This window comes from Chrysemys picta, chromosome 2 (genome assembly GCF_011386835.1).
Source record: "Chrysemys picta bellii isolate R12L10 chromosome 2, ASM1138683v2, whole genome shotgun sequence".
Taxonomy (NCBI): Eukaryota; Metazoa; Chordata; order Testudines; family Emydidae; genus Chrysemys; species Chrysemys picta.
The window spans coordinates 160,426,759-160,498,847 of record NC_088792.1 but is presented as its reverse complement, the minus strand read 5'-3'; the positions used below and the strand labels follow the sequence as shown (position 1 = coordinate 160,498,847).

Here is a 72,089-nt window from a genome sequence, read left to right as displayed (position 1 = left end):
TCCCTTCTGAGCTTCCCATCTGTAACACAAGGATACTTCCCTTAAATGCTGTAAGGTGCACCAATACTGCAGCAAAGGAGGCTGTGTTGTTTGTGTGACAGTAATGATTAAGCCCCAAGACAGAACAGGGACCCATTGTACTAGTGACCACATGGTGTACACAGAGTGAGAGACAGTCCCTGTCCCAGTGACCTTACACACTAAATAGACCAGACCAGGGCCGCCCAGAGGATTCAGGGAGTCTGGGGCAAAGCAATTTCGGGGGCCCTTACATTAAAAAAAAGTTGCAATACTATAGAATACTATATTTTTGTGGGGGCCCAGGGCAAATTGCCCCACTTGCCTCCCCCTCTGGGCGGCCCTGGACCAGACTGACAAAAGTGAGAGGGGAAAATGAGGAAACAGGACTTGCCCAAGGTCACACAGCAAAGCTGGAGCAGAACCCAGGTAGCTGTTCTATTCTATAGTGGTTCTTATAGCACCCACATCACCATGGCATCTGAGCACCTTCCAGTAGCACAATAAGCAATGTGACTTACATTCTGAGTGCCAGCCCAGCACTCTGCCCACTAAAGTACTCTGCCTGGCCCCTGTCAGTGGATAGACAGTAATATTTACTCTGCCCTTGTAAATGATTTTTTGAGGACTATGTCTCAAAACAAAACAAAAAACCAAAAAAAAAAACCCTATATTTAGTGTGATTGGATAGATTTTGGTACATTCAAAAGACATTGTGGGGCTTGACAGGTTTCTTTATGCACATTGTTTGACACTAGAGCTGGTTGAAAAATTTGCAATGGTATAGTTTTCTGTCTGAAAATGCTGTTTTGTGAAAATCAAAATGTTTCACAGGAATGTGTCCATTTCAATGAAATTTTCAGAGGAAAATTTTTTAAATGATTCGTTTTGGCTTTTTGTTTAGTTTCATCTTTTGCCTTTTCTATGACATCTTTAACAACATTCTGTATGTTATATTTAACATATTTAATGTTTCATGTTATTTTATAATGTTTCTTCATTATCAAAATGATTTTTATATACATTTTAGAATCAACAGTTTTGGAATTTCTCTTCTGAAAAAAAAAATACATTTTGACTTTTCTTCCTGATTTGGGATGAAAACAAATTTTAAGATATTGGAATTGCCCATGGGATAGAAATTCCTTTTTTTTACTAATTCTATTTAAAACACAAATAGAGGTGATCTTGATATTGTACCATCTTGGCCAAACAAATATTCAGTGCTGAACATGTCTGTTGGTCAAATTTGCACTACACTGCAGCTAACTTACAAGTAGCAATCTCAAGAAAATAGTGATCCCTTCTGATGGAGGAAGTTCAAAGTGAGGGTTTTTTTGTCCCCCCGCCCCCATTTTCAATGGAAGAGAAGGTTGATATTTGAAATATCTCCAGCAAAGGACACATTCTGCTTGTTCGTTTAATGCATACCCAGCAAACCAGACATCCGCACTCCAGATCAAAAAGCAAGAGCATGTGATTCATTTGGAAAAGGTGGTTCTTGATCACTAAATAATTATGCATTTTTAGCTTCCAAATGCAGAATTTCCAACTCTTAGAAGGCGTGAAGTAAAACTTGCTCTTTCCCCTTTCTTTTTCTGTCTTTTCTACTTAGATTGAAAATTCTTCAGGGAAGGGATTCCTTCTTACAACATGTTTGTACAGCACCTAGCACAATTGGGCCTCGATCTCAAATGGGGCCTCACATCAGAACAACAATAAAATCAATCATAACTGGCCATAGAAATGAGATGGCAAAATGCCAGGTTAGTTTTTTCTGAAGCAAAAGTAAGGTGATGAGTAAAGATTTGTCCATCTAGATTGTTACACAGCAATCATCATCATGCTATCTCAGCATTGGATTGTCTCTGAAAGAATCTGGAGATACTCCACCCTTATAGTCCAAAGGAGAAATGAGCCAAATGAGAGATGAGGAAACCAGAATTTGGTTACATTTCTGCATGCAGGTGAAACAGGGTTTGGCTCTTTATATGTGCAAAACCAAATACTAGCCTCAGGGTGTCTATACTACCCGCCGGATCAGCAGGCAGCGATCGACCCCTGAGTGCTCTCCCATTGACTCCTGTACTCCACCACCCCGAGGCGCACAGGCAGAGTCAACGGGGGAGTGGCAGCAGTCGACTCACTGCAGTGAAGACACCGCAGTGAGTAGGTCTAAGTACATCAACTTCAGCTATGTTATTCACGTAGGTGAAGTTGCGTAACTTAGATTGATCCTCCCGCCCCGTGTAGACCAGGCCTCAGTTACTCCAGCCCACGCCCACTGAGTTCAATGGTGTTGCATCATTGAGAAGTAGAGCAGAATAGAATTTCCTTTATCCAAGAACCAATGATGGTAAAGTATGCATTAGAGACGGACAGACAAGGTGGGTGAAGTTGTATCTTTTGTTGGACCAACTTATGTTGGTGAGTGATAAGTTGGTCCAATAAAAGATATTACCTCACCCACCTTGTCTCTCTAATGTCCTGGAACCAACACAGCGGTAACACTGCATGCAAGGTAGATACATAGATCTACTACAGCATTCTATAGCAATGTGTCCGAGCTCAGCAATATCTATGCTGTATGGTGCAGTATTTTGCACTATTACACTAGAATTCTGAGGGCTTTTCCTTTATAAGCGTTCATTGTGCATGCCCGTACATCCAGTAGGGTGTATAGGTGGGAACTGAGAGAGTACAGTCTGTCCTTTTCCCAAAGGGGTTTAGCTATTAAATCCCCTAAAGTAAATACAAAAAAGGTGGGTGTTTTTTAAACATATTCCTGTCTATGGACCTGGGAATTAGATCTGATACAAGCCTAACAGAGTGTCAGAATTATACCATATCACCTACTGAAAAGGACAGCACAGCAGGCAGGTTGGTCAGCAGGAGGCCACTTTCCCAGGGTTCCAGCTAGCAGAGCGCTCACTGAAATTGGCACTTTATCTGTCAAAGGCAGGGGCCCAAATTAGGGCCTATTGTATTTAATAAAGCTACACATCTCTCAAGCACTGGAGTAGCCAGGGTCTCTCTAAGGACAGAGCATGCTGTGGCTGGTGGGTAGCTGTATTGATACATCACAGAACCTCCCCCTGCTCTTCTCACTCCCAGTATCTCACTGTGCCATTTTTGCTAAATAGGGAGGTGGCAGCCAGGTGCCTGTAATTGCAGAATATATTAGCAGTGAATGTTCAAGATGCACAAATACAGCAAGAACCGTTAAAAGGCAGGCCTGTTTGGGGTTTGTTTAATATATCTTTAATCTGCAAGAGGATTTGAAGCCAGATTCTCATGTGGTATAAATCATACTTGGAAGTGAACATCAAGTTCAGGTACTAAGGCCAAACAGACACAGGGAAATGATGTGTTTGCACCTCCAAGGAACACTCTGGGAGAAATTATGCCTTGAGGAGATACAGTGCTTCCCTAATCACCCAAGCAGACAATGGAAGTGCGGCCCAGGATCATCACCTTTGTAGTTTCAACGCCATTGGGGTTTGAACCCCTGACTGCTATAACTTGCATTAGTCCCTACTCCATTGCCCCTTGATGTCAGCATGAGTCTTTCCATTATCTTGGGTTTTCAGTCCATTTTTAAGCAGGCAGCAGTAATAGATTGTTGTCCTCTATATAGACCAGCCAGTAGATGGATAATACAACACACTTTCCCAGAGTGTTACATATGCACAAGAAAAGTGTGAAGGTCTCTTGCATGCATGTGTGTGTGTACTGTACCCATGATAGGGCCAGGTACAATGCGGCCTCCAGTGTTTTAAAACTTCCAAAGTTGGGCCCCAGTTCAGGAAACCACTTAAGCATGTGCTTAGTTCCATTGCCTAAAGCGGAGTACATACTTAAGTGCTGTCCTGAACTGAGGCTAGCTGATCAGCACAAGAGGTGATTTCACAGGCCAGGGGAGGAAAGTTAAATCAAAGCACCTAATGGTTACTTTAAAGGATTTTATTTTTGATTTTATTTTATTTTTTTTAAGATTAATGCAACTATTTTCTAACAGCTAAACTCATTTTTCTTTCAATCTATCTTATTCTACCATTATGCAGCTTTCCAATACACTTAACCACAAGCTGAGAACTCCCCCCCACCCCCTTTCCCCTCCCCTTCCTTATCCTTTGAATCTCATGCTTTTAAAATCTAATTTGAGATGCCTGGGATTCATGTTTAGCTGCTGTCTCTGAAGATCAAGTGTGGGCAATGTGAGAGACCCAGCCCATTAGATAACATTGTACTCAGCTGCCTGGAGTCTGTGCTCAAAAAATGTATAGACTTTTAAGGCTAATTGGTTCCAAAATATACTCCCCATTCTCTCTCATTATAATCCCTCTAGGGATAACTTTAGTGAAATAACTAGTGATATTTAGGAAGCTGACACTATGCAGTGAGGCTGTGGAAAATAGTTGCTGGGTATTTTGTCATCGTGCCTGTATTTCGTTTCCATAAAACATGCACCTCTCAAAGTCGCTCTCCATTCTTATCTCGTTTTGCCTTACTATGTGGATTTACCATAGTGGATAAGACTAGCAGCCCATATAGTTCAGTATTCTGTCTCCAGTATTGACCAGTGCCAGCTGCATTAGAGGAAGGCACAAGAAACTCCATAATGGGATTATTGTCTTCATTTTGACTGATCACAGTAATAGAGAGAGTCACACAGGACAGGGATAAACTAAACAGACATTTGAGAGAGAAATATCTTATTGGACCAACTTCTGTTGGGGGAATAGTCAAGCTTTCAAACTTCAGAGCTCTTCCTCAGTCCTGGAGAAAGTAACTAGAGTGTCCGAGCTAAATAGAACGCGGGACACATTGTTAAGCATAAGGATTTCACACATACTGTTGGAGACTATTTAAAATGAAGTGGGCAATTAAAGGTTAGCAGGCAGTAGGGTGGGTTTCAAATTGTTTCACTGAGCCATAAAACCAGCATCTCTGTTAAGTCCATTGTCTTTATGTTAAGCAGAGTTATGAATTTAAGTTCTCAGGCTCATCTTTTGAAGGTGTTGTGCAGGTTTCCTTTCAGAATGAGAGGTCACATATGGAGTGATCACTTTGTGAAAAAAGTGTTTGTCCACAGGTGATAAGTGTTGTGTCATTTATCATATTTCTGTGTGTCCATTCAAGAGCATAGTGATAGTCTGCTTTCACTCACATACTTGTTTTGATGCATTTGATGCAGTGGATAAGGTGCACCACATGTTGTGATAAGCATTATGCAGAACACATCAATCTTGAAAGGGGTGTTGTGGAGGGTATGGATCATCGTAGCAGTGGAGATGTGTTACTGCAGGTTTTGCATCTGTTCTTCAGGCAGCATCTGGAGGAAACTGGCCCTTTGTAGTGTGGTGAGTGGTGTGAATATGGTTTCTAGAATATTCCTTCAGTAAGAGTGCTGTGGCCAGATATCATCGGTCTGCCTGGGTTCCCCTGTTTGTGTAAAGCATGTAGAAGGTCCTGGGGTAGATTCATGAGGTGTAGAGTTTTTCTTGGATTTGTTTGTGGAAGGATTTGTTGGTATCTTTAAATTCCTATGTGAATTTTGTGGTGTGGTGTAGGATATTCTCTGAGTTCTTTATAGTAGGTGGTGTTGGTCAGTTGTCTGTTGGCCTCAGTAACTTAGTCATCACAGTTGAGGACTATGATAGCTCCCCCTTTGTCTGATGGTTAGATTTCATGGGCTGTATAGGTATCCTCTCAGCGGTGGAGAGATTGTGGAGGATGTAATGTTTGTCAAGGATTTCACAATTGTTTTTCCCTAGAGCAAATCAATGTAATGATCCAGTGTGTGGTTCCATCCACTAGGGGGTGCCCAGTCAGATGATTCTTTTTTGTTATGATTATCGGAAGGGATGTGGTATTTGTGGGGGGTGATGCATTTCTTGTGAAAGAATTCCTCGAGGCAGAGTCAGCAAGAACACTACTTCTAGTTCTCCACATGTTTGTACGGTATCCAGTTTTGTGGTAGGGCAGAAGTTCAGTTCCTTAGAGTACAGATACTTCAGTTACAGTTAGTGGTAGTCTTGATGGGTGGATGATGTTGGCATGTCATGGATGTGGTCCATGTAGTGGATCCTGGTGTCATGATTTCTCCTGGAGATGGTATTCTGTTGGTTGGGGAGTTTTAGTGGGTTCCACTTTTTGTTTTTGTGTTGGATGGCTCTCAAGGGTTTTTTTGATAGTTGTTTTGGGTTTCCTGATTTTTATTTATTTAATTATTTTTTACTTCCACTGTGTGGGAGCATGTGGTGATTTCTTGTTTGAGGTGGGGTCACTTCTGGAGCATGTAAGGTTCAGGAGAGGGCTCGTCAGCCTTTCAGAGGTCCTTCTGCAGAGCTATTCAGCATATTTGGAATTGTATGTCAGAGGGTTATAAAAGACAATTCTCTGGGGGTGATGTTTTATTTCTTGCATATGCTCAGGAAGTGGATCTCTGTGTTCAGTCTAGCTTCTTCATGTTGTGAAATCTCCATGTTTAAATGGAAAAAATCACTATCTTCAATAAAGGATTTTTCCATTACACACAGTGGTCTTAGCAGCCCAGCTCAGCATATACACAGAGAGCCAGAACCCATATACCAGACTCACTCCTTGGCCGCTCTTAAGGGGATGGTGCACCAGTTATCTAATGGTGCACGAATGTAATACAATGGACAATTATTTTCATCTCCCCTTAGGAATTTTTTCTTAAGCTTCTTTAGTTAGTGGCTGGCTTATGCTCTGAAGTACAAGCCTTTATAACTACTCCTTCCCTCCACTGGTTTAGCATCAGCCATTGTTTTCAGCTAAATTTTTGTAAATACATTTGTTACAGCTGCATTTACCAGCTCCATAGCAATGTTGGATTGAACTGAACTGGTTGTATTTGAGGTGGCCCTGCTTAGGAAAATTGGATTTAGCAATGGCATAGCAGATAGGAACAGTTGTCTATCCAGTCCAGTATCCTCTCTCTGAATACCAATACCTGATGCTTCAGAAGAAGGTACAAGGAAATCCATAATGGACAGCAAAGTCACCAACTCATTAATTTATTGCAAGTCTCCTGATATTGGTGTTTTTCTTATAGCCCAAAGTCCTGGAGGCATGTGATTTAATATATATAAAAAAAAATTCTAGCCATCGTGGCTGTGGAGAAGCTTGAACACACGTAACAAGTGCACCCTAAAGGCTCAGGAACTAGAGCAAATAAAAAGAACTCAAACATTTACACATAACTCATGATTTTTAAGCCAATTTCCTGGTAGTTTGGGGCCTGAATAATGATTTTTGAGCATGGAGTTGACAGTACTGAGAGAGTTATTTTATGTATCTCCATCATGTCAATTTGACAGCTTCTGATTCCCTAGCCGTAAAATGGATCTGAAAACATCTCCTTCCCAAGTTTACTTCTAGTTTGTAAAGTGCTTTGAGATCCTCAGATCAAAGATTAGGAAGTGACACTTATTTTTGCTGTGAATTTTGCACTGGCAAAATATGACAGGGTGGAAGAGAGATGCATGTAAAAATGGAAATGCCATGGTCTCAGGCTGGCGTTTGCACATGTTAATTGGAATAAAGTTTAGTATTTGTTCTGCTTATGTCGCAAATTGCATTGTCCAGGCACACGTCAAGTCCTAACAGGACCAACCAGAGTTTAGATTTAAATTTCTTGTGCTCTTTGCCCCAAAAGTTTACAATTTAAAGCTAAATGCCTACATCAATCTTTGTAGTCTGGTGACATTTATTGGTCTAAAAGTTAAACAGAACCAGAGACATTATGGTCCTACCTAGACTCCTTTGTCTTTTTTAGACAGATTGTAGGGAGGATTCAAAGCACCATACGCTATTGTGACAATAAACCACTAGCCCCAGAATAAACTAATCTAAGGTAGAAGTAATAGAACGTAGATACCATGATGACCGGCACACTAGACAAGTTTTGAAAAGTGCTCAGGGCCAAGTTTTCGAGAGCTTAACACCCATAACTAATCTAGACACATCAAAAGGGACTGGGCTCTATTGAAAATCTGATCCATTAAGCAAAGGAAAGAAAAAACATATGGACCAGTAACATTCTCCTGGTGTAATATATAGGAATTGAGTAGTATCCCTTTAAATAGTTTGAGCACCTTCTGGTGGTGCTCACTGTGTTGTGTGGTTGAGAAACCAACTAGAGCTGCAATGTTTATATGTAGCTAGGCCTTGTATGTTGTGTATGTTTAGTAAATATGGTTATTTGGACCCTATTGTGACTGTATAGTTGCTTCATATGTTTATTGTGTAAAGAGCAAAAGACATATACTACCTTGCAACCATAAATACTGTGCTTTGGGAAGTCTGTTTGAAAGACTTACTCTAAGCTCAGTATTCAGGCCTTTCATTAGCTAGAGCACCTCTAATTAGCCACAGTACCTCCAATAACCCTAATGAGAACTGTCCAGGTTCAAATCTTCAGTACCACTAAAGCTGCTTTAATGTAGTTTGCCTGGCTACAGTATTTCAAGAAAGCCAATCATCATTATTGTCTTTACTTGTTCAGGTGGCACCTACCAATGCTCTAGGCACTCTCTGAATGGTCCCTATCTGTCTTTAGATTACGCGCTCCTCAGGAAAAACAGAGAATTTAGAGGGAAGGAGGGGTCAAAGTGGTGGTTTGAAACAGAGGTTTTGCATCCTTACACATTGTTACCGTAGCAAAGTACCTTTGTCGAGCAACCATAGTGTACACTCCCCTATTCACGTATTTACAATTGAAATAAAAATTCTCCTAATCCTTTAGCTGACAATTTCTGAGAGAGTGAGAGAACTGAGTTAAACTGAGCTGTGCTATTCTGTGCCTTAATAGGAGGTTTTCAAAAGTGTTCAGTGGGCTCCTGAGTGCCAACAACAACAGTTGTGAAGCAAGCTTGGCTAGGAAGTTCCACTCCCATCCATTCTTCCAGGTAGAGGCAATCCTATGGAGCAATTCTATCCTTAAAAACGGTAGCAAAAAAACTTTGATGTGGAGGGATTGGATGGACGGAGGAATGATGACTGTGTTGCAGCTAATTGACAATGATAAATTTAAACCATTTGTAGATTTTCAGCAACCATTTGGCTTGTCTGCTCCAAAGCATGGAACTCTCTCCAGTTACAGCATTTACTTATGAATGTATTTGGACTAGATGCATTGGTTGCTAATGAACCTGTGTCAAGGCTGCTTACCCACTTTGAACTTTAGGGTACAAATGTGGGGGCCTGCATGAAAATTTCTAAACTAAACTACCAGCTTAGATCTGGTCTGCTGCCACCACTCCCCAAATGCTAATTCCCTTCCCTGGGTAGCCTTGAGAGACTCTTCACCAATTCCCTGGTGAATACAGATCCAAACCCCTTGGATCTTAAAAACAAGGAGAAATTAACCATCCCCCTCCTTTCTCCCACCAACTCCTGGTGAATCAAGATCCAACCTCCTTGGATCTAAAAACAAGGAAAAAATCAATCAGGTTCTTAAAAAGAAGGCTTTTAATTAAAGAAAAAGGTAAAAATCATCTCTGTAAAATCAGGAGGGAAAATAACTTTACAGGGTAATCAAACTTAAAGAGCCCAGAGGACCCCCCTCTAGCCTTAGGTTCAAAGTTACAGCAAACAGAGATAAACACTCTAGCAAAAAGGTACATTTACAAGTTGAGAAAACAAAGATAAAAACTAACATGTCTTGCCTGGCTGTTTACTTACAAGTTTGAAATATGAGAGACTTGTTCAGAAAGATTTGGAGAGCCTGGATTGATGTCTGGTCCCTCTCAGTCCCAAGAGCGAACAACCCCCAAAACAAAGAGCACAAACAAAAGCCTTCCCCCACACCAAGATTTGAAAGTATCTTGTCCCCTTATTGGTCCTTTGGGTCAGGTGTCAGCCAGGTTACCTGAGCTTCTTAACCCTTTACAGGTAAAAGGATTTTGGAGTCTCTGGCCAGGAGGGATTTTATAGTACTGTACACAGGAGGGCTGTTACCTTTCCCTTTATAGTTATGACAACCTGTATTATTTTGGAGGAAACTTCCTGGATTTATTCAGCCGGCAGTATCCTTCTACTATTTTCTGACCCAAAAAACTCTGCCAAAGATTGAGAATTTGAGAGTTGCTTGGCATAGAGGTTTGCCTGACCAAATTGAATACAATTGTATCAACAGACCTGAGACTAAGGCTTAAATCACCAACAAGACACTTTTTCAAATACACTTCTACCCCAATATAATGCTGTCCTCGGGAGCCAAAAAAAAAAAAAAAAAAAACTTACCACGTTATAGGTGAAACCGCGTTATATCAAACTTGCTTTGATCTGCCGGAGTGCACAGCCCTCCCGGAGCACTGCTTTACCGCATTATATCCCAGTTTGTGTTATATCGGATCACATTATATCGGAGTAGAGATATATACTGGTCCCCACATAGGCTCATGGTAATGGGCCTCAAATGCTGAACGCTGTTGGAAATGCAACTCCCTTGGTGCTAAATGAACTCATGTTTTGGGCGTGCTCCTGTATCAAGAATTTCTGTTCTGAGGTACGTCAAAGGATCAATTAGATAGTGGATGCTAAGTTGGAGCCCTCTCCCTTAAATTTCATTCTTGGATGTATTCTGGACACCTGGAGATTACCTAGCAACAAGGCAGTGTGGTTCCAACATGCAGCTTTGGTAGTTGCTAAATATTAATCCCGCAAAAATTGATCCCCACCAAATATTGATGCCTGGCTCAGTGATCTGGCTGATCTCAAAGCTAATGAATAACTGGCATTGCACAGAAAGGGAATGCCTGGCACACTTCAAAGCAATTTGGGCTGACTTTTTAGTGGTCTATGATTAACACAGATCCCAAGATAGGATAGAAGGGGGTGGAGAAGCACCATAATCTAACTCTTTATTTGCTTTGTGCATTATGATGAATCTGGTATTTTGGTATATTTGTTGTATTTTGAAAAATAAAAGATTATAAATTAAAATGTTCAGTGTCAACCTAACTACTCCCACTGAAATCAGTTGTGAAGCGCTTTTGGGTGTCAATGGAGCAATGTTAGACCAATGCTGAGTGTTTTAGAAAAAACAGTGATGTTAACTAATTAAAATATGACCATACAGATAATTGTTGCAACCACTGTTATATATTTGCAATGAATCTTGTACAAAATGTGGCATGTACGATGTCTCTGAAACTGGTCTGATTTGCTGGTTATGATTATGCTATCTGAATGCATGCATCATTTTTGTATTTGAAGTTATGAGTATTGGCTCTACACCTGATTTTCAAATATTTGCTCCTGGATAATGATCACAAGGTAGTTAGCCAGCACATCTTGGAGGGACTATTCAAATTGAGTGGCCCATCAAAAGGCCACAACTCACAATGGACCATGGGAGACTCCCATCTAAACCGAAGGGATTTTCCTGTGGACGTTCCATCTGAAGGATAGGTAATGGCTTTCTCAGATGACTAGCGAAATTGGGCATGGAAGGGGGCCTGCCAATGTAATTCCAAACTCCAATCTTTTACCTGTAATCTTCCATTAGCTGTGCTGAAGGCTTTGTTTAAAACAATGGGTTTCCTGACACATGGCAGAAGGTATCAGAAGCCCTGGAAACACCTCCATTTTGCCTCTTTCTTGCTCAAACCTCTGGACTATGGACTTATACTAATGGAGCATTCTAACCAAGAAACTGAGGTCCTTCCAATCATTTGGAAGCAACCAGAGGCTTGACTTAAGCCAGCAGTTTATTCCATCACGGCTACAAGCCTAAACCAAGAACTTTGCAATTACTGTATATATTTAATTCCTTTAGCCAATTTTAACTCTCACCTTTCTCTCTATGAATAACCTTTAGATTTTAAATACTAAAGGATTAGCATCAGCATAATTTTTGGGTAAAATTTAAGTTATATATTGACCAGGCTGTGTGGCTGGTCCTTTGGGATCAGAAGAACCTTTTATTTGAAGGGATTGGTTTTAAAGAACCACTCATCTCTAACTCTAGTGTTTTCGATAGTAATACGAGGACTGGAATGCCTAAGGAACCTGCTTTTATGACTTCTTGTTAGCCAGTGTGGCGAGACAGAAGTTACTTTTTTTTGCTGGTTTGGTATATCCTATGGAGCACTAGCCACCAGTCTTGGGATGTCTCTGTCCTATTTCTCAGCAGTTTGTCCTGAATTTGGCATGCTCAATTGTGGCCCAAGAAGGCACGGTTACAACCCCACCCTGAAACATGGAGGCAGACTGAATATGGAAGGGATCATGTTCCCTTCCTTTAAGACTTTCCCCCCCCAATTATCCCCTTAAAAAAAAAAAAATCATCATCATCATCATCATCAAGCCCGCGCCATAGCTAGTATAATCAGCACAGCCCTATTGAAGTCAGTGCTGCTATGCTCATTTGTACCAGCTGGGGATCTGGCCACAAATGTTTCAAACTATATTAAAACCATTTAAAATTACCAAGCAAACAAAAAGCCACTTTTGAAAAGTCACAGCCATTTAATGCTTGGTGCCAAGTTTCCAAAGCCTTCATTACAATGTCATTATTGTTCTTTCCCCAAGGTTCACCTTTACCTTGCAGTCAGAGGAATGGCTGCCAGCACCGTTGGGAAGTTAGAGAAATTTCATATCACAAATTAACTTTTTATGCCAACAGGAAGCTTGATGCTAATCCCCTCCAACCAGGTTCTGAGTCGTTTTCTCTTTCCCAGGCCCACCCTTCGACAGTGGGTTCTGCTACATGGACAGTGAGATGTAGGTGAATTGTTTGTGAAGTAGGTCATGGCTCCAGACTGGGATTCAGTAACTCGAAGGATTGGAGACAGTTTAAAAAAAAAATATACAAGCTCACAAGCCCTCCTCCATAGGGCCTGTCAGGTTATAGCAAGATTTCACTTCCTTTGAACAGTGGTGAAAGCTGGCATCTGTATGGGCTGGATAGGGTGGACTGGCTGAAATATTGGCTTCTTTCGCATATCAGTGTGTGTTTTCACTGAAGGGAGAAGCTGATTTCTTTTGATGATCTGCAGTGCCAGTTGAGTGTTACCATTCTGTAGTTCAAGATACATAGCCAGTAGAATGGCCTCCAGGGTGATGGGCTTCATAACACTTCACCTTTATGCCACTGGTTCAAATGAAGACCAGGTCACTATTGGCCAAATACTTGTTATTGGGCATCAGGTGCCTGTTCAGTGGCCCACATGGGATGAGTTAGAAGTCTCTATGCAGCACCAAGAAAACAGGTGTCCACATCCCAAGATCAGTGGTGCTGTCAACATTATTGGCAGTCTCAGAAGAAAGGCCAAGGACTGAAATGGCTACGGAGATGAAGGAGGAGTCCTGGAAGAATGTTGTGGGGTCCCAAAAATCAAATAGCCAGAGGGACTGTGGGTCAGCTGTATACGCTACGCATGATACACCTTAAAATGCAGAGACTGGTAAATAAAGGTAACTGTTCTGTTCCCTGGGTATGATCTTCACTCTGGCGGAGCCTCACATAAAACATCTGGAGAGCAAACCATGCTCTGTTCTGACTGTTGGATTGTTGCACTCCAACCCCTGCATGCCTCTACACTATTAAGGCTTTGAATCAGAAACAAGATGGAATATGGTCATCCCAAGCTACCAGCTGTGGCTACCCACCCCTTTTCAGCTTCAATCCTGCCACAGTGGGACTTCTCTCAGTCACTTGTTTCTTATCTAGCTGGTTGTGGGAAGCCGATCACTTAGCTTGCGCAGGTGCATGTTCCTCGCCAGATAGGGACAAAGAGTGACAAGAAAAGCCCAGCACTGATGCACCCTGGAATCACCACATTTGTAAAGCTGCATGAAGAACTATTAATATTCTTCACAACCCACTAATGATTCAGATACTTTCCAGCTAAAGATCTTGGGAGCCTTTTGTTCTGCTACCTCTTGGCTAATATTTCCTGCACTGAACCCCTCCAGTGCCAAGCTACCCACATTCCTGGATGGGGAGGCTGTCTCTGCCTACTAGATATCACCATTTAAAAATGTAATCAATGATGACATTATTAGGAGCATGAAGCGTAAGTGGCATAAATTGTTAATGAGGAAAATTTAGGCTTCGGGTGTTGTAGCTAGCAAGTGAGAAAATGCCTTTGAGCGTCTCTTCGCTGGCATGTGGCAAACTGTCGGTGTTATTGGAAGAAGCACTGCCAAGGGTTTCAGACCCCCCCAAACATGTCCTAATTTACTTTTTAAAAATAGTTACGGGAAAAATCCTGCAGCTCCTAAATAATAATGAAAAAGCAATTCTGTCACTGAAAATTAGAGGAAAAAACAGGTTATTTCTGCAAGTCCAACAGAAAGAGGGATTTGGGCTCCCCCTGATGGCTAGATAGGAGCAATTAACTTAGAAGCAATGGGCCTGATTCTGATCTAGCTTACACTGCTGGCTGAACTGACTTACTAGATTTGCACCAGCATAACAGATGTAGTGCTGTTATATGACATGATGAAATTATATTCTTGCAGTCAAAGAACTGGAGTGAGATCAAGTGACTTGGTTGTAACTAGTGGCTCTGCCACAGATTCTGTGTGGCCTTGGGCAAGTCACTCAACCTCTGCACCTCAGTTTCCCTTCTGTAAAATGGGGATAATTGTTGTGAGAATACATTTATTAAGGATTGTGAGATGCTCAGATACTACAGCAATGGGTGACAGAAGCCCCTAGATGTAAGAATTATATGATAATAAAGCCGGATGTACAGAGACTATGGGTAAATGCCAGATTGTAGATGCATAGGTTATATCTACACTGCATTTGGGAGGTGTCAGAACAGCACATTTAGGCATGCTCAAAGCTTGCTTGGTTTATACTTCCTGCAATCACACCATCCAATTGCAGTGTAGACAGACCCTTAGAAGCAATAAAGGGAGTTTTTGGTGTGTTACCCCAAACTTCAGATTCTGTCGCTTGCCTGGTTGGAGATCTTTTCACACAGAAAGCTGGAATCCAGACATTTACTTCCTTTACATCCTAGGCTGCACTGCCTCCCACCATTTACTTTCCAACAATTAAGGTCCAAGTAAGTTTTCTTCTTTAAATGCTATAAAGTTTGAGTCAGTTTCCCTTTAATATTGAGGCAGCAGCCATGGTACTTCCATTTAAGGTACCTAAAGGTGAAGCAAGACTTAATATTTAATGTTTTTTTGTCAAATAAAGTCTGTGTTTTTATGGATTTGAATCCACTTGACATTTCTCTTTCACTCTGAGCAGCACGCAGCTTGCATAATAAGAATGCCAGTAAGCAGCACCACCCAGCTCTGCTGCGACTAAAGCTCTATCAGACAGACATTCTCCACTATATGCACTGCCTTGCCAGGGTTCATATACTAGCCTTAAAACTGTGTTCAGGGTGGAGTGGTCTATAAACTCTTTGCTGCTCTAATTTGATGAATGTAGCAACCTCGCTTTAGCCTGAGCCATGCTGGGAACTAATCGGTGTTTTACAGAATTGTTAAATATGTATTGAAGCAAACAAAGATGATCAGTTGTCTTTGCTGATCACTTGCACTGGCCATATCATACCAAGCACTAGGAAGTGCACATGTAGCTCCCCTTAACTTCAGCTGGATTTTGTGCACCTTGCTGAGAACCTAGCCCTTAAAATGGTCTAAATATTCCCGAATCCTACTGGCCTCACTCCTCCAATTCCACAAAATGCTCTCACCCAAGGGAGACATTCACCCTATGCAGAATTTCAGAATAAACTAAGTACCATATAGACCTTATGCTGGCTCTCTGCATGGGGTGAATGTCACCCTATATTATTAAACCTAAGGGCTCCGACCAAGATGGGAGCCTTATTGTGCAAGGTGCTGTACAGTCACATGGTAACAGACAGTCCCTGCCCCAAAGCGCTTACAATCTAAATGGAGAAATAAAGTATTAATATTGGTATTTTTACAGATGGGGCGCTAACCATGAGTTTAAGTGACTTGCCCTAGGTCACACAGGAATTCTCTGGTAGATCTGGAAATTGAACCAAAATTGGTTTAAGGCAAGGGCCTTGGCTATCTTCTATCTATCCCCCATTGTATGTCTGATAGTCACCACCACTTTGGCTAAGCAACAAAAGTGCTTCCCCGCCCAACCCCACCTCCAGGCAGGAATGCTGCTCTTCTTTTTTGTTTTTTTAAAATGGAGGAAAACTGAAGGACTGGAAGCAAACTAGCAAGCCTCAGAAAGAGGCTGTTTTTATGTGCACATCTCAGGGTTCATGTCTCTACCAGGCAGCCAGTTGATTCACAGGGACAAAGGTACTAATTCTGCTCAGTGTACTAGCCCTCCCCTGGCAAACAGTGCAAATGGATCAAGAGACAAATCAGCAGTTAGTTTCCCATGAAAATCAGCATAAACAATGCAGTTAGGTACCACCGGGTCATTATTTGTATTTTTCAGTCAGTGATACACTGTCGTAACCAATCCTGCTGTTATCCACATAGGGGAACCCTGGAGAGGACATGCCAGGCTCTGTATTGTTTTACTTTTCATCCTTAGTGTCAACCAGTTATGTTGGTGCAACATTTTCAATTCCCCAGCTTCACGGGAAAATAAAACATGTCCCCCACTTCCTCCTGCCTATCCATAGCGTATAATCCTTGTGAAGGGCGACAACACAAGGACAGAACTTGAATGCTAAAACAGACATCATTGGGGGAGGGGGACTATATCAGGGCAGAACAAGCCTCTGAATCTTCCAGATTTTGCTTTCTGTGTACACCCACATGCCTGTCTGGTAACCCACCCCTTCTCCAAGCTACTCAACCTCTTGGGTACGCAAAACTAGGCTGAAAAGCCTCATGAGAATGAGTAAATTTCAAATACCAGACCACTTGTAATAAGCGACAGTTGCTTATAAACACTAATTGTAATTGCCTCACGGTTACCTTGTGTTCCCCACCCCAGCCTGTTGAACCCCCCTTGTCTGAAATTTAGATTGTACGGAGTGCATGGGGAAGGGGGTTTGCAATTATCCTGTCTCCACCTTGCACCAGCTCAGCTGGCATAAAGAGACTGCAGGGCAATGATTAATGGAGCTGAAAGGGTCTTTTCAATAAGGTGTAGAGCGCAGGCTTCCCATGGAGAAAGAAAGATAAACCCAGCCTCCCAACCATGCAGCACATCTAAGCTGGAGACAGAGGATACAGTAGGGCAGCAGTTTTCTGATCTGCATTTTCAAAACTGCTTAGTGGTATGCAGGGCCTCGGTTGGCAGGTGTCCAACTTGAGACACTTAAAAGAGTCCTGATTTTCAGAGGGTAAGTGTTCAGCACTTTCTGAAAATCAGGCCCCTCTGAGGTACATGAAGTGAGGCCCTTCTAATCACTAGTCAGTTAAAAAAAACCCACCAGGTCATCTGTGGGATCACCAGTGGTCTATGGAAACCTTCATGGTCATCTGTAGGATGCAGTGCCTCAAAAGGCAAGCAGTGGAAGGGACTGAAGAGCTGGGAAGGGAAACAGACTCCTTGGAAGGATTATCTTGCCAAGGACCCTGTAGAACAAAGAAGCTGGGGCCCCACTAGGGATGAAAGGAAGGATAGTCCAGTATTTAGTGAACCAGTCTGGGGCTTGCAAGACCTGTATTCAGTTTCCTGCACTGATAAAAGCTTTGTGTCTCTCTTTTTTATGGCACGATTTTAAAAAGGTATTAGATACTTAACTCCATTGCTTTCCAGGGTATTTAGGTGCCTAAATACCTTTAAAAATCCGGGCCTTACTCTCTATGCCTCAGTTCTCCACCTGTGAAATGGGGATAATAGCACTGCCCTCCCTCAAAGGGGTGTTGTGAGGATAAATACCATAGTATTGGAATGTCCTAGAATTTTTGAGATAACAGGATCCACATAAGGAACGAAGATTGCATTTCTATCTACCTGGTCTTCCTTAAACCTCTCAGCAAGGCTTCTATTTCCCAGGCTCTTGCCTGACTCCCCAGGCGACTGGTGCCAGCGAAGGAAGATGAAAACACAATTTTTGTTTTTGTTTGTCTCAAAGCAGCAGATGATTATGAATCACAGTCACATTTTGCGAAGCTCAGAGCGTTGCTAACACACACCGGTCCCCCTTCGGATCCCAGGAGTGGGGGAGGGAAGAGTTCTCAGTGTGAGATGCAAAGTGAATTGTCATGCCAGCTGAGTCCAGTCAGATTAAATCCAGAAAGATTTAAATAACTTGCATATGTGTCAGATGCTCATGTTTGCCTGGTTAACGCTTTGGAACAGGCGTGTTATTTTTAAACTGTAAAGACATCATGCGTGACATATATCATGTCTGCTAGATAGTCCAAACTAGCTAACACCAGCTTCCAGAGCTCATTCGACCTGGCAGTTGAAAAATGAACTGCACACACATAATGAGTTCTGACACGGAAAAGCCTCCCGCCCTACCTAGCCATGAATTTTCAGCCTGTTCTTTCACTTCATCGGAACCTCCCCAAGTTCTTTGGCTCCCCATCCTTGTACAAAGCGCCTGTGGCACCTGAGCTTGAGCTCATTTAGGCAACTTGTTCTAATTACTATGTTTAATCAACAATTTAGGTTTGCTCTACCGCAAGACAGACAGTTCTACCTGCTTTCCCAGCTAATTCCCAGTTAGCTCATTCATGATGGTGTTAGTAACAGGATGGCTGCCTGCTACATACCCACCCTCCCACCCATCCCCCATCATCTGGAGTGGCTCTGCCACACCCTGCCTCGGTTTCCCTTCTTCAGGTCTCCTTAATAAAGCACAACATTCAAGCGTCTCTTTGTTCAAAACACCCCTCCTTAGGGCCTAGGTTTATCAGCATTAAAGTTCAGATTAAAGCTCAAAGCCCCAAAATAAAGTCTACAAAATTCAACTCAGTTCCCTGTTTTTAGCAGGCCACACTCAGCCTTTCCTCCCTAGAAGGGTTTTTTCCTTCTCCCCTAGACTAGAGTCTGCTCTCAGCAGTTCGCTCCAGGCTTCTGTCCTGCCTGACAGCCCCAGACTTAGATGGAGGTTCTTTTAGATACAAACCCTTTCCCCTGGTCTAGGGTGTTCTACAGGAGCCTCCGGCTCTTCTGCTGTCTCTGCCACTGCTTCCTCTCCAGCTCTTTATGGAGAGCAGTTGCCCTGTAAACAGCCTCATGGTGGGGCCTGTTAAGAGGTTCAAGTAGGCTGGACCAATTCCCTCTTAAAGGGTCTAGTCCACAGTGTTACTGTATTACAGTAGCGTCCCATATGCTGGGCTCTGTACAGACATAAGAGAATTCCTTGCCCCTTAGAACTTACACTCTAATAGAAAAGACAGAAAGGGTGGGAAAAAGGGAAATATCCTGTTTTACAAATGGGGAACTGAGGCACAAGGGTATTAGATAACTTGCCCAAGGTTGCAGAGGAGACCCATGGAAGAACCAGGAACTGAACCAACCCAGCTCTCCTGGGTCCCAGTCTAGTACCTTAATGATAAGACCATTTCTCCTCATTACAAGACCAAGGCTGCCCTTCACCTTGTTAAACTTGAAAGGTCGGTGCTAATCTGAAAAGTGGTATTGTGATGTTCCATATTCTGATAAGATTATCCATTAGACGGAATTAGAACTGCTCATCTGTGTCTCATAGGCCCTCGGGGACCAGACAAAAGGATCTTCTCCTTTAGCTCATGTGGTACTGTAAGCGTCTGGGTTTCTGGAACAGGATGATCTGAGTTCTGTTCTCAATGCCATTGTGAGGCTCCAAGGGGCAGAGTTATAAAGATACTTAGGTGCCTAGTGGGATTTTCAAGAGTACCCTGGGAGTTAGGCACCTGAATACCATTAAAAGTCTAGCCCCAACTGTCTCCTGTACAGATAATAGTGATAAATATCCCCATGACCCCATGTTCAGCACAAGGTTTATTTTCACAGGGTGAATTCCACACCTGTGCTAAGGGCAAGCACGAGGCCTGTTTAAGTCTTCGGATGTAAGCGGTATGTAAAAGTTTGTGTGTGAATTTCATAGTGCTTCCTGATCACATTGGCTTAGCTTGCAAGCTAAGCCACAGATGCATTTGCTGTCTGCTGGAGACTTAGGCTGAGATTTTCAAAAGCCAAATCAAGGATTTATTGACATCTCCTAGTCAGCTTTGAGGAATCTCGGCTTTAAACGCCATCTGGGATCTGAGAATCCTGTGTTCTTTTTGCCTCTGATATTTTCAGAGGCAATCATGATTCATCATTCAGAATACAGCTCTGTTACTGGAGTGCAAGGCAGGGGAGAACCTAGCTCACTCTCCTCTACCTGTCCGAACAGCAGTGAAAGTGGAGGGACACCCTGACATATGCATGCCTGGGATGTTTGGCTCATGTGATATGCTGAGCTGTTTCCAGTGTACTTGTTCCCAGGGAATCAGCAGGTTGGGAGTTAATGAGAAGTGTGCTGCTAGGAGACTGCAGGTTGATTATAGTTGAGGGGGTAGGAGAAGGAAGAATTTGCAGGCCCTTGGGCCCTCTGTTCCACACCACTGGCAATTAGAGCAATTTTACCAGCTTCCTTTTTGTGCACGAAGATCGAAGTAGACCTGGCTGGGGAGTCATGCTCTCCCAGGGGTGCTCTAATGACTAAGGAAGGGTTGAGAGAAATAAAGACCCAACATGAGCCTTTGCCTGCAACTGAAGCGGAACTACAGACCTCTTGGGGAGGTTTAGGGAAGTTTACAAAATCTGCCAAAGTGTTTATTTTTCATTTCAGCAGAGTTTTTTCCCAGCAGGGATACCCTTCTTCTGACTGAGAAGGACTGAAAAACCAAGCACGAGGTGGTGAACCCAAGAGATTTGGGGCTGTTTCCTCTCTTCTTCCCTTTCATTTCACACCCAACATCCCCCTACAAAATATACATCCACCTCACTTCTGCCCAGGGGGTAACGTATGTGAGAGAGGGTCTGAGAATAGCTCTAGAATTCAGAAGTTCATGGTTCCCAATTTCAGCTCCCTCCACAACCTTGTCCAAGTCACTGCCTCAGTTTCCCCATCTGTGGACTGGAGATAATACTACTTATCTAACCTCCAGGTGGTGTGTTTATGCTTAATTAGCAAATAATGTTTGCAAAGCACTTAGATGAAGACCACTGTACGTGTATTAAGTATTATTGTAGTACAAAATAAAACCACTGTTTCAAAAGCCTCTGGAAATGGTTTATGCATTTAGACAAGTTAATTCTCCTTGTAATGCTCTCTGGTCTTTTTTTAATGTCCTCTATTAAATATTCTGGGAACTTTATATGCCTTGTATAATACCTCTGAAAAAATGGCATATCATCAAGGACTAGGATGTGTTTCTGTCTTGGTTTTCAGGCAGTACCACTGCAGTCTATGGCGCGAGTCAGATTGTCTAGCACCATTGATACCAGAGGTTTTGAACAAGCAATTAATGTAGTAAAACTGAACTAAGGAAAAATTAGTCTCCTATTTCTAGTCTCTAAGGTGCCACAAGTACTCCTGTTCTTCTTTCTCCTATTTCTAATCGCTGTTGAGAGCTAAATTAAGCTTGACTTTTTTTCCATTTCAATAGCTGGGTGATATTTGGCCATTTTTCATGAATGAAATTTCACAAAAACGTTTATATTTTCCTGAAATATTTCTCTTTCCAATTAAGTTTTGTTGTTGTTCTCTCTTTTTACAGACAGCTTTTGGTTTTTTCCCCTCCAACTGCTGATTTTGGGTGACCAGCTTGGTCTCATGGTGAGACTTGGGATTTTTCAAGTTTTAAATTTTTCAAAAAAGTAACATTTGTATTTCTAAAATTGGGAAATTTCTTTAATAAATTTTTCAAAAACCAAAAGAAATTAAAAAGGTAGAAAATTAATGGTAGGTCCAATCATATTTTAAAATTAAAATAGCAGATTGTTCCATACTTACAAAATTTAACGCTCTCCCAGAAGAAGTGAGTAATTTAAAAACTTGCCTGGACAAAGCACTTGAGAATATATGGTAGGGAATAATCCTGCACCAGTGGGTAGAACAGATTACATCACTTTTAGTTCTGTCTCTAACTTCTGGGATAGCAGGAGGCCTGATTGACCTAGAAATTTCAGTAAAGAGCTAGGGAAATCAGACTGATTTGGGAGTTCCAGCCCTAATTCAGCCAAAGGATAATTTTAGCTGCATACCTCTGGATAAGTCACTAGATCATCTTAGATCACATACAGCCCAACTAGGCAAAAAAAGTAGGAATCAGAGTGGCTGAGCTGGTACTGAGCTTTACCAGGGAAATATCTCTCTCTCTCACACACACACACAGTACTTTTATATTTTAATGTGTGGGTTCTTTGGCTTTTCATGGTGTTTTGGGGTATAGTCCACTGCCAGATGTGGCTTCTTTGACTATTATAACAGAATTACCAGATGAGAGAGCAGCACAGTGTTATAGGAGCAGAATAATTGGCAAGAGCTGAACTGCGTTGGGGTTAAATATTAATGTTTAGACAAAAGTGACATCCTCTTGGAGTGCCACATTCCTTTTCTAAGCATTTTGAGCAGAAGTGGGCTGGTAATTACTGAAGTCAAACTTTCTATGCAATGTATTAGGCTCCTGCACTTTCCACGACTCTTTTATTCATAAATCAGTGTGACGCATTAAACGTGTCATCAGCAAAGTTGGCAATAATCAGGCACCACATTTTCAAGGGAATGGAGGTTCTATATTGTCAGAATCAACATTTTGGTTCAAATTAATCACTTGTGACTCATTTCTGCCTTCTTAGGGGGAAACATACATACACAGTCACATCTCACACCCAATTATATACATCTCTACAAATCACATTCCTGTTCACACTCCTCCCAGTCTCTCTCTCACACACACACAGAATCTCACTCCCCAAACACACAGTCAGTCATCCCAGCACAGTCACACAGACTTGCAACTTCACCCCCCCTCCCCCAAAAAACACACAGGCAGTCACACCACACACAGCAATCTCCTTTTAGAAAGTGCAAGTACTTCCAAAAGCAACTAGTGCTGCTTTCGCTCTATAAATGCTATTTGTAAAGCAGTGAGAATATACACAAAAGCACTCTATATTGCATTAGTGTGCATGTGTACCTGCTGCCCTCTCCTGGATGGACTGTCAGAACTACTCAGGTGGATATGATCCCGTGACCCTTTAAGTGGACAGACGCTGAAGGTTTGTTTTTAGTTCAAGTGGCACTACGGAGTTTGTTATTTTGGGACCAAATTCCTGAGTTCTAGCCTTGCTGCTGAGTAGAAAGTCCGCTGGGGCCACGGCCTGCAAAAAACCTGACATACCATGCAGCCATGAGTAAGTATAATCGCACTAAACTGTAAGCCTATAATTTGTATGTGATTTATTTCCCAGGGGAAGCACAACATGGAAAGCATCTGGTTCACTGAGATTCCAACCATTTAGCCTAATTTTCAGACTGATTTGGATGAGGCATAAGGACATCAAGTGATCTGCTCTGGGTTACATGGAGATGATCTTCCATTGGGACTGGAATTCCTCAATCATTCTGGATTGCCAGCCTTTTGCTGAGACCAAAGGATCCCTCATGCTTCCACATCAGTTACACCTATTTGCTGGATTTGAACTCCAGGCATTCATGCTAAAAGCAGGTACGTGCCACACAGCACTGTTGTTCGACACCCCGCAAAGGAGAACCCTCTCCCAACAGAAATCATTGCATTAGCCTAGATGTATACACTCTGAAGCACCTGAGTGTATTTTATATATCCAGCATCTGTGCCTTCAGTCTACAATTACAGTAGCTTCCCTCATTTGTTTGTCTCTCTGCTCCCCCTGCCTGAAGATGGACTGGCGTGCAGCAGATTAGAAATCTCGGCAAAATTCCTTCATAACTTTACATGAAAGGGTCTGGCAGGGATGCCTTTTTAATGCACCTCCTCTACTTGGGTCATCAGATACGGCCCAGCACTTCCATGGACTGCTCCCCAGTTTGACCTATGAGACATCTACAGGAAGCAGTGTCTAAACTCATCTATCTTCTCTGCCTTCATCCAAATGTTTCCACATTATTAAAAATACATTGAAACTCTTCTCCAATCATAATCTTATCTTTTGTATTTCATCACCTACAGCATTATAGTGCAGTGCCTCAGGCTAATCCTTGTTATTTACTTTCGAGTTTTCTACGCATAACTCCAGTCCAGATTTTCTTTTCCTTAAATATTACTCTATTTTCTTTTCTTATTTTGAAATTCACTTTCAGCAGTTGTGAAATGTTGCACTGAATGTACAGGGATTGTCCCTAAAGTTATCCACAAAGCTGTTACAGTCACAGTTAGAATGGACAAACTAGTCAAGTCCCCCTGCTGTCCCCAGTTTCAGAAGCAAATTCAAACTGAACCAGTCTTGAGATTCTGAAATGTTTGGCTAATCATTGCGAGCTCTCTCGCTCTGGGGGACGTGGGAGGTAGGGGGTTGGTTCTGGCTAGGAAGAAATCTTGATGTGCTGCAATATTGGCAAGATAAGCTATTCTTGCACCATTTTTGTCCAGGACCAGGTGCCTGACTTTATGCCCTTTGGAAATGTCTCCATTGATTTCAATAGGTCTTGGATTGGGTCCCAGAAGTGCCAAGAGTCTCATGAGAAAGTCTGTCCTTACAGATTTGTAGACCAATTTTGCAGACTCAAGAGGTGTGGGTAGTTCAGATATGCTTTGCAGAAGCAACTGAAATTTTGCATACTTATCTGAACAAACCTAACTACATAGTTACATCATTAAGCAAGACCAGAAGCAGAGCATGGGCCTTCACGTCTGTAACAGTTTGATGACAAAACTGAACCATTCAAATAGAGATGGACCTGGAGGAAAACTCCAGATCCGAAGAGTTGTCAGATTAGTGAAGGTTCTGAATGAAATTCAAGCTATTATCATAATGGGACAAACCAAAAAACCTGGCTCTGTGCACTCTCAAACTCTGCAAAAGTTCAGATGTGGGTATTAAATTAGTATCTCAGGCCGAACTCTACTTTTAAGCCTCACCAAGCCCTAGGTATTTCTAGCATGCCGGAGATTTAACACAAGTGGGCATATTTTTCAAAGGTGCTCAGCACAATACAGGTTCCTTTGCTCCCAGATGGCAGTTACTGGATGCAGCACACTTTTGAAAATCTGGCCACCAGAGGTCACATTTTCAAAAGAGCTCAGCTCTCCTGTAGGCATCGAAATGAAGCAGGCAGATTTTAAAAGAGCACTCAGCATCCTGAAGAACGATGAGAGCTGCTGGGTGCTGAGGCGTTTTGAAAATGTGGCCCAACGTTCCTCCTTGGTGCCTCACAAGCCAAGTTTGCTGTTCCCAGTGTTTCACATGGGATATCAGCCTGTAATTGTATTGAGTCAGACCCTAGCTTGGCTTTCTTCTTCTAGAGGCTCTAATCTTTGGAGTGGGACTTCACTGCACTCTTCTAGCAGAACGTGTGCATATGATGATATACGAGTGTGAGGTGCATAATCAGAGCAACAGTTCACTCTGTTGACATATTAGTCCAATACTCCAGATGATGCACGAGTATCAGAACGGGCCCATCTGATAACATGTATGAGTAATTCATCACCAGAATGAGTTGCTCCGATGATGTATTACTCAAAATAGAACGCACCATCTAAGGGAGAATGGGTCCAGGAGAAGCAGTTTATTTCCAGGATGAAATATTCACAGGACCTAGAGGGCTTCCTTGGCACCAGAAATGTTGGCACTATGTAAAGATATATGATGTGCATTGCCAAAGTACAAATGCGGTTAACTGAACCCCTCCCCGCACACACACCTCATATGCTGAGAACATGGAGCTGAAAATGCTGCATTCTTATTCATATTGAGAGCCCCTCTGGATTTCTTTGGGAACTGGGATCTGCAGTTTAAGTTTCTTTACAGATTAAAATTAATTCAAAGAAATTATTCTTAATTTCTTATTTGGTATTGGTTTGCTTCTTTCTTTTGGTTTCTTGAGACTAATTTAGTTCAAACTAAATCCAGTTGGTTAGTGGGGGGAGGGAGGAGGAAGTCTCTCGATGCTTGTTTTCTCTAATATCTATTGTATTTATGTGCTTTGTATCTTTACAGATATGCCAGCACAATGAAGAGAGAAATGATTTTCAAGAGGCAATTTAAAAACTGTCATAATGATGATGGCGGCAATATGGATAAGTAATAAGTGCCTTATGTTTCCATAGTGCCTTTTATCCTGAAGCATCCCCAAACTCTTTGCAATCTCTATAGTCAAGTGTCAATTCATTCGGGCTCAAATGCAGCCACCTGGAATGGAATATGGGTTCTACTGAACATGCCCAGCAGCACACTAGAGAACACTGGGGCAGGAAATAAAAGATATTTCCCAGCAGACGAAGTTTCAGGGTGTGGAATGTAATCACCCAGAACGGAAAGGCTATCACCCCTACATTTGCAAAACGTGGTTAGAAACATAGCTTTGTCGCTTATTGCCTTTCTGCTACTGGAATTAACAGGTGAACATCTGTGGTCTTTGTTATTCCAGAAGTCCAACTGGATAATATTAACATTTCTTTAAAGTCAGTGAATTTTGAGGGGTCATTTTCAAAGGCACATAGGGGAGTTGACAGGTAGGCGCCTACCTGTCCTTATCTTAATCACAAACTGGCATCTCCAGCCTCACAGCATAGCTCCAGTCATCACAACAGTATTGTTTCAGAAGAAAGAGGGCTACCTACTAAATCTCTAAAGGCAAAAATCTTTAAGTGCATAAGGAGGCTACGTTCCATTTTCAAGAGTCTTGGGCTCTTAGCAGCCCAGTTCTTATGGAAAGTCAATGGGGCTTAGACTCCTAAATCACCCAGGTACTTGTGAAGATTTTACTTGAATTGGTGGGATTGTTTGAGATCTCCCATCCAAGTACTAACCAAGAGACAACGCTACTCAGCTTGTGAGATCATAGCCTGAGGCGGTATATGGCTGCAGAATAGCTCAACTGAGAAATATCAATAGCATTAGCAATCATCTTCTTTATGAACCAGTGCACAAGAAAGGAACATATTGAGTTACACATTCTACTAAAGAAGTGGCTACAGCAGTGAGACTCGTTTTCAAAGGGTTTCCCATAAAACATTTTATGCTTTTCCCTTTTTCCCTTTCCACGCTTGGGGAGACAATAATTTCATTAAATGCTTTTATTCTTCTGACTCATAGTTCATAAGACATATGAGCATGAATTTAAATTAGTGTTTCTCACAGTGAGAACAGGGGGTGGGAAGAAAGCATTCCTGAGACGCCTGAACTAACTGCACAATGGATAGTGTGTGAGCAAAACTGCACCCTCAGTTATACTGGGGTAAATCTCTAACAATGCCACTGAAGTCAGTTACATTGATGTAATCGGATTTACACTAGTTTTACAATTCAATTCGCTATATTCAACTAGTGCTGAACATTTGGACACTGGACTTCTATGAGGAAAAATTTCCTTTAAGGCTGGACTTAGAGACAGTTTCTCTTCCTTGCCTTTCCCTTCACTTCTAGCCTATAAGATTATAGCTAGTGTCAGGCCAGAATCAAAACCCTGGTTTCAAATGCTGTTAACTTTGAGGAGGGCAAAACCAGGCTCAGATCTGATTGTAGCCATCTGGGACACATTCTACTTACACATAGGCCCAACAACAGTGAGCTTTAAGAAATAGTGGAACAGTATCAATTAGAATAAGTTTCAACAAGCCTTCAAGTGTTTGGATGCTTAGTCACATTTACTCAAACCTGCAAAAAAAACAAAAATTCCAAGTCTCTGGACTCCATGGGAATCACCGATGAAATTCTAAAAGAGCAACTCAGCCCTTCCTCCCCTGAGAAATCCATACATAGTAAAAACGCAGAGAGATTGATGTTGCAAACAAGCCCTAAGAATGGAGGTCCTAGCCTTTCTATTTTGTGTGGGCATTCAGATCCCATGGTATTTCTGGTCTAATGTGTGCCCCAGGATCCTCCTTCAAAAATATCCCCTTTCCCTCCAATTCTGTGCAACTAGCGCTGAGCTGATTATCTGACTTTGGCACTTCCACCACAGAGAAAGCTGTATGGGAGACCCACAGAGGGGTGGGCATGGTTGTCCTGTGCACAGGACAGATTGAGAATCAGGAACTTGTCTCTCCAAAAAACACTTTTCCCTTTGCTCTCCACTAGCAATCATCTCTCCCCATCTTGCCCTACTTCTGGCTGCTTAAAGGGATCAGAACATGTTCACTATATAACATGGCTCACAACTTAGGAAAACTGTTTTGGTTTAAAAAAACACCACCCTCGTTTAGAGGGTAAGTGAAGGCATCTATATTTTTAAAAATATATATCTATATAACAAATGAAAGGGGAAATTGTTACTATATATTAACATAAGTCAGAAGTTAGGAACTATGGAAAACAGATAAGGGAAGCCAAGGGACATAAGGAGAAATCTGTGGCTAGTAAAGTCACTATCAACCCAGCTTCCTAGCATGGTCTTATACTGTGCTACAACAGGAGCTAGTTGCTGGGTAGAATATAAAGCCATGGGCCAGAGCACTTCTGCATGATGTATCTGATTCCCTGTTCGTTATAATCCTGATCTCAGTGACTTAGTTATAATTTAGAATGGAGGTTTTCAAACTGCAGTCTGCAGAGCACTTGCTGGTGGTGTGCAGAGCAGGCTGATGACATGGTGCTGACTCCTCCTTTTTTCCTCTGGCTGCTAAATAACAGAAGAAGCTAAAGTAGATATTCAATACTTCCCTGTATAACTCTTCCATGCAATCAATTAATAGAGCTGCCAAAGAGCTGTTTCCCAGTGGAGGATGGGAGGCGACTGGCCCACGATAGAGAATGGGAGGTCAGATAATGGTGAATGGGAGAAGAGCTGCTCATGTGACACTCAGTATTAAGATGTACTCCACTTTAATAACAGGCTTCAGAGTAGCAGCCATGTTAGTCTGTATCCGCAAAAAGAACAGGAGTACTTGTGGCACCTTAGAGACTAACAAATTTATTAGAGCATAAGCTTTCGTGGGCTACTGCCCACTTCTTCGGATGCATAACTTTCCACTTTAATAATAAAAATAATAAAATAATAATAATAATAAAAAAGGTCCTATGTCAAGTGACCAGATGCCAGCTTATGCCAAGGCCCGTAGGCCTCACTGAACACTGACAAATGCATAGCTGGAAACCAGTCTGACTTACCTGTGTTAGTATTGGTAAAATAGTTTATAAGAATGTTTTAGTATTTAGACTTTATAGAATACCTGTAGGATGCTGCATGTATTAATTTTATAAGTATCGGTATCCCATGTTATAAGGAAATATTTAAGCGTTTGTTCTGTGAATATGTTTGACTATAGGGTTTTACACTTTTAGCGGAGAAGCATTACCAAGTGTGAAATGCTAGTTTATCACAAGACGTGTCCTCTTCTCCACCACAAAACAAGGCCTACAGACACCAGACAAGCCATTGTGGAACATGAATGGAGAAAAGACTTTGGTTTTTCCCACACCCAAGAAGAGGGTACATGCACAAGCCCTCATCTCATCACAGTTTGAAATCTGAGGGAAGGAGCGGGGGGGTGGGGGGGGAGGGGAGAAATGCCTCAGCAGAAGAAAATTAGCATTGTCCTGCTTGGAATTCAGAGGGCAGAACGTCTAAGCATAGGCAAAGGATCCTGAAGCTGTTCGGCTGGGGTTAGCCCTAAAAAACACAGCTTGCATATTCGAGCAGCTACTATTCTCTTTTGGAACCTAAGAGTGTCTCATTTATGTGTCTACCTGCATTAATCTTAAAATAACTCATTTCTTTTCTTAGGTCATGTCTACGCTATCACTTATGTCAGCGAAACGGATGTCGTTCAGGGTTGGGGAGGGGGAAGACACCGCCCCCCCCCCCCCCGCCCCCGCCCCCGAGCAATATAAGTTTTGCCAGCGTAAGTGGTAGTGTGCACAGTGCTATGTCAGCAGAAGAGCTTCTCCCGCCGCTCATGAAGGTGGTTTTATGTCGACAGAAGAGCTCTCTCCCGTCGGCGTAGAGCAACTACGTGAGTGATCTTACAGCAGTGCAGCCACATTGGTTTACTCACTAGTGTAGACATGCCCTTAGTTAATCTTTGGTTACAAGCATTGTTTGAAAGAGCTAGGATGCAGTTGACCTGGGGTAAGTGACAGACTGGTCCTTTGGGACTGGAGTAACCTGAATAGTATTGGGGGGGCGGGGTTGGCAGAAGGGACCATCTATCAAAAAAGGCAAGCTTGCCTGGGTGGCAAGATGAACCGCTGTGCCCCTGGGGACTGTCTGATTCCATGTTAAGGTTGTTACAGTGCTTGAGGAGTTAATATTTGGTTGGTGAAATGTAAGTACAGAACAGCCAATCAATTTGGGGTTTGTGCCCTGTTTCTTGACAGTGTGCACTGCGGATGATACTCAGTGTATTGTGAGCTGCTCCAGAGAACTTGACAGTCCCGTATAGTTTGTTGGCTGGGTTTAAAGAACTCCCATTCAAGAGTGGTATGGCTAGTTCTGGTTCCAGCCCAGGTCAGCATAGAAGCTGTTTCCTTCTGACAGCTGTTTGATGGCCAATGTGAACTCAAAAGCAACGAGGAATCCTTGTGGCACCTTAGAGTAACATTTATTTGGACATAAGCTTTCATGGTCTAGAACCCACTTCATCAGATGCATCTAGCCCATGAAAGCTTATGCCCAAATAAATGTTAGTGTCGAAAGTGCCACGAACTCCTTGTTGTTTTTGCTGATACAATCTAACACGGCTACCCCTCTGAAATGTGAACTAAGTTTGTCAGGTCTGTGTACTTCTGATGGGATGGGTGGTGCCAAAACCACCACTCCCACTGGGACTAACCCTTATCAGCCACACCAGCAGAGAAGTTGAGTGACTCAATGGGGGTGGATTCTAAACGCCTCTCCTAGCTGCAGAGTTGAGCCCCCTGCAAGGCAGGGTTGAGGCTATGTGTTGGGGAAAGTTTGTCTCTGATACCGGTGCTCTCCCAGCTCTGGGAATAAATGAAACTCCAGTCTCAAGGGCTGTCAAGCTGGTGCCTTTCACTAGCACTAAATTTACAGAAGAAGGAAAAAGACAACCACTTAAGGTGAATCTGCCTGTCACAATCTTCTGTGCTTCCGCCCCCCCCCCCCCAATGCAGCATTTTCTGGAGCTGCACAGGGGCACATCATTCATTCTGAACTCAATTGACACCTCTTGTATTTACTAGAGCTATTGGCGTTCACCCCTTTGTTTTACTGGAGAAATCTCACCAGAACCTAATCAAATAGCTGCTCTAGAGGCAAGATGGGGAGGGGGAGAGAGAAGGGAAGTCCAGTGAACAGAGTCGCTGTCAAATGAAATATCCAAGCTGATTCCCTTGATGATTACCTGACTTGTTAGCTCATCTTAAAGTATCAAAATATAAAAAGGCATTTGCCCTGACAGTTTTACAAGCCACTTAAGCTTGTAAGGACATCCCTGTCAGAATCACGTGTTTGGCCTTTATCACAAGTAATTATTCTGGACAAGTGCGGAATATTTATTAGGGCACCTGCTGAGACTGACTGGGGTGGAATCCTCAGAGTGGCTGATGACTTCAACTTGTAGCGCCCCCTGGGAGGGCTGGCGTGGTCACCCCTAGCTACGGAAAGCTTAAGCCATGTCATCACGCTGGCCTTGCTTGTGGGGAGGGGGGCGAGCAGGGGAAAGCTGCTGTCCTCTCACCTCTGGTGGCTTGACAACAATAGCTGTAGGTCTACACTGCAATAAAACCCTTGCTGTAGAGTCTCAGAATCTGGGTCAGTTGAGGCAGGCTGCCGGGCTGAAAATAGCAGTGTAGACATGGGCTGGGGTCTGAGCCCTTCCTCCTCACATGGGCTCAAGCCCACGCCACAATCCCTATACTGCAATCTTATAGCCCAGCAACCAAAGGCCCAGTTGGCTGACCCTGGCCAGCCATGTAGCAGGTCTAATTGCTGTGTAGACATACCCCAGGAGTCTTTCAAATCAGAGTTTACATCACATCCATTCAGCAATCTACATAAATATAAAGGAAGATGGTCTCGTGGCTAGGGCACTGACTGGGCTGCAGGAGATGTGGTTTCGTTTCTTGGCTCTGTGCGACCTTGGGCAAAGCCCTTACCCTCTGTTCCCCCATCTGGGAAAACCAAGATAATAATTCTGACTTGTCTATATAGCATAGGTCTAAGTGCCTGGCTGGACTAGGGTTGTAAACAGTGACAGAGATTGTCACTGTACAGCACCAGACACAATGGTCCTTGGTTGGGGACTGTAATTTCCACTGTAACATTGATAGCATAGCTTGACTAACTGGTGGAAAGAATTTTTTTTTTTTTAAATATCAGAACAGCTGCAGTAAGGATAGCTTTAGTGAAGCAGATTTTATGAGCAACGCTGTTTCAGGCAACTGATCGATATGACATCAACATAGGGATAAAAATGAAGCAGTGGCACTCAGCAGCAGTGGCCGAGTGTTGCCCAGGCTGTTCTCATTCAAAGCAATAAAAGGGGACACAAACGAACAACCGATCACAATGAGGAATGGATGTCCCCTATCTTGGGTTGACCAAACTTACTGAGCCACATACAGCAATATTCAGAAATTTGAGCTGGGGCATACCTGCTGGGGGTCAGGGCTTCAGCCCCTTGGGAGGTGCCTGCTGCCGCTCGGGGTTTCAGTCCCGCTCCTGTTGAAACCCGAGCCTTGGCAAGCAGGGCCCACAGGGCTGAAGCCCCAGTACCCCACTTCCTGCTGGGCAGAAGCTCCTACCCCACCACCCCTCATTTGGTAGGTGGAGAATGAGCCACACTAACTATAAAAAGACACGGTTTGGCCACCCTGCCCTATCTGGAGATAAAATTATTGGTTAGTTAGTATTTCCCAATCCCAAATGGACTCGGATGAAGTTTACCACAAGCTACGCACCGTAGCCTCAAGTGCGACACTCCCTTAGAATAGAAGGGCTAAAACCTGCATCTTCACAGGATTTAGGGATATTGATCTTCATCTAAATGATGTCATCTCCACTGAAGAGTGACCGCAGGGAGTCTGATGGGAGTCTGCACTTGTTAAAAGATGTTCATAGCACAATCAAAAGAGAAAGGGACCCGAGAATACGCTAACCTCCTCCCTGCTTCTTGTTCTTCTCTCCAGTTCTGGATGGCTGGCCTCATGGTTAAGAAACCGGGCAGGTATGCAGGAGATCGGGATTCAATTCCCAGGAGGTGCGGTGGCGGAGTGTTATCCTGAACACTGTGAGCTCGAGTCTGTCAATCTCACACTGAAAGGTCATCTCCAGTTCACCCAGCTGCAAAAAAAATCAGCTCCATGGAGTTAAGGTAGTCAAAGGCGGTCAGACTTGATGCTGGCCACATCGCTACCATTGGCTATGACACTGATGTGACTTAACCATGTCTCCTGCAAGAGCCTTTGGTGGGGGAGAACTTTGACTCTGACCACAGACTCCCCATCCCTCTGTGGTCTTGGGCAAATTGCATAAAAACCTGCCTCACTTCCTAGTCTGTAAAATGAGCATAATCCTTCCTTTGTTTTATCTATTTAGAGTAAGCTCTGTGGGGCATGGACTGCCCCTTACTATTTGTGCGTATCACACCTGGCACAAGGTGGCCCTGATCTCAGGTGGGGTTTCTACACACTAATCTAATGCTGCTGCTACTAAAACTATTTTTAAAACTGAATTTAGTGCTGGGAGGGATTAGCAGGTCTGGTGACCTGAAGTCCTCTTTTTCTTCCCTATAGAAAAGATACAGCATGGGCAGCGAGATGTTGGAGTTCCCCTGCATGCTAACTCTGACCTGAAAGGGCAAGAGGTGGAGTTTGGTCTCCATGACCCATTCAATCCCTGGGTATACTACTGCTGCAGCCAATGAGAGAGGCTGTTAGTCATCCAAATCAAAACTGGCACTATCTACTTGAAATAGGATTAAAATCAGTTTGCTGATTTGGCTGATGCTGAGAGTTCACCAATCTGTTTTGCACTGGATACCAGATCTGGACCAGTAGCAAGGAGGTGAAAGTCTCTCCATAACATTCCCTGAGACCAGCAGTCACCACAGCCCCTTTAAAACATTTAATAAACTACTTGATTTGAAGGTAACTTTTTCCCCATAAATCCTGAAAGTCAGACCCTGCTCTTTGCAACAATTACCATGTCACATCAGGAAAAAAACTATGTAAATTATATATCATGTCTCAGTATGAAGCCTCTTTTGCATCTGAGCTCAAATCTATTTGAGGCTAATAAATGGGGAGGAGGGTGGATTTACTTATAAAATCTGAGGGATGTAGCTACCCCTGGGGTGTGTGTGTGTGTGTGGGGGGATATTTGTTTAATGCTGTAAATCTGATTCCATCTGCACTGTGCTTGACAAAGACTCTGTACCACACTGAAGTCAGGATTTTCCTTATTATTCTCTCTCTGTCAGATGAGGCAGAAAAAGAAATCTGATGATTTGACATAGACCTTGCTGATAAATTGTAACCTAATGTCTTGCTTTCTTCCTTCTCCATTGGGCCCATTCATCACTCCCTGGCCTCCTTTGTCCCATCTCTGAGAACGTAAGAGCGGCCACACTGGGTCAGACCAAAAGTCCATCTAGCCCAGTATCCTATCTTCTGACAGTGACCAATCCCAGGTGCCCCAAAGGGAATGAACAGAACAGATAATCACCAAGTGATCCATCCCATCACCCATTCCCAGCTTCTCGCAAACAGAGGCTAGGGACACCATCCCGGCTAGTAGCCATTGATGGACCTGTCCTCCATGAACTTATCTAGTTATTTTTTTAACCCTGTTATAGTCTTGGCCTTCATAACATCCTCTGGCAGGGAGTTCCACAGGTTGACTCTGCATTATGTGAAAAAATACTTCCTTTTGTTTGTTTTAAACCTGTTGCCTATTGATTTCATTTGGTGACCCCTAGTTCTTGTGTTAGGAGGAGGAAATACTTATTTACTTTCTCCACACCAGTCATGATTGTATAGAACTCAATCATATCCCCCCCCTTAGTTATCTCTTTTCCAAGCTGAAAAGTCCCAGTCTTATTAATCTCTGCTCATATGGCAGCTGTTCCATATCCCTAATCGTTTTGGTTGCCCTTTTCTAAGCCTTTTCCAATATATCTTTTTTGAGATGGGGCAACCACATCTTCATGCAGTACCATGGATTTTATATAGAGGCAATATATTTTCTGTCTTCTCTATCCCTTTCTTAATGATTCTCAATGTTCTGTTCACTTTAACTGCCGCTGCATAGTGAGTGGATGTTTTCAGAGAACTATTCACAATGACTCCAAGATCTTTCTTGAGTGGTAACAGCCAATTTAGACCCTATCATTTTATATGTAAAGTTAAGACTGTTTTCCAGTGTGTATTACTGAGCCTTCTTCTGTGCAGCATCTGCTATCCTAAATACCCTCCTTCTCCCTCTTGCTATCCCATCCTTGCAGGTAAAGGATGGTCTTTTTAAAACCCAGAACTAGGACTCGCAATAATTGGGCGCAAATTTTCTAACGGAGTAAAAGGAACTTGGAGCTTCTGGAGAACCACCCCATCCTCTAGTCACTTGGGGCCAGATCTGCAGCTGGTGTAAATAGGAATACTTCCTTTGACTTCAATGGAGCTCTGAAACTCAGAGGCCAGCTGAGCGTATGTTCCTCTGTGCCTAGTAGAACAACTTCAGTCCAGAGCTGTGGCTTTTATTAGCAGGGCTGACTCCAGGCACCAGCTTGGCAAGCAGGTGCTTGGGGCGGCTGCTCGGGAGAGGGGCGGCAAGTCCAGCTATTCGGCGGCAATTCGGCAGATGGTCCTTCACTCCCCTACTGCCAAATTGTCACCGGAGATTGCGATCACGGCTTTTTTTTTTTTTTTTTTTTGGCTGCTTGGGGCGGCCAAAACCCTGGAGCCGGCCCTGTTTATTAGAAAATGTACAGTCACCTCTGGCCATGAAATAGATTCTTCTTGCTAATTAAACACACCTTTAAAAGTTATGATTCACTGAAGCAGACAAACTATTGTAAATACAGCTGACACTTTTGAAGGATCAGCGTGCCCCCTCCCCCAATCCTTTTCTCCCCCTCAAATTTTTTCAGAAACCAGCTTTGAACTGTGTGAATACTACAACCCAGAGAAGCATCCCATGTAGGTCCCTGGGTTTCTGTGATTGGCAGTTAACAATGGTCCATAAATACCCAGTAGGTATTTGAATTTGTTCAGATGTGTTTTTCGCAGATACCGATTAAATATGCAATATTGAACATCTTGGGGACAGAACGGGGCTTGGGATATATAACTTTTCAGCTCTAGATGAAGGATTCTGGACTACAGCATTAGTGATTAAAAGTTTTATTACCATCTGATGAGCTTTCTGGAGGCCTGCAGCGAAGGAAGTGCTGTGGGGAGAGAGATCTCCCTCTAGTACCTAGTAGGGAGAAAGTCCACAACATACAAACCACCACTGCAACCACCTGGCACTTTTGGTGACAGTCTTAACAGACACATCAAAGGTTGAATAGTGCCGTGCAGAATATCCAACTCTGTGAGGGTTAAGAAGTTGTAGGGCTGTCATTTATGCTGGAGAAGGTGGAAACATTCTGCTTTGTTCTTACTTGTTGGATTTTTGGCTTAAGAAGCGGTCTCCTCCTGCCGGAAGTACAGAGAACTCTTTCTGACAGCTGAAATGACTGCCTCCATCTTGCAGTCCTGATACCTGCAGCATTATGTCCTCCCTGCTCAGTGTATCCAGTTCAACCTCCCATGGTGTAAGGCTGAAGAAGGGCATTGAGTAGGATTGAACAGTTTATCACATCTGGTGTCTGAAGAGATGTCAGGGAGGAATATGTCAGCAGCACCTTCTAGCCAGCCCCATACTTCTGAGGCATATTGTTTTCCCCATCTTTATAAGGCCCTCCTTACAGTAGTATTTAAGTGCCGCCTTCTGTTTATCCCCCCCCCCCCCAAATATGTATGGGTAGGGAAGTACTATTGTATTCATTGTACAGATGGGGAACTGAGACTATGACTTGCTCAAGGTCACACAGGGAGTCTGCAGCAGAGCAGGGAATTGAACGGTAAGTCTACAGCTGGCACCCTAACAAGCAGGCCATCCTTCTTTACAGGCATCTAGGTTCCCTGTTGCTCTGCACCTTACACAGCAATTCACACTGAGGCCAAGTGGGTGGAGAATGCTACCAAATCAGAATGGTTGTAGGGGGAGGGAGAATTGGCTCCAGACTTTCCCCCCACCCCCGTCTCATGTACTAACAGCATCATGGATCTGAACGCAAAACAAAGACAAGACTGATCTAGTTGTCAGGGCACCTTGCAAGGTAGAAGACAACCATATTCAATTCCCAGCTCCCTGCGCAACCTAAGGTAGGTCAGAGTTTCTCTGGATACATCTACATGATGCAAAAAGAAGCCCTGTGGCAGAGAGTCAGAGAGGCTAAAGGTTGGGTTCTGAAACCCTCCCCCTCTCCATAGACTTCAGCCTGAGCTAGAACACATTAGTGCTTTAGCATGAGCTCAAGTCTGTAAACCAGATTCTGGGAATTGCTGCTGTGGGTTTTATGGTTTTTGCCATGTATACATCCCTCTGTGCCTTCATTCTCTATCTGTAAAATGGGGATAATAGCACTGCCCTCGCAGGGTGGTGTGACGTATTTAGATGGGGCCAATGGGAACCATCCAAGTACCTGAGCTAGATAACACACAGGAACTACTCACACCCTGGCTAGAGGAAGATGGGACTTATGAAAACAGGGCTTGATCCAAAGTCTGTGGGAGTCTCTCCATTGACTGGGCCTGATCTAAAGCCTCTTGCACTGAGGGCTTTATATACCAAATGTCAAATGGCTCTGACTGTATTGTACATTGCAGTGGAGAAGCACAGCAGGAGTGACTTTTGGGTGTGTGCTACACTCCACTTTTGAAAGCAATTTTTAAATTTTAAAGATGTTTCTAGTTTTATATCCCTCCCCGACCCCCCCCCCCCCCCACACACACAAAATTTTTGGATTTGGTTTTGATTGGAGGAGAAAAAAAATATATCAGTTTTCCACCTCTCTCCCTCTTCATTTTCAGGGTAAAATGGGGAAGGAAAAGTGGAAAAACACCAAAATTAAAAATGTTCAATGACAACTTGAAAACCAAAACACTTGTTCATGTTGAAAATCTGTAGAATGGAAACTTTTTTTTTCCTGCAAAAAAATCCTTAGATTTTTGACCTGTTCTAGTCTAGGGGTTAGAATAACAAGATTTTTTGAGAGCAGTATCTAATTGTGTTCAAATATTAATTAAATCACACTGAGTGAAATGCAAAAGGCTCTCCCAAGATAAATCCTTTTTATTAATCATCAAACCTCCAAAAATTGTGGTATTAGTAATACTCCATTAGTGAAAGGTTTAAAGCACAAAATAAACTATCCTATTAAGTTGAAATGAAACAAGGTTAAGTGTATTTAGGGCATTTTACTTAAAGTGATTTCCAGTCATGAAACAGTGATGTACATAAAAAAAATAATAATCCAGACTGTCAGCCAGTACACTTCTCTCTCCTCTAATTGGGGAGCTAATTGCAGAGAGTCTCCTCATGGTCTGAAGTCCAAGGGAAAAAGCTGAGATAATTACAAGAATTAATTTCAAATGAAGGAGACAATAGTGGCTGAGGAATAGTTTATGGTGACAGCCAGAACCATTGAAATCTCTGAAGGGCATTAATGGTGCAGCTTCTGGATTAAAATTAGCTAGCATTAAGCAGTGGAACTGACATTCTAAGAATCAAAAGGATCTGATTCTCCTCTCATTGAGACCATCTCTACATACAACATGCCCCAGGTTAGGTATTTGCACTGGTTTATGTGAACAGGTGGGACTGATCTAAACATATTACTGTCCGTCGTCCCCCCACCCTCCCAAACCAGAATATCTATCAGGAGTGTGATGGTTTATCAGAATAGTTATACCAGAGTAACCCTCCTGTGGATGCAGTTATACCAGAATAAAAATTCCTTATAACATATAGCATGTTTCCCTTTCCATAGGAGACTAAACTGTACCAATATATCTGCATCTACAGTAGGAGGAGTCAATATCACTTTAATGGCATAGTTAACGTGGTATAACTTTCAGTTTACCTTAAGCTTGTTCCTAATCAGTGTTTTTAAAAGCCTGTCTTAAGCTGAAATGAGTGGCCACATAGCCTTTTGAACTGGTTTGAGTAAATTAATTTCAAATCAAACCTTAAAGGTTTGTCTACACATGCAAATTGTACCAGTATAGTTGAAGTGGTACAACCCCTCCTAGTGTGGATGCAAAGTTATACCAGTATAGCAATTCCTGTACAGGAAGAAGAATGAGCTGTACCAGTACCAGGGAGCTGTATACCCATATAACTGTGCCCACACTTAGAAATAGTTAAATTGGTACAATTTCATAGAAAAATCACACCCCTACCACCATAGTTAAATTGATACAAAACCTGTGTGCCTTAAAATCGGTGCAACTCTACAAGCAACAAGTCTTTGCACTGAAGCAAAACAGGAGAAAATGCTACTAAAAATCAATGCAGTGACAAGAGTGGAAGGCTCTGTCTACATTAAACAAAGTTGTCAGCGTAGCTATGTCGGCCATGCATTGGGCGGGAGGGGAACCACACCCTAGTCAACATAAACTATGCCATCAAAACTCCTAATGAAGACAGATGCTGACATAAGAGCACTTCTGTTGACATAGCTAGTCTCATTTGGAGAGGTCCAGTGAGTTCTTCAGCCAACTCTTCTAAAACTCTTGCAAGTTATGTGGACCTGCTGATTTTTAAAAATCTCTAACTTTAGTAGCTTCAGTTTAACATCCTCCCAAGACACTAGTGAAATATTATAATATGAGAATGTTATTCCCCCTCCAGAACAGAAATATTTATTGAACACTTCTGCCTTTTCTGCATTATTGATAATTCTATCATTTCCATCTAGTAATGGACTAATGCCATTACACTGCTCTACAGCCAAAATGCTTCTGAAATAAATGTAGTCAAACTTTACTAATTCTGGGTCACTGAACAAAAATGATGCTTAAAATTGTTGATTGGCTCTAGTTTTCAAGATATGCTATTGGGCCAGTATATACGACCCTTGACTTGGGAATGGCGGAGGATAAGTGAGTTATAAAGGGTAGGGATCTCAATTTAAACCAGAAATGATTAAAATACATCTTTGACTGGATCTATGAATAAATCATGTTACATCATGTTATTCCTAGAAGTCATGGATGATGCAATCATAACGAAGCTCACATCACTCTGCTGATGAAATTGCCCTATATCAGCTCTAGAAATCATACAGTGTCGTGCTCTCTTATTTGTCAGTGTTTAATTTTGCAAAGAGACACATTTCTGTTTAGCCAAAGTGAGCAGAGATGCCTCGTACTTGTGTGAGCAGTGCAGATAACTTCTGCTATGTTTGTGGTGAAGTGACTTTTGCATCACAAAAGCGCAGTATAACCACTATGGTTAAGAAAGCCTATCACCTTTATTTTGGCTGCAAAATTGGAGATCAGGACAAGAGGTGGGCCCCACACATCTGCTGCAACACTTGTGCAACCAATCTTCGCCAGTGGTTGAACAGGAAAAGGAAATCTATGCCTTAGTGCCAATGATTTGGAGAGAGCCAACTGATCATACCAGCAATTGTTACTTCTGCATGGTGCCTCCAGTTGGGAAAGGTGTGTCAAAGAAGAAAAAGTGGACTGTGCATTATCCAAACATTCCATCAGCTATGCGCCCAGTACCCCACGGAGAAGGACTGCCGGTTCCTGATGCACCAGAATCACTCTCACTTGAGTCAGATGAGGAAGAGGAAGAGGATGAAACTTCTGGTCCTGAACCATCAATGTCACAGGACCCACATTTTCTCCCATCCTCCTCCTCTGAACCACACCTCATAACACAAGGTGAACTGAATGACTTTGTCAGGGATTTGGAACTACCCAAGAGTAAGGCAGAGCTGTTGGGCTCCAGACTACAGCAGTGGAATCTCCTGGCAGGTCATGTTAGGGTTTCCATGTTCTGTGACCGTCAAAGGGATCTTGTCCCATTCTTCTTCATGGAAGGTGATCTTGTAGCCTGCAACAACATCGATGGTGTGATGGCAGCCCTCAACATCGTTCACGATCCAGATGAGTGGAGACTGTTCATTGATTCATCGAAGAGGAGTCTTAAAGCTGTTTTACTGCATAATGGCAATGTTTTGCCATCAATTCCAGTTGGTCATGCAGTCCATATGAAGGAAACCTATGACAATATGAAACAATTTTGAGGTGCATAAACTATGACCAACATCAGTGGCAGCTTTGTGGCAATTTGAAGGTTGTTGCGCTCTTGCTTGGTCTGCAGACTGGATACACAAAATACTGCTGTTTTCTCTGCAAATGGGATAGTCGTGCAAGAGATTCCCACTACATCAAGAAAGATTGGCCACTCTGACAGTCATTGGAGCCTGGGAGGAAAAGTGTTCAGCATCCACCACTTGTTGAATCAAGGAAGATTTTGTTACCACCCTTACACATCAAGCTGGGTCTGATGAAGAACTTTGTCAAGGCCATTGACAAAACACAAGCACCTCTGTGGAAAATTTCCAAGGTTAAGTGAAGCTAAGATAAAGGAAGGTGTCTTTGTTGGTCCTCAGATTCGTGAACTTCGAGATGATGCATTTGACCATGCACTGCGTGGAAAGGAAAAGACGGCATGGAAAGCCTTCCAGTTAGTGGCAATAAATTTTCTCGGAAACAACAAGGCAGACAACTACAGGTTGTTGGTGGAAAACCTCCTCAAGGCATACAAAAGCCTTGGTTGCAACATGTCACTAAAGATGCATTTTTTGCACTCTCATCTAGATTTTTTTCCACTGAACTGCGGAGCAGTGAGCGACGAGCACGGCAAGCGATTTCACCAGGACATTGCAACAATGGAGAAACGCTATCAGGGCAAATGGAGCCCATTAATGCTTGCAGACTATTGCTGGACAGTGACAAGAGATGTATTCATTAACTGGATACAAGAGACAAGCCAAGAAGCGCCGAGTAGACACTGAATATGACTAAACTATGTACATAATAGTTTTTTGCCTTTTTGTTTCATAATAAATTTTATTTATATAACCTTTTTGCTGATTTTTAAAGTGTTACATAAACAGGACAGGTGAAATACTATCATGTAAAGCAACCATAAACTCATGAAAAGACCTAGGTTTACAGTTTATGATTAAAACTCTATCTACACAATATACATAGACATAAAACTTAAAAATCTTAGAAACAGTAGCCAGTTGTTTTAATTGTCATATTTGAATTCAGCACATCAAAATACATAATAAATAGCACATTTTATCTCTGAAGCAGACGACTTCTCAAAAATTGTAGACCAGTGTTATCAGTATTTTTTTGTTCCTAGATAGTAATACCCCTCCTCCTTTTTATTGTCCTTAAAATTTAGAAAGTGCCAGCAATGTTACAGCCGATACCACTTCTCTCACTTTGGAATCCCTTCAAGGACAAGTGTAAGTCATGATCACTAAATACCAGCAGACACAAGTGCACCATCTCACCCTCTGTTCCTGCCCAAATCCCTTCCTGCAGAAAATGACTATGCCTCTTGGGAAATTTTAAGCACTTAATAGTTTAACACAGCACACAGTATTGGACTACTAGCCAAAGCCTCCAAGCAATAGCTTTGCTCCCTTTTCTGGGTGGTCTGTCTAACCATTTGCCTTTCCCACTGACAGGTGGGCAGACCAGAAGGTTTTGATACTGGTAAAAATTAAGTCTAAAAGGTAGCCGGTCCCAGGATCAATGATTCTGCTGTTGACAAATATATCACATGATATATTTGCGCCATATGCATATTGGTGCTTAATGTTGTTAGTGTGCATTAAGAACAAGTATTGTAACAGTGATACAGTCTAAACTGGCCTATACCACAACCCTGTTCACTTATGTGAAGTATCACTGCATTTGCTGAAGCAAGCATTTGGCACAAGCAGATAGAATGAATCTTGTTTTTTAACAAGTTTCCTGTCTTAGTACAATCTCGGGAAGTACCTTCATGGATTATTACCTGGAATGATAGTATCCAAAACCAAGATAAGGAACAGAACAAGTTACCGAACTTGAACAAACTGATAGGTTGGATTTTTAATGACATGTAAATGTGTAACTTGTAAAATGATAAATACCAGCTGAAGTGTGTAATTTGGGGAGCACACCTTCAAAAGGTGAATGTAACATTGCTGCATGGGACTGTTCTTTGGAGACTGGTATTATGAAGAACCTCTCCCCTGTACCATATTAATAAACGTGACTGATGGTGGTTATTTGGTCTCAAGTACATTTCATAATGAAACAAAAGTGTGGTCAAGCAATTGGCTGTATAATTTATCAACAATGCCAAGCAGCACTGTTCTCCTGTTTTATGAATGCTAAGGTCACCTAATCCCCATTGCCACTGTAATAAGAATTACACGGCTTTGAAAATGCCTGATGGTGGTACTTGTATATTTTAAGTTTCCAAGTATATCACACTTAAGTGTTTTGCTTTCTTTGCAGCCAGAGCCCCAAAGGAAATAAGATTCTATTCAGGCAGTACATGGAGATGATGGGCTTGTGGGGGAGCAGTGGGAGGAAAGAAGGACTTAAACACTATAGCCTTTTATGACTGTTTAGATTGTTTTATCTCCCTCAGGCTGAGTGTTGGCATTTTAAGACTCAACACACTACCTCTCGTTTCAGGTTAGGAACTCCAGCCAGAATCTCATCCTTGTTTTTACCAGGTAGGTAGATATTGTGCACAGCAACTGGGTTCCAAAATCATGTGCCTAAACTGAATGCCAGTCAGGACCAATAGTTGTATGAACACATCAGAATTCGTTATGTCCTACGCCTTGGTACCTTCAACTACAGGGATGAGTAAAAAAATAAAATAAATAAAAATACACAGCTAAACATATGTACTCCTTCAAACTGACAATACGCCAGCCAGACTCATTTCACTTAGTGGTATAAATCCACTAAATTCAGTGGAGCTAGTGCTGATTTATGGGGGGAAAAGGGAATGCGAGAACAGAAGTGGGCCCTGTTCTCTTTGAGCTCCTCCACTTTCCCATTTGTATGGATTGTTCCCCCTTCAAGTTTAGCCAAACCTGTCAGAAATACACAGGAGACTAGAACACTTGGTGTTGTCTTTGTGCTCCGTTTTTTTTGTAATGTTCGCCTTAGGGCCACTAACCTTGCTGCAAATGAATAAAAGTCTTGTGGCTTATCCCTGTCATTGCTGTTCTGTTTTCTCCTGTGAGCTCCTGATCGGAAATCCTTTGGATCTAGCACAAGCAGAAATCCGGTTTCTGCAGGGGATTGTTACCAGCTGAGTATCTGAAAGAATATTTTTCCTACTTCAGTGTAGCTCCCAGCCAAAGAAAAGCTTCTCACTTGAAATCTATTCTGTATATAAACAAGAATAGATCAGTATAGTATTTAGGATCTGAAACAAAGGTCCAAACTAGGAATTGAACCTAGGTATTTAGGGTTACAGGCTAAGCTATTTCATTGCCTCATTAGGCCATCAGGCCTCTGTTCTTAAGCAAAGAACGAGATAAAGGCTAGTTTCCTCTCTATTTTCAGTCAACCCTGCTCAAACTGGGTCACTGCAGCCTGTCAAGGCTCAACCCTGCTCCCCATTGACATCAGCAGGGTAGGATTGGATCTGTATTCACCATCATTGGTATAGGCACTCCCTATATCAGTGGCTCTCAAACTTCTGTACTGGTGACGCCTTTCACATAGCAAGGCTCTGAGTGCAACCCCCCTTTATAAAATTAAAAAACCCACCACACACCACTTTTTAACACCATTATAAATGCTGGAGGCAAAGCGGGGTTTGGGGTGGAGATTAATAGCTCGTGTCACCCCCCCCCCCCACATGTAATAACCTTATGACCCCCAACCCCTGCCCTATATGGTAAGCTGCAACCATAATAATACATTGCTGGCCTGATTTTTGAAGGAGATCAATACCTGCAACTCCCCCTGACTTCATTGTGGGTTGCTTAGCACCTCTGAAAATGCAACAACTTCTGTAGCTTTACAATCATTAATGAACAAGTCTCATAACATGCTAAGAAAGGTGAGGAGTATTATCAGACCCATTTCACAAATGGAAAAAATGAGGCACACACACAGAAAGTGACTTGATCACAGAGCAAATCAGTGATGAGGTGGAGAACAGAGTGCAGATTCAGTACAGAATTTAGAACCCTAGATGCTCAGTCCTGAAACCTGCTGCTATAAGCACTGGACTTCACTCACTCCTAGGGTTGCCAACTTTGGTTGGATGAATTCATGGAGATATTACATGACAATCTTTAATTAAAGGTTAATCTTTAATTCCTGGAGATTCCAGGACAATCCTGGAGGCTTGGCAACTCACTCCCAGAACCAGGAATACAAGAATAGGAGCCCTCACTCTCAATCCCCTGTTTTAAACACTAATACTCACTCCCAAAGCCAGGACTCTAACCCAGAAGTCTGACTCCGAATCCCCTGGTCCAACCACTGGCCTTCCAATTCTGGGAATAGAGCCCAGGAGACCTGACTCCCAGTTTCCTGCTCTGATATCTATTACAGCACATCCACTTGCCAACACAGCTTCCTTTTATAGGACAATATCTGCCATCATTGGCTATTAATGTTTCTCTGCTTCTCCTTGTGTATGGTCAGGGGTCTGCATCCACACAATGCACCATATTCATTTCATGCTTTAAAGTAACAAAAAAAAAAGTTATTCCCCCCGCCCCAGACATTTGACCTGGAGGGAAATATTCCCTTAAACACACAGAAGGCAACTACATAAAACTTGTCTGTTTGCCACAAAGATGGGGAAATGGGGATGCTTTGCTAGAAACAGACCCTTAGATGAGCTAAGAGCTTTCTGCAGGGGATGGCATGAAGTTGAATATTCTTTCACTACCTAGTATTGAAGGAAAGCATCAAATCCAATCCATTTCACAGTAACCCACTATGAGACCCAACTACCAGGACCAAGTCATGGGAGAATGTAATATACTTGTACATTACAGTCTGCTATACCTGCAATAATCCAGGATAATATACCTATACCATTTTATCATGCAGTGTGCTGTGCAGCCAACAGTTTGTGTATGGGTTCTATAGGTCTGTTTATTATGCAGTCTGTTTTTATTGCAGATTCAGTTGTCTTTTCTTACAGATAAGGGTGCTGAGATTTTTACATCCGAGAGTCAAATTCTGTATTTTTCACATGAATTGGTCCCCTCTTGGTCTATTCCAACACTTCTATTTATTCCAGCCTAGCCTGCAAACAGTTTCTTCAGACCAGTGTTCCATTTAGCTGTGGTCTCCTCTCAGATGGCCCTGTGGTTGCAATGGCTTGCAGCAACATAATGTCTCATTGAATCACACTATCTTGATCAAACAGCAGACCTGGAATGAATATTAGATGCTACAATGCAGTGAAGTGTCAGCACCGCAAGACTCCCATTGCACATGAAAAGTCAATGTGAGGTATGTTTCAACTACAAGTACTCCACTGGGAGTATATAATGCAGGGTATTTTGCCAGACATCCACAACGTAGGTGAGGGGCGGCGCGCAGAGGGGAGATGAGCTGCAAGCAGGAAAATAGCAAGATGTCCTGAAACCTTCTAGAGTCAAGCCTGTGATTCGGTAGCACTTCCAGGCTCATCTGACCCAGCGAAGCCAGGGGTGCAGCCTTGGTGTCCCTGTGCTGTTAGCACAGCCCATCATCTTGTTTACACCTCTTGGAGCCTAATGTCTCAAATTGGATTTGTATCAACAACATCTATAAATACCCCTGAGTCTGCAACATACACAACAGCCTGGCTTCCTCATGTACCAGGTATGTAATTAGTGGGCATCAGTGACAGCATGACAAACGCATGCTGTGCGCGCCCAGATATAGTGATCCAGCTTCCACTGCATTCCTGTGCCATGGTTCTGCTGCTCTCCTTACTACCTCATATCTTTTTGTCTGTTTCATAGACTCACAGGGTTAGAAGAGATCACAAAGGGCAAGGGTTGTCCTTTGACAGAAGACAAGTTGCAGGATTTGTTCTGTCTAAACCATCCAAGACACATGGCTATCCAGCCTCCTTTTGAAAGCCTCCAGTGAAGAAGCATCTACAATCTCCTTAGGCAGTCTGTTCCATTGTCCTACTGTTGGGACGTTTCTGAGATTTAATCTAAATCTGCTGTGCTGTAGTTCGATTCCATTGCTCCTTGACCTGTCCTCTGTTGGCAGAGAGAACAACTTTTCTCCACCTTTATTATGGCAACCTTTCAAGTATTTGAAGACCACTATCATGTCCCCCCCTTAATCTCCTTTTTTCCACATTCAACAAACTCAATTTCTTCAGCCTTTGCTCCTATGACTTGCATGCCAGCCCTTTGGTCATTTGTATCACTCGCCTCTGGGTCCTTTCCAGTTTCTCTACCTCCTTTCTATACAGCAGTGACCAAAATTGGACAACGTACTCCAGCTGAGGCCTAACCAGCACAGAGTACAGCAGTTCATCTACCTGTGTGACCTGTATATTGTGCACTTTCCAGAGCAGGGCCTGCCCTCTTTGGGGGTCTACACTAGAACCCACCCACATAGTAGGCAGATGTGTGCTTAGTACATTAAATATTCACCAGGTGAAATTTACCCCTGGACAGATGTCCTAAAGTCTTAAGCACCCCCACACACACCCCAAAATGTTTTCAAGGCTTCAGCAAGAGTTATGAGGAGTGTTAGCATTGCCTAGACTCTCTGCACAGGGAGTAAATTTTATCCCTGAAGAGAACAGATGCAGGGCCACAACTCCAGTTATATATGTACTTCCTTTTTCAGTTGAATTTCAATTTTTGACTGTGTGGATTTATTTTCCTGGGATTAATTTCTGTCCTGAAACCCATTCACTCTAACATCAAATAGATACAAGATTAGTGCAAGAAGAGGCTGGGGGAAATAAATTTGGAGTAATTCTACTCTTATGTGATTATATTTTCTCCGGTTTTTCCTACTTGTTATTGCATATTCAATTCAAAGTTTTCATGGCCATAAAAAAAAAAAAAAAAAAAATCAGTGCTGGAAGGGATTAATTCCCCTTTGTTCTGCTAATGGAGAAATTTTCCATTTGTCACACTGAAGCTCTCAAGGTAGATGTTTGTAGCTATGACTCCATAGGAAGAAAGTGGTCCTCCCCAAAGCCAGGACACAATGCCAAGCTCTTACATGGTGCTTTTCAGCAACACGTCTCACAGCATTTTACAATAGGTGAATCAGTACCATTATCACCATTGTACAGATAAAGAAACTGAGACAAGGTCACCCCACAGGCCTGTGGCAGAACTAGGAATTGAACCCATGTCTCATAAGTCCCAGTGCAGCACTCTTTGCACAAGTCACATCACATTCTCACAGACAAGTCACTGGATTTCCAGACTGGTGCAAATTAAGGGCAAAATTCCAAACTTTTGAATCCACGAGGTATTTCTGGACACTGATATTCTGCTTACCCTATAGCCACAGGCCTCCTACGGAGGAGCTTTCATCCCAAGAATCTCAACAGACTGATTGAACTTGAGGTTCCCATTGACCAAGCGAAGCCCCAGTTTCCAGCACAGACATTCGATACCCAGTGTTAATTGTCACTTGCCCAGCACATACAACCTTTCAGCTTCCCTGGTCATGTGAAATCCTAACATGCCTGTGTTTCAGAACCATGAATCCTTTAATCTGTGCTGTTTTGTAGTACTCTAAGGGCTATGGAACATTTTCCCACCGGGGTATTGGTTTGAGCCTGCTCAGGTCAGCAGTGTCTAGAACTTGTTAGTTCTATGGCTATTCTATACTCAAAACGAGTGAATGGTCCTTCTCCAAGTCCCACGGGGTAAGGTGCCTACATGACAAAACTTGCACCACAATTGTTTCTAATTAGCATCGGCAGCACATTCGAAAGAAAAGGTTGATCTTATGCTTGAAGCACTGAACTAGAAATGCTAGATTCCATTATGAGCTTGGGCAAATCACTTCATCCGTCTTTCTCTGTTGGGGGTGACACCACTTCCTTTCTCCCCATCCTATTCCTGACTTGTCTGTTAAGAAGTCTCTGCTCCAAAGAGCTTACAACCTGTGTGCAGACAGCACCTAGCAGAAGGGGGCTGATTTCAGTTTGGGCACCTAGACACTAGCGTAATGCAAAGAGTAGTAAAACTGAATGAGCAATATCCTCATGAATTCTACCATGATTTTATTATGCAGTCTGTGGTGTAGCCTTGATGCCAGGGTAGAAGTACCTCTACTTCCAACCCATCCCCTGCTGCTGCCAGTCCCCCTTCAGAAGCAATCAGCCCCCGTGAATTTTCGCCTCTTTAGAAATGCGGCAGGGTTATAAGAAGCAGTTCTATCTATATGGAAATGCAGATTTCAAAGATCCATTCTAATAATCAAATTATAAAGGAAACAATCCCCTAATATGGAGCTAATAAAAGTTGATTTTAAGTCAGCCTAAAGCTGTAAGCAATAAGGAGCAGATTTATAGTGGAGAGTTTTGTTATTGCGGTGGTTGTTCTTTACAATTTATGCCAATAGAAACCGATTGGCCAGCTTTGTTGAATTTACTCACGCCCTCCCAGACTCACTCAGTTCATGCTGTTTTCTTCTTGCACTCAAATGACTCTAAATGTATTTATCTATATACTAGGAACCAGACCCTCAGCTGATATAAGTCAGCTTAGTTCTATTGGCTTCAATGAAGCTAAACTGATATACGAGCAGAGAATCTGGCTCCATCTTCCCCCTTGGTAAAGTTGTAACGGTTGCTGCTGCCCCCTGGGACTATTGATTAGCCATTGAAATCTTGTTTCAGGTAATAATGAGGCCTTTAACTTGGGGGCATAAGAGCAAAGTCAGCGTAACTGGAACTGGTGTAACACATTAGGAGCCCTGTGGTTTTTAATCTGTTCAAGTCACTTTTCTGCATGTTCTCTCCCCCTATCCTTCTATTGATATGGATCTTCAGCTATAAAACACAATGAAAAGATCCATGCATTATACCTGAAATGGAAAGAGCAGAAGATAAATCCCTAGCCTCAGTGCTGCAAGGAATTGTTCCTAGAAACAGTAGATGAAGCAGCATAATAGAGGCTTGCTTGCGTGCTGTCAGTGAATGCAGGCACTCTGCTGATTGCTGCCGAGATGAACAGCAGGCAGGAGCCAGCTGACATGATCAGACCATATGAGCAAGGTGAGGACAAACCAACTGTGACCTAAAGCATCACAAGGGGGGCGGTGGGGAGAAAGAGAGAAACACACACAACGAACTGGCAGCATGCCTCAGAAGGCAGAGAACTGAGCATCCCTCAACACCCAGGAATCTCCAGAGCTACCAATCATTGTAGAAGAACCTCCCAAGACCAGATATCTATGGTACACCACCATTTAAGAAAGGAGTTATTCCAAGGATTAATTTGACCTTCTTTAACAAGGATACTGTGATTACATTGAAGTTACAGTGCAATTGTAACTGCAGTCATGCTTTAATACCTTTAAGCATCATAAGCAGAAAGTTCACTAGATTATTAGGGGGTAGCTGTGTTAGTCTGTATCCACAAAAACAACGAGTCCAGTGGCACCTTAAAGGCTAACAGATTTATTTGGGCATAAGAAGTGGTTTTTTACCCATGAAAGCTTATGCCCAAATAAGCCAGTTAGTCTTTAAGGTGCCACCGGACTCCTTGTTACATCATTATTAGTTCAATAATGAGTCATTACTATACTTGGATTCCAGCAGTGAATTACAAACAGCAAGGGGGTAATAAGTAAATCAGTCATGTACTTTGTTAGGTTCACAGAATACATACAGACGTTAAATAAAACCATGAATACTCTTGCTGGAAAGTCACAGTAGCACACTAGTTTATTTCTTAGAATTCAGAAAGAGAACCACCATATTGAAAAACCTGGTTTCTCCCTAAGGCAGAACTCACCCCACCTTGCTTGAAGCTGGCTCTTTCCATACTGGTTGTCTGCTGACTCAGTGTAGGTCCACATTGCCTTTTAAACCCCACAGCAGCAAGTCTCAAATCACAGGTCTCCAGAGTCAGGCTCACTCTATGACACTGAAAACAGCTGTCTAGATGTTTGGGCTCAGATCAGAGCTTCAGCTTCGAAACCCAGCCCCCTGAGCCCAAGCCTAAGGGTTCACACATCTGTTTAATACCACAGTGCAAGCCCATTTCTATAGACCTGGGCTCTAAGACTCACTATTGCAGGTTTTAAAACAGTGTAGATGACCTACGTCGCTGGGCTTCCCTCAGAGTCCCCTGGTTTGCAAGCAGGGCCAGGAAATCCCTCACACTTTCAGCTAGTTTCAAAATACACCATATACACAAGGTTCCAATTATAGGAATTCAAAAAGGTAATTAATACAACCCAAAGCAAAACCACAAAATATAATTACATGATAATTCCATTGCAACATTAGAACATTGACCCCCTGCTCCTTAACAGGGACTTGGGCCAGCAATGGACCAATGAGTGGTCTGCCCATTTCAGTGGGCTGGTGGGAAAATGGTGAATTACCCCAGGAGAAACAGTAAAGGGCAGATGTGCATGCAAGCCTGATTTTGTCACGTGGCTGGGAAACAGGAGTTTGGGGATGTTGTTAAAACATCGCATAAGAAATTCAGGGATAATTTGCCCCAACCTTTTTCTCCTTAAGAGACTTTCCATTCCCTTGTATTCAGGATGAAATCTTGAGTGACATATTGCACCATAAGAATATCATGACCCAGGAGACACAATAAATCAAACAGTATACCTTGCAAGGTAATTGTAGGCTGGTGGATTTGACCACCAGCCTGGAACAAGCAGTCAGCCAAGCCGCATTCCATTTATAGTCCCTTTCTTCAGGGCTCAATTCTCAAACAGAAGCCAAAAGGAAATGTAGAATAAATTGCAAGTGCCCTGTTCTTCGCTGAGATTGTGGGGCCCTTTGGCTTGCAGTTCTGTGCAGCCACAGAAGTACTTTCAGTTCTCACCTGCTTTTCCCACCACCAGGTAGGGCCCTCCTTCTATATCCACCAGCAGAGAATCAGACCCTATCAATAGCTGCTGTTTAGCTGGGCCAGCTGATTCCCAGTACCTGCCCACTCGGCTTCCCTCCAGAAAAGGACCAGGTTGCTCCCTGGCGATTAAAAAGGCCAGAGCACCCTGCTCCCAAGGAGAGATCAAGCAGCTTGACGCTTAAAAAAAATCAGAGTAGAGTGAAGGACTTCTAAGGGCATAAGGCTGCATAAATACAATCTGGGTCTCCAACACAGAGGAAGGTGAGGCCACCAGATTTCACAGCTACAGACATTTTGTTGCATTTGAGCAGGGTAGATACACAGATACACAAGCTGGACATCCAACAATGGAGGAAACCAAAATTAGCAGAGGCTTTTGAGCACATAGGCCTCAAAGAGAAGTTTTTCCTTGACTTACTGGTATAGCCTATGAAACCCTACTGAGTGCTTCAGTCACAGGCGCTAAATCAGGAGAGAATATGGGTGTAGAATAGTAGACTCACCACAGGTGTCCCCCCCTCATGGCTAGGTGTGGCAGCTCTCTTTTTGTAGCACCTCCTGCTGATAGTCACTCCAGCCCTCGGGTGGCCTAGGTCTTCTTGCAACTTGGCCAGGTCATGATTTAATTCCACACCCTTTTCAGGGTACTCCAGTCTCACTGCAACATAAAACAAGACCTAAAGCTCCAGACTGTTCAGCCCCTCCTCCTGAGAGTTAAGACCAGCAGTTATCACCCTTCAATGTAGACCATTCAAAGAAATCCTTGCTCTGCTCCTAGTACTCCCCCAATCCTGTCTCAGGCTCACCCTGGTGAGAACCCCTTGTTCCCCCCTGCATCTCTGCTGCAGATTGAACCCCTTTCAGTTCCACTACAGTGAGAATCACAGTTTGCTGTAGCCCTCACCCTTTCACTATCTGTACCCAGGGTTTCACTGCCTCCAGGAGCCTTCCCTAACACCCTCAGCTTCCTAGGCTCTCTAATTAGGTCCCATACCCTCCACCCTCAAGGCTTCTTGCCAGGGATCAGCCTCATACCTGTAAAGTTCTTCACAGTACAGACTCAATATTCTCTAGCTCAGGTTTCTCTCACACATCAGTCCAACAGAAGAAACTTCCACCTGCTTGGCTTTTTTTTCCCTACTACCCTCTGCACTTTCCTTTCTGAGGACACAGCTGGGCTTGATCACCAATTAGGCCTATTACTTCTCCAGGTGCCACCCAGTGGCCTAAATTAGGCTCTGGCTGCTAGTTAACCAGTGTGAATTAGCCAACAATGAATTGTGAGCTGCGGGGCCTGCAAACTTTGAAGCATCTCTTTGAACCTGTACAAACTCGTTAAGCACTGTACAAACACAGGGCAAAAAGATGGTCCCTGTCCCAAAGAATTTACAGTCTAAGTATAAAACAAGAGACAACAGATGGAGACAGACAGGGGAGTACAAGGAAACAATGAGATAATATAGGTCAATGTGATAGACAGTGGTCTCAGCACACCAGCAGCCTAAATACCCATTAACCCTGGGACCAGATTTGTTCCAATTTACCAGTTAGAAGCTTGGCTTGGCCAATGTTTATCATAAAGCTGCTTCACAATATTTCACCATGAAATAAAGCTGTGACTTTGATATGGTAACATGAGATAAGGAACTCTGAGGGTAGGAGGGGGGAATGGCATTATAGGAGGGTAACTGAGCTAAGGAAGATTTAGAATGAATTTCAATGAATTTTTCCTGCCAGTGAGAGTTTCTATTAACCTGAGGAATAGTCTCTCCAGATGCCCACTGTAAACAGGACATTTAAAATGGGAGTGGAGGAGGATAGATTGTGGGAAACAATCCTTCTCTGGTCCTGATGCAATTTAATAGATCTTTTCCACTGAGACGCCTCCTACTACCAAAGGGACCTGACTATCTTGGCATTTGAATTTGTGTTTATATTTGAATGGTTTTTAGTGTGTTTGTGGTACAGTGGGGGGAATGTGGACAGGGAAACACTCACATTCTAGCTTAATAAGCATGGTCACGATCTGCCCTCTTCATAGTATTTCTGTCATCCAGGAAATCAAATTCAGTGAGAAGACTGGGTAGGTAATACAGTAATTCCTTTCTAATTGTGTATATTCATTAGATTGTGACTCTCTGGAGCAGGGACTCTCTCTTGCTAGGGTGTTTCTACAATACCTAGTTGGGACCTCAAGGTGCTACTCTAGTAACAGTAGTAGTCATAGTAAAAAAGAAAATAATAATAATAATAATAATAATTAATAACCCACCATCTCAAGCCCATCAGTGGTTGCTAGAGACATTTTAAAAAAACATGACAAACAAACCTAAATACACCTACAAATACAGAATTAGAACATGGAAGCATATCTATTAATAGTCAATGCTGAAAATGAAAAGTTGCTGGAAATCTATCTATCTGAGATATTACAAAATGAAAACCCTGGTGAAATCATCTCTAATCTTTCTGCCGTGCTAAATTATAGACAATTTTTCTTCTTTGTTTCTGTCTGCTGTGATTGATGAGATGTCTTTTGCTGAGGGTATTATGGAAACACACACACACAAATAAAACCATAGCCTGCATTGTACTTGTCTGCCGAAGAGAAGACTTGTGATTTTGACACATACAATGAAAGACTGGCAATTAAGGGGAAAGGGATAGGACACTGGATGTGGATGTGTGATGTGAAGTCTGCCTGACTGCCAGCATCATGGGATCCAATGAGTTGCATCGCCCAGGACGTAGACTCCTCTATCACAAATTTGCACTCATAGCATCCCAAGAGATAGTATCCAATTTTTTTATTCAGGTCTACCTTTAAGGGAAAAAATAAATCAGGATTATACTAGAATTTTGAAAAGAGTCTTTCACTTGGTAGTTCAAGTAAGAGAATTTGAGAGGCACGATCTAGTAGCTTCAGCGAAAGACTGGGTGCCAGAACAATTGACTGCTAATCCCAGACCAGAAACGGTCTCCCTCGACTTCCTTCTATATTACCTAGAACTTTCTGTAGTCATTTCCACCTGAGCAAAGTGGGTTCAAAACCTTATGTGGTGGCATTTTAAACTCACTTTGCATAGGCATAAATGATGACACCAGGTACAAGGCAGCAGAGAATCAGGCCTCCTGGGTAGCCTTGGACAAGTTCTTTAAGTTAACAATTTTTAGACGTATCTTAGCTTAGGCATCTAAAGAAATGTGGCCCAATTTTCAGAAGCGTTGAACTCCCCTTACCTTCCATAGAAGTCAACTGCACTTCTGGCTGCTTAGCAGGGCCGGCTCCAGGGTTTTGGCCGCCCCAAGCAACCAACAAAATAAATAAATAAATAAAAAATAAAAAAAGTTGCGATCGCAATCTGCAGCGGCAATTCGGCGGAAGGTCCTTCGCTCCAAGCGGGAGTGAGGGACCGTCCGCCAAATTGCCGCCGAATAGCTGGACCTGCCGTCCCTCTCCGGAGTGGACGTCCCAAGCACCTGCTTGCCAAGCTGGTGCCTGGAGCCGGCCCTGCTGCTTAGCATCTCTGATAATCAGGTCCTTTGGCTTTTACCACACTGGGCTAGCTCCCTACCTGGTTTGAATCACCCTAAATCTTCACGCACAAGGTCAGCTCCCAGATTGCTGCACTGGGCAGTACAGCATGGGGAGAAGGTGACCAGCCCTCTGTGGAGAAAGAAGTGGTTCGGGACTATTTAGAAAAACTGGACGTGCACAAGTCCATGGGGCCGGATGCGCTGCATCCGAGGGTGCTAACGGAGTTGGCGGGTGAGATTGCAGAGCCATTAGCCATTATTTTTGAAAACTCATGGCGATCGGGGGAGGTCCCAGATGACTGGAAAAAGGCTAATATAGTGCCCATCTTTAAAAAAGGGAAGAAGGGGGATCCGGGGAACTACAGGCCAGTCAGCCTCACCTCAGTCCCTGGAAAAATCATGGAGCAGGTCCTCAAGGAATCAATTATGAAACATTTAGAGGAGAGGAAAGTGATCAGGAACAGTCAGCAAGGATTCACGAAGGGGAAGTCATGCCTGACTAACCTAATTGCCTTCTATGAGGACATAACTGGCTCTGTGGATGAGGGGAAAGCAGTGGATGTGTTATTCCTTGACTTTAGCAAAGCTTTTGATACGGTCTCCCACAGTATTCTTGCCGCCAAGTTAAAGAAGTATGGGCTGGATGAATGGACTGTAAGGTGGATAGAAAGCTGGCTGGATCGTCGGGCTCAACGGGTAGTGATCAATGGCTCCATGTCTAGTTGGCAGCCGGTTTCAAGCAGAGTGCCCCAAGGGTCGGTCCTGGGGCCGGTTTTGTTTAATATCTTTATTAATGATCTGGAGGATGGTGTGGACTGCACTCTCAGCAAGTTTGCAGATGACACTAAACTAGGAGGCGTGGTAGATACACTAGAGGATAGGGATTGGATACAGAGGGACCTAGTCAAATTAGAGGATTGGGCCGAAAAAAACCTGATGAGGTTCAACAAGGACAAGTGCAGAGTCCTGCACTTAGGACGGAAGAATCCCATGCACTGCTACAGACTAGGGACTGAATGGCTAGGTAGCAGTTCTGCAGAAAAGGACCTAGGGGTCACAGTGGACGAGAAGCTGGATATGAGTCAACAGTGTGCTCTTGTTGCCAAGAAGGCTAACGGCATTTTGGGCTGTATAAGTAGGGGCATTGCCAGCAGATCGAGGAACGTGATCGTTCCCCTTTATTCGACATTGGTGAGGCCTCATCTGGAATACTGTGTCCAGTTTTGGGCCCCACACTACAAGAAGGATGTGGAAAAATTGGAAAGAGTCCAGCGGAGGGCAACAAAAATGATTAGGGGTCTGGAGCACATGACTTATGAGGAGAGGCTGAGGGAACTGGGATTGTTTAGTCTCCAGAAGAGAAGAATGAGGGGGGATTTGATAGCAGCCTTCAACTACCTGAAGGGGGGTTCCAAAGAGGATGGAGCTCGGCTGTTCTCAGTGGTGGCAGATGACAGAACAAGGAGCAATGGTCTCAAGTTGCAGTCGGGGAGGTCCAGGTTGGATATCAGGAAAAACTATTTCACTAGGAGGGTGGTGAAACACTGGAATGCGTTACCTAGGGAGGTGGTGGAGTCTCCTTCCTTGGAGGTTTTTAAGGCCCGGCTTGACAAAGCCCTGGCTGGGATGATTTAGTTGGGAATTGGTCCTGCTTTGAGCAGGGGGTTGGACTAGATGACCTCTTGAGGTCCCTTCCAACTCTGATATTCTATGATTCTATTCTATGATTCTATGATTAAATCCATTTATGTAATGGAGGTATGCTGATTTACACCAGCGAAAGATCTGGCCTAGAGTCTCTGCGTAAGTTTCCCTCTCTGTAAAATGTGGATAACATCCCCCTGGCAGGATGAGCTACATCATATTGGCACAGTGCTCTGAACATGAATGTGCTCCATAATTCTATCCAGGCGGGGACTCGTACACAGAGATATGCCAGTGTTTGATTTCTGGATATATAGGGCCTGATTCTCATTAACATTAAGGCCCCTTTACACCTCTCTGGCAGTGTAAAAGGGTTTTAAAGTGAGTGTAAATGTAATTTTTATGCATGTAAAGGCCACTTTAATGTGCCAGAGCAGTGTAAACAAATCTTCGTGTAAATGAAAATCAGGCCTTTAGAGTCTGCTTGGGGATCATCGCCACCTGCAAACCGGAATCACCACAATGAAACCAAGAGTTACAGCAATGTAAAACTGGAGTGATGTCCCATAGTCCAACACATCTGACATATATGGGGTGGTGCTTCACTATGGAATTTTGTATCACCGGCATTTTAAAGGGCTATAAAATAGATTTATGAACATGCTGGGGTGGGGGGGATAATGACTAAATACCTGACATTATTTATAGTACCAGGCATCTTAAACACATCCACAGGGTGGATATTGTTCATTTACTCTGCCTAGGTCTTGGGAGGCTTAATCAATAGCTATTAGTATTATAGCACAAGTGTCTAGAGGCCCGAACTGAGATGAGGGCCACTTTGTGCTAGACACTGTAGAAACACAAAGTACACCACGTCTGCCCCAAAGAGTTTACAGTCTAAACACACAAAAGGTGAGTAAAGTGAAGGATTATTATCTCCATTTTACTGGTGGGGAACTGAGGCTCAGAACTATTCAGTGACTTGCCCAAGGTTACCCAGGCAGTCTATGGCCAAACCAGGAATTGATTTCAGATGACCTTACTGTCTGGCCAGTCCTTTCAGAACAAGATCATCCTTCCTCTCTCCTGTTTTATGGAGAGCTCGCAGAACCTTTAGTGGACAATATTACAGCTGAACAATGTTATTAATATTAAAGTGATAACACTCTGGGCCTGATTTTGATCTTACTTACACTGACTTTTTCAATCGTGTAACTCTATAGGTGTCAATAGTTCACTCCTATTTTATACCACTGCAAGTGGGAGTAGATTTTGATACACCATTTTCTCTCTTCCCCTTGTTCATCTGTAGGGACACCTTTAAGTGTCTGTGTCTTGCCCTAGCTCAGACTGTTGTGTGTCTCTCTCCTTCTGCATGTTTCATCTCCCTGCTTTCTTATTCCTTAGAGCCTCTAAGGGCTGCTCAGTTTATGATCAGCTAATACATTCATACAAAGAATGAGATGTGAAGTGTGCTCTTAAATATTACCTTGGACACTAATTAAGTTGAATCTGAAAGTGAGAACACATTGACATTGTGAAGGTTAATGACCTAATCCTTTAGCAGAGGATACAACCTTGGCTTGGTGGTACTAATTGTTTTATTGAAGAGCATGGAGTGCATTGTTCCACAATGTCCGGGAGCATCGCAAGTGCTATTAACCTTAATGGTAGTGGCATCTACATGTCCTTTGAGTAATTGGCACTTGGAAAATATTTTCTAGGGCTTGTCATTTTCCATCAGGATGGCAACAGATCTTAAAAAGTTGTGTGTTTTGTGGGGGGGAGAGGGGGTTGTTTGTTTTGCTCTCTCCCTGATATGAGACATAAACCTACCACATTATCAGAAATTAAATGTGACCTGACATAAAACCTGCAGCCAGAATAAGAGAGGGTTGAGTGGAAGCAATATATCCATTGTTTGTTTGACTATGAAGAGCCAGAGGCCAAAATGCCCCTTCCATATGCTGTTTTTAACACTGAGGCTAAAGAGAGAGATGGCTGAGATGGCACCAGGCTATGTAGCAAACAGCCTCCATGTCTGGAAAGCACACTGCTAAGAAATGGACAGAGGGGATCAGACTCCAAATGCAGCAAGTAGCCCTGCCCTGGGTGGATCTTAGCATCCTCTGACAGACACCTGAGGGGGTCTAGTTCATTTTTACACTTTGACAACATTTGCATAGCTTATGGTGCAAACAAAGTTTCATTGAAGTGAAATATTGAAGTATTAGCATTAGTATTAGTATTGTTACAGTAGTGCCTTTGTTCTAGGTGCAGTAGAAACTGCTAACAGACAGACACAACGTCCTGGCTTTGAAGAGCTAACAATCGAAGAATGCGGGCTTGTCTATACTACAGATTATGTCGGTATGTGAATAAGCCACCCCCCGGAGTGACGTAAGTTGCACCGACCTACATACAAGTGTGGAGAGCGCTACATTGGCAGGAGCTTCTCCCACCAACACAGCTACCGCCTCTCGCAGAGGTGGTTTTATTACACCGACGGGAGAGCTCTCTCCCATCGGCATAAAGCGCCTTCATCACACGCGCTACAGCAGCGCAGCTGCACCACTGTAGAGCTTCCAGTGTACTCTAGCCCTAAGCCTATAGACAACAGCTGGATACAACAACCAATGAAGAGGCAGGGAGAACAAGTCATTGCAGATTTCCTTGAATGGACCAGAACCCAAAAGGGTTTTGGAAATGTGGCCAGTAGCTCTTGGTTTGAGATAATCCCTTTCTGGGACTCTACAGCAGGGTTGCATTCATTGGAACAAACTGCCTCGGTTTTCAGTACTCCTAGATATCTTGCAATGGATTCTACAACTTCCTGTCTCTGGGGACTGACAATGGACCTGACTAAAGAAACCATGGAGGCATCACATTCCCTATGGAAATATCTCATGTCTTTCTGCGGTGGATATTACACATTTTTTTCCTGCCAATGCACCTTGCTGAGCACACTCATATGCTCAATAATAACAGGTGGGTATTTGCATATGTCTTCTGTATGATGCTCTGTGAAACAGGTCTAGCAAGAAAGTACCATGATCACTGATCCTTCAGAACACAGGGCTAAGCAGATCTAGACAGTCAATTCCCATTCATTTCAATGGGATTTGGTTGTCCAAAGCCCTGTATACAGCAAAGGGATGGGATAAGACTTTGCCATTTGTACAAGAGAATGAGAACATGGCTTAGGTCAACTGCTAATTGAAGTTGTCTCCTATTGAACTTTCCTTCCAGGTACCTGGCTAGGTGAAAGTTCTCAGGCTAATTTTTCTAAAAGCACTAATTGCTCTCTGATCACGTACCCAGGGAACCCAGTTAAAGCACAGCACAAAATGACCTATTTTCTAAAATTCCTCCTAAATGCTTATAAGGCTTCAGTCTCCCATGTCAGTGTGGATAAAATTGCCTGTAATAATAGCTGTCAAGAAGGCTCTTGTGGTAATTAGCAGAGGTAACATGACAGAGATATATGGAGCTGAACAGGTAACTCCCACAACTGGAGCATTCTCCCCCCAACACAAAATGAATGTATCGCTGCTCTCAGCGAGCGAGGGCAGCAGCAGAGAAATCCCCCAAGTCAGGGCAATAGGGCGATGAGGTCATCTCCATGACTTTATCAGAGGCAGATCATCAATAAGCTGTTTGCTGCCCAGGGTATGTTTGTTTTATCAATTATGTGCTGATTCCTATTTTTACCAAGAAGAAATTTAAGATCAATAACCAGCTATTGAGACTTCCAGACTGTTTCGATCTGACATCCATTCTTCTGTCTAGAGGCATAAAAATGTCAGTGGAATAAATTAAATTACTGCACTGCCCTCTCACCCATCTTAATTTGCATACATACTCACAAGCACACCTGTGTACATACATATGTACCATACAAACACATATACAAACACATGAATGGTCACCAACCCTGCTCTTGCAAATGGTCTTACTCTTACACACTTACATGAATACATGTCCTTATATGCATGCTCACACATATACTCAATAGACACATGCCTTAGCAGGGCTGGCTTTAGGCCGATTCCCCCAAATCGGGCCCGCGCCTAAGAGGGCCCCGCGCCCAGCCAGAGCGCAGCAAGTCCTGCGGCCCCGCTACCCCGGCCGGAGCATGGCAAGTCCCGCGGCCCCGCTACCCCAGATAGATGGGGGATAGATGGGGAAACAGGGACCAGATGTGGTGAAGTGCTTTGACATTTAACAGAACAGCCAGAAAGAGATTCCCCAGAACCATTGATCCAATCCTAATCTAATCACTTGATGTAGTGACAGTTTCACAAAAGTTCTCTCAGTATCCCACATCTTGCTCTGCACATTTGTCCATGCCAGGCCAGAAATCTGGGCTCTGACAGAACATTGTATGCAAATTAACAGGAAATATACATATTCATGAACTATGGTCTTGTAATTAAAGCCCCAAATGGGGATGGAAGAGACAGAGGTTCAGCTCCCATTTCTACCACAAACTGTCTGTGTGACCTTGGGCAAATCACTTGGGGCTTGTTTACACGTAACAGCAATGTGCACTAGAGGGGTATGATTTCTAAAGCATACCACTATGTTGTGCACTACTTCCCTGTGTAGACCCTGCTGGTGCACACTAAAAGGTCCCCGGTGCGTGGTAACATAGTGCTGTGTGATACAGGCCTGCATTAATGCTCACTAGGGAACTTTAGTGCAGGCAAGCAGGGTCCAATGGGTCACTTAGCGCACAACATGTTGGTGAGCTTGAGAAATGACACCCTTTAGTGCATGTTGCTGCGCCATGTAGACAAACCCTTATTTGCTCTGTGCCTCAGTTCTCTCTCTGTGAAATAGGGATAATGGTACTCCCTCATCGCGACCTATAGTCTGTGTAAGTGGTCATCTCTTCCGGACAGTGACTGTCTCTTATTGCATGTACACACAGCACCTGGCACAATGCAGCATTAATCCCAGTTGGAGCCTCTAGATTTTGCTTTCATACAAATTAATAATGGTAATCAAGACAACAGTCTTGCGAGCAGGCAATGAAGCTGGACAAGTTATAACAAAAGAACCAATTTTCATATGCCAAATAACAAACAAAACCAATTTGTTGTTAGTCTTCTTTGGAAAGACAAGTTCTTTAAAAAAAGGCCCCAAAGCTTTCAGTCAAAGATGCTGGCAGGGCTAATAAATAAGAGGAGCTGCTTTAATGGGGGTGCTGTCAGTATGTCCCCTTCTTTTAACAAATAAATGTGACAAATGAAGACCGTTCTCCAGCCACCTATGTTGCATCTTCAGTACATTTCAGCAGCAGAATTATTTCTTTCTGGAGTTAGAACTGATGGGGCTTCACACAAATGAATCCCTTGTCACTGCTGGGAAAGCTCCTTAGTGCCTCAGCAAGATACTGATTGCTTGCATTCTCACTTAACACATGGTCTCCTAATGACCCTAGAGATTTTTAATTGATGGTGGTCGTCAGGAAAGTCTGGGTTTCATACTATCACCCCCTTCGGCACTCCTCCCAGTTCACCTCCAAGACGGAACTGCGGTCTAGCATATTGCTTACACAGGCTAATAATGCCAATTTCCCAGCCCCCAGCAATTGTGTCCAAGGTTTTGGAAGCAAAGCCAGTTAGATGTCTTGAAGCTATGAGCTGTGCCTCACTAAGAGACTGAGTTGAGACTCATTTAAAAATAACGTCCTGACATTCTTTGGACCTTTCTTCTCTCACAAAGTGTCAATCCTTTGAGGCCAGATCAGTTACATCCATGTGAACAAGGAGTAATTCTAATGAGATTCGTGCTGTTATAATAATGTAAATCAAGGATCGCTCCATTGACATCAGTGCAGTGACACTGGTGAAAAGACAGTGTGAGATAGATCCGAATTAGATCCTTTCTATATACACATGCGTATGTGTGTCTGGGGCATGGGGGAAGACATAGCTAGAATGAACTAAAACAGACAGTATCAACTCATGATGAAGAAGAAGAAGACGACGAACTCTGTGTAAGCTCAAAAGCTTGTCTCTTTCACCAACAGAAGTTGGTCCAATAAAAGATATTACCTTCCCCACCTTGTCTCCCTAATATCCTGGGACCAACACAGCTACAACAACACTACAAACAAAAGATAGATGAGTTTATCAGCAGGACCCAAATATTCTGCCTGCTACAGTTTATTATCACTCACTACCAATAATGCCAAGGTAAAATATTCATTCGCTACCATTATCCTAATGTCCGTGATGATAATGGATGCCATTACTAGCCATCATGCCATCTGGAGACACAACAGTTATCTCAGCATCATTCCTTAGTTTAGTTTTAAGATATTGGCATTGGTTGGCATTAAATCCTAACTAGTCAACCACAACAACTATGGCGAGGAGCATGAAACACCAATAAGTGTTGTACTAGAGGTAAATATACGTTTCATGCACATGACTAAAACCCTATTAAATAAGACAAATGGCACCACCAGCATCTGAACAGCTAACTGCATTGAAGAAATATAAAACTGTCTCTAACAATGATAAATCCCATGGATTGCTTAAACTGCACAGCTGGAAACCTACCATAATGCTAAAGGAACAAGCCAGTTGTAACTCTAGGACAAATCAAGAACCAATCACAGAGAAAGAGAGAGCAATTTCTGTATAGGCTCAAAGAAAAAGAACACAGACTCTCATCTCAACACAATGAGCTGCTTAGAACTGGCAATCAAGTCTAATATTTCTATTAACAAGCCAACAAAAGAACCTTGCATTTTTGCTCTCTCTCTATGAGATAATTTACGCACCTTGGCATTAAAGAATGTGTAATCCAAAAATCGCCTGCCCATTGTCATAGCAGAATGGAGACAGAGAGTTATATAAATGGGTGTCACTTAATGTGGGTAGGAGATTGGAAAGGTAGTACAGGCTCATAGAAAATACGCAAACTTATTTTTTGCATCAATTCAGTAAACTGTAGAATAAATTTCCAATGGAATTTATATTATTACTGTTTCCTCCTACCTCATAATGATAGTTAGCCCTTGTATAGTTCCATCCATCCAAGGATCTCAAAGGGCTTAAAACATTAATTAACAAAGCCACACAACGTGTCACCGATATCACCACAAAGTCCTATTGACACCCATTTTTACTGTTAGGAAAACTGAGCAACACCAAAATCAGAATCCACATATTATAACCTTCATTCCTAGGCACAGACCTCACAAGACACCCCCCACCACCAAACACACACATTCTTGTGTGTATAGGAAAGAGATGAGGAATGTGAGAATGGAGTCTTTAATACCTTGTCTGCAATTTGATCCATCAGATCCGTCTCCCGAGCATAGGATGAGTAGGCAATGATTCCATTTTATCTCAAATCCATGAAATCCTTCATGAAAGAAGGTCCATCCTCAACACTGCTCTAGTTTTATCACTGCAAGTGGGAGTTTTGTCAAAAAAGAAATTTTTCATTAAGGAAATTTGTTCTCCATGAAGATATGTCAAACAACACCAACAATTCTGTTCACAACCAAAGTTTCCAGTTCTTTTTGATGAAAACCCAAATATTTTAGTGGAAAGCAACTTTTTGCTGAAAATTTTGATGAACATTTTCATTTTCATGGGGGGAAAAAGCATTCCCTAGCCAACTCTACTGGAGATGAGCAGATTGTGCTGCTTTAATGACTTGTGCATTGGCTGGGAAGGTAAGAAGGGACAGTGATCAAATATGCCTATTTCCATTTGCAATGTCCATAACAGAGTCTGGGCCAGTGGAGGCTAGTGATACCTAAAAGTAGGCAGGCAAAACTGAGACACAAAGTTAGGCTTTGAGCCATTTTGCAGCATCAGGTGAAACTCATACAGTGCTTGATTCAGAGGCAGTGAACTACCCTATCTGTCCTGAGGAATTGTTGAGGTCTTTTATGGATCTTTGGTGTCAGTGTACAGCAGGGAGCAAAGATCTTCGAGGGTCATGAGCCATCAGATGTAAAAATGGGCTGTTATGATCCTCAGATTTCCCAGGGCACTGGGGGAAAAGATAACATGCTCCTGCGATCTTTGGTATGCCATGCTTTTCAACAGGCAGCCTAGATATGTGAGCAGCTCTAAATCCCAGCTGTACTTTCATTAAGTTGCATTCCCCTTTCTACTGGCAGTAGATTTTCAAGGTTGTTCCCTCTAGTCTTTTTTGCAGACTTATACCTACTGCTAAAAGATTGTGAGTAACAGTGTGCAATCTACAGAAACTGGGAGAATAGAGCAGTCCTTGTTGCTTCCTCAGTATTAAAGGTGAAAAAAATAGTTCCCCTTCTTTTGATTAATTTCCCACTTACACAAGAAAAGAATAGATCAAGACTTATTTTGAACATAAGGGTCATCTCTTACAAAGAGCCACCTCAGCTCTGGCTTTCAACAGCAGTAATAATAAAATAATAATAAATAATAACTAGTTCTTATATAATGCTCTTCATCAATCTCAAGGTGCTTAATATGACCAGAAGAGTAGAGACACTCCAAGACTAAATAGCTTTAGCCCTAAGGCACCGGAGTACTGTTGCTCCAGAACCAACTGATTTGAGACCTTCCTTGTAATAGCGTGTGAAGACTGTCTTTTCTCTTGGTACCTGGTGTATCTTACATTTTCCTTAAATCTCTGAACCAGTGAGGGTTCATTAAATCATTTCCCTGAACACTCCCTGAGCCAGTAATTGTTCGCTGATGATACCTGCATGATACATCCCTGGGACTATTGCACCAAGACAACAGATTTCCTATATGAAAGCCAATTAATTAATTAAATTAAAAACACCTCAATAAGGTGAGCCAGCTATGATTACTCTGCTGGGGCTCAGTCCACATCTCCAGCCTGGCCTCCTTTCTATCCCTTTCACTGACTCTAGAGTTGGAAATTCTCTTGCTTTATCTGCCCATCCCTTCGCTCCACAGTTTTATCCAAGTTACTGAGCCGTTTCCCCTTTCTAAAGGCCATATCCCCAGCTAGTGTAACTTGATGTAGCTACATTGATTTCCTCGAGGCTACATAGATTTACATCAGCTCATGATCTAGCTCTAAATTCCACTTTTAAGACTTTCTATTCTATTCTAAACAGGTTCTTATACCACGCTCCTCACTACAATATCTAATCTTCCATTAGTGCATAAATCAACATTACTAACATCTCTTCTCACATGTGGTGGATGTTTTCTATTCATCCTGATCGGCATTCACGTTGCGCTCCCTGTCAATACCCAGCCCAGGCCAGGGCAGCTAATGATGAGGACCAAATTTGGTGATGAATCCTGGTCACATGCCACCTGAGACACATTGTGCATACGCTAAAAAGAAGATTCCTTCTGCAAAAAATTTTGTAATGCCTCTCTTGGCAATGGTTTGTAGCAAACTACATTCCCAATCTCATTCATTTTGAATGTTTCCCTGCTCCTCAACCAGAAATCATAATTGCCACTAAGTAAAAATACAAAATCACTACCCTTTTACTTTGCACAAATAAACTTTTTGTGACAGACACATCTGTGTTCTCCTTTGCTACATCTTAAACTTTATTTATGGGTTATTAATTATTATTTATTATTAACAGTAGTTATTTAAAGTTTGGGTCAATAGATGAGCCACCCACCATGCTCTGAAAGTCAGCATGATTAGTTTCTGGATGGACAGGTAACCACAGAAACACAAGATTTCCATATTGAATCAGACCAAGGGTCCATTTTAGACCAGTATCCTGCCTCCAACAGTGACCCACATCAGCTACTCAAGGAACTCCCTAATGGGCAATTATGGAATAACCAGCCGATAGGGAAAGCGTCTCCTTAAGCCCCTCAGTTAAAGGTTGGATTATGCTCTTCAGTATGAGAGTTTATCTCCCTTCTATTCTGAGCAGGTTAGAGAATCAAGGATGCTCCCCAGAAAACATCCTGACTCCGGGGATTATAATTAGAGATGGTTGGAATACGGGGATTATAATTATAGAGACAGTTGGAACTGGAACACCAGATTAAACCCCCCTCTCCAAAATTATGCAGAAGTTCATATCAGGAAGTGGGTTTGGATGTGAGTTTCACAACTGGGATCTCCCTCTCTAGTGGACTGATCCAGACCACCAGGCCCAAATGCCCTTGAATCCAGATTAAAAGATGAGCTTCACAGCCCAGGGTTTATCTTTGTAATGGACTGCCCCAAACTCTAGGGATGTTGCATCTGACTGAGAATCCAAATTTCACCACTTGGACCCATCTCATGTTGTAGAAGTGAAGAAAACTGGCTGATCTCAAATGACAGACTCGTGCACAGAAGAAAGAAGCTTGGACTTAAAAAAAATTGTCATTTTTTTTTCTCCTTCAAGTTCTTCTGATGTATTATTTTATTTTATTTGCTGTTTTTATCATGCTCTAACTTGGCACACTTCTCAGCATCAAAGAACATTGCTTTATTGTGACATTTTCAAATGAAAACTACATGGCAGTAATAGCTTTCCAAAGAGCGCTCATTTACCTTGGCAACGTTTATGTGTTTCAGGGAGAAGCGGGGAGGGGGAAAGATGACGACTCTGCATAAAACTAGTGCTCAGAGCAAAACTCTGTGAGAATTATTTAGCAAACAAGCTCCCATATTAGAATGGTGCTGAGGAAGATTGCATTGCCAGACTAAATTACACTTTACAGGGATATGGCATTGAATGGCTTTCTACTGAGGTTACGCTTAAATTATAGCTCTTGCTAAAGCAAACAGCTCATGGTTTATATGTGAATTTGAATTATGCGTCCAACAGCCAACATATTTATGAGAAAAAAAGTCTAGTTAATAGATTGCTAAATTGCTGCCACATTTGTAAAGGACAAAAATAGCTATGATAGTAGGACATCAAAACGCAGCCACCAACACAATTATACACCCTTGTCCAGGACTCTTAGGAGAAGTAATTTGGCATTTTCTATACCATGGAGTTGGGTGTCAGTATAAAAACATAAGATAGCTAGACCTCTGGGTTGTTCCCAGGAGTCATCATTTCAGGTCTGTCCACTGGTACCTAAGAAATACCCTCAGTGCAAAGACTCTCTAGAGACATGGTCATAAATTTATTGCATTGACCTGCAATGGACATCTGGTTTGTGATGTCTTCTGGAAATAAGTCATTGTAATTATATGACTTTTGGGCATTTACTAAGCAGCTTTCATCCAATGACTGCAGAGTGGCTCACAATTAATTACACTTGATAACCCACCTTGGGAGGTGCATGAATATTATTATTCCTATTGTATAGATTGGAGGTAACATTTCTGAAAGCACCTAAGAAAGTTAGGAGCTTAAATCCCATTAAAAAAATAGGATTTAGGCTCTTAAGTCACTTAGACACTTACCCTTGGAAACTAAGGCACAGGGAAGATTAATTTCAAGGAGCTCAATCTCTTTAGCTCATCAAAGAGAAGATTAAGGTGCAACTTCATCACAGTCTATAAGTATTTACATATGGAATAAAAATTTGATAATAGAGAGCTCTTCAGTCTAGCAGGAAAAGGTATAACAAGAATCAGTCGCTGGATCATTGAAGCTAGACAAATTTAGACTAGAAAGAAGGCATACATTTTTAACAGAGAGGGTAATTAATCAGTTAAACAACTTACCAAGGGTTGTGTTGGCCTCTCCATCACTGGCAATTTTTAAATCAATATTGGATGTTTTTCTAAAAGATCTGCTCTAGTTCAAGCACAGCTATTGAACATGAAACAGGAATTAATGAAAGAAAGTTTTCGGCCTGTGTGCTGCAATAGGAGAACTTGGCCATCACAATGATCCTTTCTGGCCTTTAAAAAAATCTATGAATCTTTAAAGTCATACTGTGAGCCAGCAGCAGAAACAGGAGGAGAATCCCATGTTTCTGACAGCATTCCTTGCTCTAACTAAGGGAGTGCTGGCAGCTGTCAAAGGCAGTGTACTGAACTAAATGGATCCCTGGTCTGATGCATTTTGGCAGTTCCTAAGTTCCTAATGCAGGAACCTATGGAGAAGAGGGAAAAATAAGGGGAACATAGGTGTAGCTCCACCAAAGCCGCTCCAAATAATTAAAATCAGAGACTATTCACCCACTGAAGTGAGTTTTTCTGAACCCTTACATCTTAATTGGCTAATGATATAACACAGGAGATTGCGTCAGAGGAACAGAGCAATTCGTCAGACATACAAACACCGTACAGGCTTAGAGTGTAGCCCTCTTGAAAAGGAAACATGCTCCGTACTGAGTGTGGGAGAGAGAGAATGGATGAAGCTGTGTAGTAAATCTAGAAATAAGAGTCACAAAAAAAGGAGACAGCCCAGATCTTTGCTCATGCATAACAGAGATAGGTTGAGATAAATAATGAGATATATTTTCTTCAGGAGAAATGCAAGACAAGGAGAAGGGAGGCAGGATGGCCTCTCTGGATGTGGTGGCAGTCTAGGTATACGGTATAAGTGTGTGTACCAGGCCTAGTACACTAGTGCCCTGATGTTTTGTAGGAGCTCCTGGATGCTAATTTAATGAAGAAAGAGGAGGCGGCAGCAGCATGGGTATAACTTAGGACAGAGCTTATCCCCTTATTTTGCCCAGAGTATTTTGCAGTGTTTGTCAGAAATTAATTTCTCAGCTTCTTAAAAATTTTAAAAGCCTTGCACCATCCAGGGCAGAATCTCGGAGGTAAATACTGCATATGCTAACATGGTGCTTCAACTTGTGATTTTATTGTGCATTGATTCATAGTCTATTGACCCTCAATGTTGTGTAAATAACTGATTCGTGGTCTTAAAACAAAAGACCTAGACACACAACCCACTGGAAAAGTGATGAGCAAATTTCAATTTTATTTGTATATGCACATCTGGAGAAGAACCAGTCAGAAACTGCTGAAAAGTTTGCGTTGATTTTTTTTTTTTTAATTTTTGAAACATTTCCACAAATGTTTAGTAAAGAAACATTAATGAAATTCTGAAAAATAAAAAAATTGACTATCTCTAATGTACATCGCCTAGCACAGTGGGGCTTCTAGACACTACCATAAAACAAACAATAAATAATAACCATGTAATTATTTTCTCTCTCTTTTTACAGTGTGAAAATGCCAACATGAAGACGGGGGAAGAAAAGAAGGGGACCATAATTGTTTTACAGAGGCTATTAAAATGTGCTATTAAAATAAGCTTAATGAATAGATATTAATATCTGGTTAGCGCTGCTCTGACCTCCTGTCTTACAGGTTCCATTTATGTCTTCTTTGATGAAAGTTCTCCGCGACTGCAAAGCAAAAGGGCAAACTGATTTATGAACAAGACTTATTGTCGCAGTGGCAGATTTGTATAATGAGAAATATATTAAATCTAATGAAGGGAAAGCGTGCCTTTCCAAAGCAGTACGTTTCCGCCATGATTAAGTGATTCAATATCCCTCAGTGGATTAATTTAGACAATGCAGCAGGGCAAGTTGTAGCCTCTTGCACTAATGACAAATACTAAGCAATGCTGAATATTTGTGTTCTTTTTTAGTTGTGCTGATAAAGTAAGATGAGATTGGTAGAGTGGTGAGATAACAAGACAAATATCAGGGATGCTAACGTCCCCACTGATTGCGTTGGAGGAAGGTCCATCTTTGAACATCAGCATGTGGCAAAACTGGCTTCCAGAGAATGGAAAGATGTAACTTTAAGTGTTGCATGGCGTACTCCAGCTGACAGCAGCTCGCTATCACCAAGCTTAAGTCTGCTACCAGTCCTCTACAGAGCAACACTGAGCCGTGGGCCCATCCATCATGTGCTCTGATTCCTAAATAGGGGGATGTTTGTTTTTAATTGCATCACATTGCAGACTCTGCGCAAAGACAAATATCATCGGTGACACTTGGAAGCAACATTTATGGAGCGCGCCCTTCCATTAGCCAGGAATAACTCTAAGCGATGGAGACTTTCCAGTTTCTGGATGAAAATGGAGACAGCCTGATTCATCACTGCCACTGTAACTCCATTAAAAACACCCAAAAAGAGAGGGGAAATGAGCTAGTTCCTTAGCTGCTGTAAATCAGTGTAGCTCCAGTGATTTGGATTTAAACCAGCTGAGGATTTAAACTCATGCACTCCTGCAGATCTGTGCTAAGCATATGCTGGACTATTCCAGAACTAGGGGCATGCACACAATGGTCCTGATGCTTATTCACACTGGGGCCTCTTTGCACCCTAGGGCAATGTAAAGGGGCCTTAAAGTAAGTATAAATGTAATATATGCCCATTTCGAGGACACCTGGCACTGCCAGAGCTATGAGACATATTTCTAACAAAAGTATCCCATTTTGGTTTCAGCTTGAACACACATTCCTATAGGTCAATTGGAAGAGGCCATTTTAGTTTAATATTTGTATTATGGTTGCACCAACTGAGACCAAGGCCCCATTGGGCTAGATGATATATATACACCTAGTGAGAGACAGCCCCTAGCTCAAAGTCCTTTCCAGCTAAATGGATATGATGGGAAAACCATGGGGAGAAGGTCCCAGAGCCTGGGCTTCAGCCTGAATGTCTACACCACAATTTTATGGCCAGCAACCCAAGCCCCATGAGCCCGAGTCAGCTGATGACTGTAGTGACATATCCCAACCTGCTCTGTTCTCCATTCCATAAACCATCAATTCCTTCTCCAGCAAGAAGTGCAGACTGGAACAACA

At 42.6% G+C, this 72,089-nt stretch overlaps 1 long non-coding RNA gene across 4 annotated transcripts; it reads right to left on the bottom strand.

The window, feature by feature from the left end:
* Nucleotides 1–12,531: 12,531 nt before the first annotated feature.
* LOC135981561 (uncharacterized) lies at nucleotides 12,532–53,402 on the bottom strand. 4 transcript variants are annotated; one of them, XR_010598630.1, is made up of 4 exons: nucleotides 53,239–53,402; nucleotides 52,707–52,861; nucleotides 33,158–33,341; nucleotides 12,532–14,273 (listed from the first exon to the last, which is right to left on the bottom strand). It is a non-coding gene; the product is annotated as an uncharacterized LOC135981561 (long non-coding RNA). The 4 variants fall into 4 exon arrangements; XR_010598629.1 differs by having other exon boundaries at nucleotides 12,532–13,602; XR_010598631.1 differs by having other exon boundaries at nucleotides 12,532–13,439.
* Nucleotides 53,403–72,089: the final 18,687 nt, after the last annotated feature.